General features: G+C 44.3%; 2 protein-coding genes across 5 annotated transcripts in view; one reads left to right on the top strand and one right to left on the bottom strand.

Moving 5' to 3' along the window:
* Positions 1–19,258: 19,258 nt before the first annotated feature.
* On the bottom strand, positions 19,259–56,674 carry TRMT61A (tRNA methyltransferase 61A). 3 transcript variants are annotated; one of them, XM_077819431.1, is made up of 4 exons: positions 56,654–56,674; positions 53,262–53,626; positions 31,275–31,541; positions 19,259–20,680 (listed from the first exon to the last, which is right to left on the bottom strand). In XM_077819431.1, exons 2-4 carry the CDS (start codon positions 53,590–53,592, stop codon positions 20,352–20,354), a joined length of 927 nt encoding a protein of 308 aa, XP_077675557.1. In that variant the 5' UTR covers positions 53,593–53,626; positions 56,654–56,674; the 3' UTR covers positions 19,259–20,351. The 3 variants fall into 3 exon arrangements, with proteins under 3 accessions (XP_077675557.1, XP_077675556.1, XP_077675555.1); XM_077819430.1 differs by lacking the exon at positions 56,654–56,674 and adding an exon at positions 55,946–56,026; XM_077819429.1 differs by lacking the exon at positions 56,654–56,674 and adding an exon at positions 55,942–55,999.
* Positions 56,675–67,154: 10,480 nt separating this feature from the next.
* Positions 67,155–72,089, top strand: part of CKB (creatine kinase B) — a 9,529-nt gene continuing 4,594 nt past the window's right edge. Inside the window, exons 1-4 of one of the 2 annotated variants that reach the window (XM_077820528.1) lie at positions 67,155–67,347; positions 68,493–68,647; positions 69,944–70,076; positions 70,962–71,133. In XM_077820528.1, the coding sequence (XP_077676654.1) occupies positions 67,155–67,347; positions 68,493–68,647; positions 69,944–70,076; positions 70,962–71,133 (653 nt within the window). Of the gene's footprint in view, positions 67,348–67,807; positions 67,986–68,492; positions 68,648–69,943; positions 70,077–70,961; positions 71,134–72,089 lie in introns of those variants that run through there. The other variant, XM_077820529.1, reaches the window with a different exon arrangement.

Raw genomic sequence — 72,089 nt, 5'->3', positions numbered from 1 at the left:
CTTTGAATGCCTAATTTCTCTGCTTTCCTTAAGCAGAAACTTGCCATATAGCTAAATTCCCAGCCACCTCTCCAGCATTTATCTACATTGCAGAAGGGTTTGGTTTTTTTGTGTGTGGGGGGGAGGGAGGGCAGGATTTCTTTATGTGGTTGCAATGATTCCCCTCCCTCCCTTCCATTGCTAACCTTTTCCAAAGCTCTGAGTTAGAAATCCAAAACTCTTTTGGTGTTCTTATTTATTCTGCATGATCTGCAGGGCAGATCAGGAAGTCTTGTAGAATTGCTACAGCTCAAATTGAAATACCACAAATTGTTACATTAGTAAAAGGCCAAAAAAAAGTGCATAGGTGATCATGTCACGGGGAACTCTACTCGCCGCAAGAGACACCTCCTCCTGGGTACTCTGGGGATTAGATCCTTCCAGACACTATGCCCTCCTCTGGCAGTCTCTCCATCCATCTCTCTTTTTCTCCTTGTGACTCAGGGTTCTCTGTCGTCGCGGCTTGGGCCTCTGGCCAGGTCACTATAGTCTTCCTCATCTGGGGTATCAAAGTCCTGCCACACCCAGTCTCAGGCACTCCTCTCATGCACTGCCCTGATCGTGCCACTTCCCCAGTGGCTGGTGGGGAAACCTGGGCCTGCCCTCTACTTGAGGTTCCAGTCCAACTGTGGTCTGCTTTCCCGCAGGCCTGTTGGTCCTTTCCTGGACTCCTTCCTACAGCTTCTAGTTCCCCACCCCAGGTGTATCAGCTCCAACTCCCTCCTCTCAGGGAGTAGCTGTAGACTACTGAATCCTGTACCCTCAAACACAACTTTCTACTCCAAGGGAGTGGCTACACACCATTTTCCTGCAGTCCCTTTCTGCTGTCAATTTCCTGTCTTTATAAATCTGACCCAGCTCCTCCCCCAGCTGGACTTCATCAGCAAATTAGGCTTTAGCACTCCCTCACTTTCCTCTAGGTGTGGCCAATAGATTAATTGGCCTAATTTACCCCTTCAGGCCTTGTGTGCGTTACAATAATGATCGTTAATAAATCACAAAAATGTAAAAAACTTATTTTAGCTTTTTGTTGCTAAAACGCTCAGCCAAGGTGCAGTGCAGGTTCCTTGTTATTATTTTTTTCTAATCTGAAAGGAAGGTCAGAATGTAGTAGTCATCAGCCGATGCCGACTTGCCTTAGGCAATGCTAATCATGAATGATAAGAATAGGAATACTTTACCATCCCGTACCTTTCAGCTGATAATCCCAGATCACCATTTCCTATGGCAAAACTCCCAGGAGGGATTGGGGAAAGAGTTCCTCTTATGGAATTTCCTTCAAATTCTTCCACAAAAGATGAAGTTGCTCGTCCCATGGGAGAAGTAGGGGCGATTAGTACCAAACTCTAGCTGTGCCCCCGGATACACACAGATCTAAAGGACTTGCTGGATGCTAGGACCCCTGGCCTTGTCCAGTTTCTCGGTAGTGTGGCTCCATTGGAAGATTTGAAGTGGGGTGTTTCACAACACAGAGCATGATTATCAGCCACTGCTGTGTTGCTTGCTCCTTATGCAGAGGGGTGTTAAAAAACCCCAGAACTGTTAAGTATTCCAGAGGGTGTGAATAAAAATGCATCTTTTGCACTGTGCCATTTTACAAGGTCACTCCAGCTGTCGGAGTGTGGGGAGATAGACAAACATGGCAGCTCCCTGATATTATGAATACATGGTTCCCGTAGTAACTCTGGTATACTGGAGTTCATCCCAAAGGTGCATTCACCGGATGGTTAATCTCTTCAGGGTGTCCTAGGGGAAGCTTCCTCACCTCCTGATGTTCACAGAAAAAAAATCGCAGGAGACAGAAAGATCAGTGAACAGGATTCCTGTGGGAACTGGCTTGTGGAGGGTTGAACGTAACATTTTAACATTCATATACTGTATTTTCCTTAGGGTTCCCTGAAGGTTTGGAAAAGCTAATAAAGTATCTCCTCACCCCACACACAGGTTCTGCCCCACCTTCCCACATTGAGCTTCTCTGTAAGATCCTGCAACGAAGGACGTTGATACAAAGGCCTATGTCCTCTTCCTTCTGTGCCAGCTAGAGAAGATCCACACAGAGGGGAATCTTCTGTGCTTGAATGTGCAGGAAGGTAATAATTAGGTCCTAATGCATAGAGCCTCAAATCATCTGATTTTATAAGAGGGGAAACTGAGGCACCTAGAGGCTAAACAACTTGCCCACGTTGTCAATGGCAGAGTCAGGAATAGAACCCAGCTGAGTAACTGCCTTGACTGTGCTATAGCCACTTCCTCCGTAACACCAGTCATCTCACAGGGCTGATCTCCTTTTCTACCAGGACAAGCTCATTTAGAAGATAAATACAGGGTAGAAAATAAGCCAAGCATAATTTGAATGTTTATGGATGCAGCTGAGTGAGCTCAGCACTTTTCAAAGGGTTTTAAATGCTCAAGAAATCAAATAATAATGAAAAACCTCCCATCGTACAAGTGGGCAAATATGCTGCTAAGAAGCACTACAATTTTGGTTCACAACAACATATGATCTGTTAGAGCAGCATGCCAGCCAACAGCCTTGGGACTTGATTCTCACAGACACCAAGGGCCTATTACCCTATTCGGGCTGTGTCAGTGGGCTTTAAAATGGCACTACCAGAGCCTTAGTGTAAATGGCAGCTGGGCCCATAGATTAGTTACATTCATTCTTCTGTGCTTCATTAGGAAGTTTAAAATGGCAAGTGGGATGGGGACCTGAGAAGTTTTATCTTGCTACTAAGAGCCAGAATGGTTATAGTACCTTGAACAGTCCCATTGACTATGGCTACTCAGGGAATAAGGGTCTACAGCAGTGGTTCTCAACCCATTTGGCCTCAGGGCCCATTTGTAAATGTTTGTGGTCTGTCACAACCAAGTAAATAGTCTGGGGGTGGAGGTCCTGGGCTGGTTTCAATCGGGACCTGCCGAGCACTCACCCACAATGACAGCAACTTTGCTCTGGGACTGGCTGGCCTTGGCTTTCTGCTCTAGGCGTTGCAACCTCCAGGGTTGGAGCGCCGCTCAGGTTTGGCCCCATCCCCTTGACTGGACCAAATTCATGTGAGTGGAGTTGTGAGCTGGCTCATGGGGTTGTAGTACCGCTCACTCAAATTTGGTCTACCTGGAATCCTGTCCTCATGACTGCTGGGTTAACCCTGAGTGGCGCTGGGACCCCAGAGGTCCCAGCCAGGCCCATGGGACAAGAGCCACAGGAGCTGCTGCTTGACCCTTTGAAACATTCTGGCAACCCAGTTTTGGGTCCAGAGGATATAGCAATCTGGCTGTATAGGTATGTCAAAACTTTATGCTTCTTTTGGTGGTGTGCAGAGGACATATGCACATAGCCCCCACACCAGCAAGGATATAAATAGCAGGGCAGACAGTAAGGTGAGTAAAGATATGCCTGAAGGGTGGGGATACGTAGAGGAGTACATAACTTAGGGCATGTCTACACTTGCCATTTAAAGCAGAAAAAGTCCCTTTTTTGTGCAAAAACCATGGGAGCGTCTACACTTGCCAATGACTTTTTGCGGTGAAACGTAGAAGTTTCACCGCAAAAAGAAAATCACCTCCACGAGCGGTGTACAGCTTTTACCGGTGATGCTTTTGTGGTGATGTGCAAGTGAAGACACGATCTTCCTGTTTACAGAGCTTTTCGCCTCCACAGGATATCCCACAGTGCCTAGGACCACTCTGGCCAGGAGCTCTGCTGCCAGGTAAACAGACATCCACCCCTCCCCCTCTAAAGCCCCGGGAACTTTGAAACTCATCTTCCTGTTTTCTTGGACAGTCTATGGATTAGAGGGCTTGAAATTCTTTCTTCACAGCATATCAGATTGGGACAAGGAGCTTGGGGTGGGAGGGAGAGCCAGGAACTGGCACTGGAGGCTAGCAGTGGGAGGAGGGAGTTGGAGTGTTAAAGAAGTATGGATTGGATGAATCGACTATAAGGTGGATAGAAAGATCGCTAGATCATCGGGCTCAACGGGTAGTGATCAACGGCTCGATATCTAGTTGGCATCCGGTATCAAGTGGAGTGCCCCAGGGGTCGGTCCTGGGTCTGGTTTTGTTCAACATCTTCATTAATGATCTGGATGATGGGATGGATTGCACTCTCAGCAAGTTCACAGATGATACTAAGCTGCGGGGAGAGGTAGATACGCTGGAGGGTAGGAATAGGGTCCAGAGTGACCTTGACAAATTGGAGGATTGGGCCAAAAGAAATCTGATGAGGTTCAACGAGGACAAGTGCAGAGTTCTGCACTTAGGATGGAAGAATCCCATGCACTACTACAAGCTGGGAGCTGACTGGCTAGGCAGCAGTTCTGCAGAAAAGGACCTGCGGATTTCAGTGGCTAAGAAGCTGGATATGAGTCAAGAGTGTGCCCTTGTTGCCAAGAAGGCTAATGGCAAATTGGGCTGCATTAATAGGAGCACTGCCAGCAGATCGAGCGAAGTGATTATTTCCCTCTATTTGGCACCGGTGAGGCCACATCTGGAATATTGCATCCAGTTTTGGGCCCCAACTACAGAAAGGATGTGCACAAATTGGAGAGAGTCTAGCGGAGGGCAACGAAAATGATTAGGGGGCTGGGACACATGACTTACAAAGAGAGGCTGAGGGAATGGGGCTTATTTAGTCTGCAGAAGAGAAGAGTGAGGGGGGATTGATAACAGCCTTCAACTACCTGAAGAGGGGTTCCAAAGAGGATGAAGCTCGGTTCTTCTGAGTGGTGGCAGATGACAGAACAAGGAGTAATGGTCTCAAGTTGCAGTGGGTGAGGTCTAGGTTGGATATTAGGAAAAACTACTTCTCTAGGAGGGTGGTGAAGCACTGGAATGGGTTACCTAGGGAGGTGGTAGAATCTCCATCCTTGGAGGTTTTTAAGGCCCGGCTTGACAAAGCCCTGGCTGGGACGATTTAGTTGGGGATTGGTCCTACTTTGAGCAGGGGGTTGGACTAGATGACCTCCTGAGGTCCCTTCCAACCCTAATCTTCTATGATTCTATGTGTGGGGTGGGTGTAGGGTAGACTGGGACAGGAAGCCTGGGGCAAAGATGGGAGGGACAGGGACTGGGAGCAGTAGTTGGGAGGAGATAGATTGGATGAAGAACTTGGGAAACAGTAACTGGGATGGGGAGCCAGCAGGGATGTGGGGAAGGAACAGTGAGCAGAGGCCAAATGGAGGGAGAGACCCAAATCAGATGAGGCACCAGGAGGGGGGAAACTGGGACTGGTTGGGCAAGAAGACAAGGAGAAAGGAACTGAGGGCATGGGTAAGAGCTGAGAATGGCTGGGCAAAGAGACTGGGAAGAGAAGCCTGAGGAGCGGAGACTGGAACTGGGTAGGCAAGGATAACAGGACTGGGACGAGGAGACACGCCTGGGGAGGTGACAGGAGAGGGACAGCTTGGCAGGGATGGGGGCAGAAGTGGGGAGGGGGGGGCAGAAGAATCTGTTCCCTTGAGAGCACACTCCACTCCAGAGCCTGGAATGGAATCAGAGATTCCTCAGCCTCACCATTCCTCCGCTGTCTGCAAAGACCCTGTGAAACCCCCTGGCAAAGCATCCCCTGCCCCCAAACTTGCTCCACACCGAGGACAATTTACTGCTGCTATCCGTTACCCTGCTAGCTCAAGTGGCAGAGGTCTGTGCACAGGATCGAAAGGTTCCAACCCTGCAGATGACCCCTCTGGCTGACAATATGGTGCTACACAATGGATTTTCTGTTTTTTTCAGTTTGCTTTTGGGTTTGAATAGTGCGCAGTAAATAAGGCAGGGGTCACACACTGAACAATGAGGAGCAAGCAAAATATTGAATAGCTGCTCATGAAATGAGCGCCATCCATTCTGTGCATTGAATGTGGCAGGGGTCCAGTGCAAATAATGGTATGTGATCATGTAATTAAAGCCTGTCTCATAATATGTACACGCAAAGGGACCGAATTAAGGTTGCCCCAGCAACCTTCATTCTGGCATTTCCTCACCTTTGAATGCTTGATTCTGCAATCTGAATAATGTTCTTTTAACATAATTTTTAGTGTTTAATTTAATAGAGCTTTTGTTACGTGCCATAAAATAAATGGTGGGGGCGGTGGAATGGGAGTGGGAGAAGGAAGCTGCTGATTGCATGAGGTTTCAAATCACAAAAAGTTTATTTGGTATTTCTGCTTCGTTAATTTTACCTGAGGAAATTAAGTGCTGTCTTGCAGTCTATAAAAGTAAAACAAAATATGACCATCCGCTGTTGGCTTTATTATATGGGTCACAGAGTAGAGCTGAAACCAGGACCATGTCTCATCTGGCAGATGCTGTGAATTTAGCTTTACATGGAAAAAGAGTGGGAGCTATATATAGTCACTGATCCTTCTAATTCCTGGGGAATATTATTTTTGTAGCTCCAGTAAAACACCACATCACATAAGCTTCTTTAACTCATCTCTTCTGCTACAAGACCAGCCATGAACAGCTGATTTTTTTTGCGGGGGGAATATGTATTTATGGGCTTAGGAAAGAACATAAAATAAAAACATTTTCTGCTTCAAAGAAGAGATTGCCATAAATATTTTAATCTTGTGTTAAATTAATTCAGCTAATTAATGAAAGTGACTATTGAGTAAAATGAATCAGAGTTTTAGAAAATCATTGTGCATTGATATGGTTGCGCATGCTGCTTTGGTAGTGAGTCATGACACCGTGAAAATTGTCTAATTACATAGTCATCATTCAGGTGCTGTAGGAGCTTGTGGGCAAAGCCATCCCTATCATGGGAGAGTGGGAATAACTTTGCTTTAGAGGATGAGAATACTTGGTGGATGTTAGAAAGTTGTAATTATTTAGGAAGGAGCATAATTGTTAGTCACAGCACTGGGACCCAGGACTCCTGGGTTCTGTTTCTGACCTTGCAATTGACTCGTGGTCTTGCACAACTAGCACTCCCGTGCTTCAGTTTTCCCTACCCTTAAAATGAGGATATAATGTTATAAGTGTCTGCTGCACAGGGTTGCTGTGAGACTGAGGCTACTGTTTCCAAAGGAGCCTATGAGAATTAGGTGCCCAACTGCCAGTGAAAGTTAATAGGACTTGTGCTCTTGACTTTCTTCAGCTCCTCTGAACATCTCCACCTAAATTAGTATTTGTGAAATGGTTTGAGATCCTTCAGTAAAACACACATGATATGAAGGACACAATATTAGCCATCTGTAACTATTTGTTTTAGGATTTCATTTAGCTTCATCCTTTTACTTGAGCACCACCCAAAATATCAAGGTCTTATTACAGCTACAAACATTTCCATCTAAGGCCCTGATCAGGCAAATCCTTATCTAGAGGATTAAATGTTTGCAGGATCAAGCCCAAACTGTACTAGAAATTACAGTAGATGTTTCATTATGGATCAGAAATAACCTTTGTGCCAGAGAGATCTTTATCTTATTGAAATACCACATTTGGTTCTATTCAGGAGGAATGTTGCATTCACATTGACTTTGATACCTCTGTTTCCATAACCAGAAGTGACATAAAGCAAGGAGTAGGAAGATGTAAAGGAGTCCATCAGATTTGAAGAGAAAGTAGAATCCTTCATGTTTTTTCAGAAGCAACGTGGTCTGGTGGATAAAACACAGAGCTGGGAGTAGGAAAATTGAGTCCTATTCTTGGCTCTCTCACTGACTTGTTGTGTGACCTTAGGCAACTCACCTCACTGCTCCATGCCTCAGTTTCCGCTACGGTTCTTGTCTGTCGACCTGTTTAGATAGTAAGCTAGTGGGGGTAAGGACTGTCTCTCACTATGGGTACATCTCCCTTGTAGCTGGGAGGTGTATTTCCCACAGGGGTGGCTCCAGCCTCTTCCCGGTGGGAAGGACTGAGGTGGACTAGACAGAAAATTGGAGGGGTCCCTGTCCCCCTCTCCATGGCCCCACCCCCTGCTCCTCCTAAGTTCCAGTACTTCCTCCTCCTCTCCTTGCCCCAAGACCCTGCCCCTGGCTGTGGCTGTTCCTCAGCTCCCTGCCGCCTTTGACTGCTCGCAGACAGTAACAGCCGCCAGAGCAGAGAGACCTGGCTCTGGAGCCGGCTGAGCCCTCGGTGAGCAGCGACTGTGGGGGGCGGGGCCCAGAAGCCCAGGCTGGGGCGGGTGGGTCTGGGCAGCACCAGACCCTCCATCTGCCCTGGGCAGCATGCCGGCCCCGCTGCCTGGGCTTACTCCGGGGCTGCTGCTGGCAGTGACACTGCTGCCTTCAGAGCTGGGCACTCGGCCAGCAGCTGCCACTGTCTCCACTCTGCCCTCAGAGCCGAGTGGTCGGGGAGCAGCAGCTGCTGGGGCAGGGTGGGGGAGGGGGAAAAAGATAACAGGCAAATTTTGGGCTGGCTATAGCCCCCACAAGTCCCCTACCCCCAGGCTACAGTGAACACTTGAGGATGTTTGTCACCATTGCAAAAGCCGGGTTTGTACGCTAGTTGTATATAAGCAGATACTGTGTAACTTTGCATTCTTTTACTGTTGCTGGCTGAAGATTAACAATAATTTGGAAGTGCTGGTCCATAAGAACAAGCAGCCTTCCTAATATGCAAATGACTGTATGCCTTTGTGGGGGTTATATATGCAATAATGTTATTTTCTAAATGCATCCACCACATTTGTCTCTGGATACAAGTACAAAACAATTAAAACCAACCCACCCAACTGCCCACCAGAATGGAGTTAGAGTCAGTTCAGTAGAAATAGACCCATTGAGGTAGATAACCGAAATTTACCTTTTGTCCAATGATCTCACCCAATGCCCATGTCTGAGTCTTGGTAGTCCTCGTCTTGCTGATCATGCACATCAAAGGAGACGGCAACCCTCCTAGGGCATGTAGTCCAAAGCTTATTGGGGCTGCTTTGTGGCTGTCTTGTAATGGCAATGTGGCAGGATCACAGAGTCATGGCCTGCATATTAGCATATTGAACATGCTAACTTGAATGGAGTGACTAAGAAGCTTTGTTTCTCTCCCCATCAGTTCTAGATCACAGCAGTGTCACCGCTTATTCAGAGAGTTAAAACACATATTTAGTGGTCTAAATAAACAAAACAGTGGGAATGCAAGATTTAGATTTCCTGACTCATTGACCAGGTTTCTGATCTCTGGTGCTTAGACAAGGGGATAAATAGGAATCTTCTGAGAACATGTCCTTCATTGGCAAACCCCCTGGGAAGCCCTAGGCAGGCAGGAAGGAGCTTTCTCCAAGTACCTATGTGTGAAGTTACTCTTTTCACAACAACCCTTGCCCTTCTCCCTCCCCCATATGCAGATCTGGGGGTTCAAATTCTGCTCATTCCCCTTAATGAGTGGATCTTTGGGGCAGCACTTTAACGGGGAGGGGGCCAGTTTCCAGTGCAGAGAGGTTCCCATGTAAAGGGTGGCATACAGCCAGGGCCCTATCTGCAGTGCAGAATCCCTGTGAAGTTGGGGGCAGAGGAATAATATATATACCACAATCCCGTGTGTCCCCTATTCTGCCCCTCCCCTTTTACATGCAGAATCCCAGACCCCATGGAGAGCCCTCCGCAGGGTCCCAGCAATGGAGGTGTGGCGATTACTGACTGCCCGCTTCCTTGTGGCGGGGGGGGGGGGGGGGAAGAGAGATCTGTGCACTGAAGATCCCCTCCATGCCTGGATAGAGTCAAGGGTTGATGAATGCAAGAAGAAGCAGAGAATCCTTCAAACAGCCCTCCTCTCATTCTCTTCCTTTATGTTCTGTGCCCCTTCCCCACATTCTCATTCTCTCTTTTTCCCATTCCTGCTGCTCAGCCCCTTTGCTGGTTCAGCTGGTTTCACTGAGTCATAGACATCAAAGCCAAAAGGGATCACTCTGATCATCTAGTCCAGGGGTAGGCAACCTATGGCATGCGTGCCAAAGGTGGCAGGCAAGCTGATTTTCAGTGGCACTCACACTGCCCGGGTCCTGGCCACCAGTCTGGGGGACTCTGCATTTTAATTTAATTTTAAATGAAGCTTCTTAAACATTTTAAAAACCTTATTTACTTTACATACAACAATAGTTTAGTTGTGTATTCTAGACTTATAGAAAGTGATCTTCTAAAAATGTTAAAATATATTACCGGCATGCAAAACCTTAAATTAGAGTGAATAAATGAAGACTCGGCACACCACTTCTGAAAGGTTGCCGACCTCTGATCGAGTCTGACCTCCGGTATAACACAGGCCAGAGAACTTTCCCCAAAACATTCCTAGAGCAGATCTTTTAGAAAAACATACAGTCTTGATTTAAAAATTGTCAGTGATGGAGAATCCACCATAACCCTTGGTAAATTATTCCAATGGTTAATGTACCTCTTATTTCCATTCTGAATCTGTTTATCTTCAACTTCCAGCCATTGGATTGTGTTATGTCTTTCTCTGCTAGACTGAAGAGTCCATGATGAAATATTTGTTCCCCATGTACATACTTATAGCCTGTAATCGAATCACTCCTTAACATTCTTTTTGTTAAGCTAAACAAATTGAGGTTTTGAGTCTCACTATAAGCCTTATTTTCTAATCCTGTAATCACTCTCACAATTCTTCTCTGAACCCTTTCCAATTGATCAACATTCTTACCAAAACTGGACACAGTATTCCAGCAGCAGTCACACCTGTGCCAAATACTGAGATAAACTAACCTCTTTACTGCTATTCGTGATTCCTCTGTTTATGTATTTGATGATCACATTAGCTCTTTTGGCCACAGCATCACACTGGGAGCTCATGCTCAGCTGACTATTCATCATGATCCCCAAATCTTTTTCCAATACAGGATGGAGGACTCTGTCCTGGGAAGCAGTGTAAGTATGATCTATGTTATTTGTTCCTAGATATATACATTTTGCTATATTAAAAACACATACTGTTTGCTTGCACACAGTTTACCAAGCGATCCAGATCAGGCTGAATCAGTGACCTGTCATCTTAATTATTTACCACTTCCCCAATTTTTGTCTCATCTGAAAAAAATTGTCAGTGATGAATTTATTTTCTTACAGACATTGATAAAAATATTAACGAGCATAGGACCAAGAACCGATCACTGTGGGACCCGACCAGAAACACTGCTTGATAGTTCCCCGTTTACAGTTACATTGAGACCTAACAGTTGGCCAGTTTTTATCCATTTAATATGTGCCAGGTTAATTTTATATCCTTCTAGTTTTTTTAAAAATGAAAATGTTGCGTGATACCAAGTCAAATACCTTACAGAAGTCTAAGTATAGTATGTCAATACTATTACCTTTATCAAACAAACTTGCAATCTCATTAGAAAAAGATATAGTTAATTTTCCATAAACCCATGTATATTTGCATTAATTACATTACCATCCTTTAATTCTTTATTAAAAAAGAGTCCCATATCAGCTGGTCCATTATTTTGCCCAGGATCAATGTCAGACTGACAGGCCTATAATTGCCCAGGTCATCCCACTTGCCCTTTTAAAAATTGTACATTAGCTTTCTTTCAGTCTTCTGCAACTTCCCCAGTGCTCCAAGACTTATTGAAAAATCAACATTCGTTCAGCAAGCTTCTCAGCCAGTTCTTTTAAAATACTTAGATGTAAGTTATCTGGACCTACTGATTTACAAAATGTTTAACTTTAGTAGCTGCTGTTTAACATCCTTCAGAGATACCAGTGGAATGGAAAGAGTGTTACCATATGATAAGACTGTGTCATGTTTTTCCCAAAATATATAATAGAAATATCTGGTGAATACTTGTGCCTTTTCTGTATTATTATTGAGAATTCTACCATTTCCATCTAGTAATGAACCAATAACATTGTCAGGATTCATTTCCCTCCTAATATATTTAAAAATGCCCTTTTTGTCCATAACTCTGTGGCCATACATTTCTCCTTGTGTGCCTTTGCTTTCCTTATCAATTTTCTACAATTCCTAACTTCTGATGTATATTCATTAATATCCCTTTCTTCTATTTGTTATATATTATTTTTTATACCTTCACTTTCTCTCGAAACCTGGTCTGTTTTTTAAACTGTACAGCCTTCTTCCTCAATTGTGGCTTTCTGGACATCTAGTAAAGTGTTCTTTAATGATTCCCAATTATAATTCACATTTTTCTGATTAAAATCTTCCTTCCAGCTTATCTGGCTCATTTTTTCATCCTTCTCACCCTCCAGCTCCAGCCATTGCTCCGCTCACGTCTCCACAGCTGATGTACTCTGAGGCATTCTGCTCTTCATGCATTCTTCAAGATCCCCCAGCTCTAAAGTAGCAGAGAGTGCTTCAGGGATCTGGACTCACTTTCACTTTGGTGTCTATTCATTTATAGAACAGTGCATCTGATAAAAAAGCTAATAGAAAGGTGTGCGTGGGGGGAATGTAGTGGGGCAGCCAACTTTGACTACAGAGGAAAAGAAAAGAGCCAACAAGTGGGATGGACATGAATATTTACTTTTGCTGCTGAGTTACGAGGAGGAGACAGTGGAAGATACAGTGTGCATTACTCATTGCTGAGAGGGAATATCTGAAACAGTGCAATAAGTCTTAAGCAACCAGACAATTAACCAGCAAATGCTGATTGCTTAAGGAATAGCTTCATTAGCCACAGTAAACATGGATACAAGGGTTCACCCAGAAGCACTGAGGGAACAAACCCTATAATTGTCAATGAGCCCTTCTCCAAAAAGTCTAGACTCTGAACATCCTGGAATATTATACTTTGCTCAGCCACCCTTTGTACATGTTCAGGAACCTGCCATGATGATCCACTAAGACCTGCATCACCAGTGAGTCCTGTTAATATAGTCCTAAACTTCTTGGGGGAACACACAACAAGCACACAGATTCCATCAGTAGCTCCTGCACAGCTCAAGAATACAAACCCTCACTGGTCTCTGGCAAGTTTGCCCCTTTGATAACACACCTCTGTACAGCACACTGGGTGTTTCCATGAACGCCTCCATGGAAGCCGCATTGTGGCTTTCCCCACCCCCAACTGATGCTTTACTCACCAATAGCTATCTGAGGCAGGCAGTTTCCACAGAGCAATCACCACTATTTTCCATGTGGAGGGGAACTTCCCTCCTTGTAAGCCTGATGCTACAATGACAAGGCTCATTCACTGGAGGAGGACAGAAAAAAAGTCTCGTACCTGTACTGAAGGTATGCAGCAGCTACCACTCAGCTGACACCTCCATGACAATTCAGGCCCATCAGCTGATGCTTGTGATTTAGACCCAGAGGCGATGCTCCGTCCGGTGAATATAATCCTTGATCAACACGCCTTGTCTGATGATGGGAGTGGGGAAGAAGGGTACCTGGTCAATGCAGCAATAACTAAGGTCTGCTGGTATTGATTGCTGCCACAACATCCTCCATCACCTTGCTGCAGCCACCTAGATGGCTCACAACTTTTTGAAATTCTCAACACAAACTTTTATTGCTGAACAAGAACATTCATCCAGGTCTCTCTTTCGAGAAAATGAGTAGGAAACAGCATGACCACCAAGGTGCTCGTGCAAATTTCCTAGGCTATATGGAGCTTTTGAAATCTCCCATAGGTCTCTGTGTCAGGAATTTGTAACAAGAACTGTGGGATAGGTAGTATAGGGCAGAACAACTGCTCTAATGTAGCACAGAGTTAGGGTGGCTGCTGGGAAAACCTGGAACCAAAAGAACATCGCAAGGGTAGACAGTGCACCAGTGACACTCTCCCACTGGTTCAGCCCTAGTGCAGACACAGCTTGAAAGTCAAAGTTGTAGAGGAAATCTTGGGGACAATTTACAGTAGTCATTTGAGAAAGAGACATGCCTATTGCAGGTGGTTCTTGATGCATGTTTTACCGTAACCATAAACCACCATCAGTGCAGCTAGGGTTAGACAACATGGTGGCATAAACACTTAATGCCTGACTACACTATGTCACATCTGGGTCATGGGCAGCTAGACCTAATAGTCAGAATCCACAGTCACAGGACAGGAGTCAGCTGGGTCAGGATACCAACAGGTCAGAAGCAGGAGACAAATTGGAGGTCAGAACCATGAATCACATGCCAGGAGTCATTCAGGGTCCGGAAATCAAGCCAGGAAAGAACAAAATCCAGAACAGTATGGAGCCCAGTTGTTCAGGCAGCTTCCTGTTCCTGCTGCTGGCTTAAGTAGGGCCAGCAGGCTAATCAGCTACTCTCGGGCTCGGCCAATACGATTGCAGGGGTGGAGCCTCAAACTGCAACTAGGCTTCATGGATCTGAGATAAGTGAGCATCAGCATGGAGGGGGGGTTAGAGCAAATGGGGGATTAGAGCATGGCTGCTCCTACAGACCTAGGTTTGAGACCCGTAAGTCATGACACACTACATACTTCCAGCATTTCTACCACTGGTAGAGAATCATGGCTAGTTTGCTAGTGCAGACATGGTCTAGCCTAGGGTTTAAAGGTGTGTTGATCACAGAAATGTAGGACTGGAATAGACCTTAATAGGTCACCTAGTCCAGTCCCCAGCACTGAGGCAGGGCTAAGAATTATTTAGACCATCCTTGACAGGTGTTTATCTAACTTGTTTTTACAAACCTCCAATGACGGAGATTCCACAACCTCCCTAGGTAATTTGTTTCAGTGCTTAACCACCCTTATAGTTAGGAAGTTTTTCCTAATGTCTAACTGAAATCTCCTTTGTTGCAATTTAAGCCCATTGCTTCTTGTCCTGTCCTCGGAGTTTAAGGAGAACAATTTATCAGCTTTCTCTTATAACAACCTTTTACATACTTGAAGACTGTTATCCTGTCCCCACTTAGTCTTCTCTTCTTCTGCCTAAGCAAACCCATTTTTTCAATCTTTCCTTGTAGATCATGTTTTCTAGATCTTTAATAATTTTTAATGCTCTCCTATGGACTTTCTCATTTGTCAACATCTTTCCTGAAATGTGGTGGCCAGAACTGAGTAGAATGGAAGAATTATGTTCCCCTTTTTTTTCGGTGACAGTATTATATTATTGGCTTATATTTAGTTTGTGATCCACTATAATCCCCAGATCCTTTTCTGCACTACTCCTTCCTGGACATTAATTTCTCATTTAGTATTTGTGCAACTGATTATTCTTCCTTATGTGTAGTACTTTGCATTTGTCCTTATTGAATTTCATCCTATGTCTTTCAGACCATTTCTCCAGTTTGTCAAGATCATTTTCAATTCTAATCCTATCCTTCAAAATGCTTGCAACCCCTCCCAACCTGGTATTATCCACAGACTTTAAGTGCATTATCTATGCCATTATCTGAATCATTTATGAAGATATTGAATAGAACTGGACCCAGGGCAGATCCTTGTGGGACCCTTCTCAATATGGCCTTCCAGCTCAATTATAAACCATTGATAACTACTCCATGAGTATGGTTTTCCAGCCTAGTCTCTAAGGTGCCACAAGTACTCCTGTTCTTTTTGCAGATACAGATTAACACGGCTGCTACTCTGAAACTCACCTTACAGTAGGTTTGTCTAGGCTACATTTTTCTCTAGTTTGCTAGCTTGATCTAACATCTTCTAAACTCTAGTCAAGGCAAAGCTCATTGCCCTTTAGCATGTCCTACGCTAGATAAAACCAAAAGAGAACCTAAGTTACAACTCGATTAACTTAGCATGTATTAAAATCAACACTGCCTGGCTACACTAGGCTTTTAAAATGTGTTTAGTTTACATGATCTAGCAATGCACCTTTAAATTCTGGTCAAGCCAAGACCAAACATGTATTTTGGGATGTGCATAGATGACTATCCCTTTGGATAACACTATGCTTGTTGCCAAGGTGGCATGCCATTTTCACAAGGGTGTATAAAAGCTAGCCCACTGCAGATGGATTCAGATAGGGAACCTTGCTAACGCTGCAAGTGCCATCTTCTCTGCAGGTGCTCTACTCTCCAACAGCAGTGCCATCTGAGTCTTTACAAGTAGACACATTGATGCTTGCATGTCAAACGACATCCCAACCCCGACCTGGACAGCAGATGAAAGGAAGAGGAGAGCACTTGTGGCTGCCAAAGAAACAGATTGCACTGTATCAATCACCTGCGAAACCTAGGAGCAGCACCTTGGACCTCACATGTGCTAGAAGCACATTCCTGCCAACCTCTGCTTGAAGACAAGCTCATGGCAGGCAATGTTGGGAAGGGAGAGCGCAGTTGCAAGGAGGTGCAGTTATGACATCCGCAACAGGCATTCCGTCCAAGCAACCAGCCAGCATGTGTTCATTCTGCATATGAAGTTACTTAGCTATTTAGGGAACCATCACACTTCAGTGTTTTCAGCTTGTCCCTGTAATTATTTTTACAGGTTTCTCATACAGTTAATCTAAAAATTCGAAACCATTTTCCAATGGAAATCAGAAGAACAGCGTTACATGCTGATATTGTCAACAAAAGGATACTGCGTCATAGGTGAAGGTAAGGGCTGCCTATGACGCCCACTGGGTATTCATCAGTGTTATTTTTAAACCAGCTTCATGGACGATTCATTTGTTCCCTACGTTCATACTAACACAGACTAATTCCAATCAGAAGAAATTACGTACAGAGAAAGGAAATAACACAATCTGGCTTCTTTTTTCTGAAACTTGAACAAAACGATTATTTAAATACAAACAAGTGACCAGATCCATTTAAATGCTCTCCTTGTTGAGACAGAAGAACTATTTCCTTCTGATGCATACATAGACCTTTCTGTTGTGGTGTCCCTCCTACCCCCCTTATTTGACTTGCCACATTTGTGTGTACAGTGTTGCCGTCTTATAGTTCTACTGCAATGTCTCTCCCATTCTCCTCTATTGTCTTTTCTCTTTATCTAGTTCCTGAAAAGTGGATACATTTTTTAAATGCCCGCCGCAACTAACACTACTGTTGGCTTCAACAGGAGCCGAGTTAGGCCACTGGTGAATGCTTATGAAAATCCTACCCTTTATCTATCTGCCTTTTAAGCGCTGCCCATTATTAAAGAAGAAGGAAGCCTAACGTCATCTTTTGTCACCACAGCAAGTGATCGGGAGCAGCTGCTACAATCCAGTGGCTGCAGGAGAACACAAGCAGTATCCCAGGCCTGGTTTGTCAGCACTTCGGTATAATCAGAAATGCAATACACTGGATTTGTGAAACATCCGCACAACTTGCTGTCACCATCCCTGGCCTACAGTCTTCCACGACTGGTGCTCCAAGTGCAGCAACAGCAGAATCAGTCTTTTTTTTTTAAAACAAATGAACACATGGCCTGATTTTTCAGAGGCTCTGCGGCTCTTACTGACGTCAATGGGGAGCCTCGCGTGCACAGCCCCTCTGAAAACCAGCCTTGCATGACCCAGAGGAGAAGAATGCTCCTTGAAGATGTACACTGCTTGCTGCAGGCAGGGGAAGAATATTGACTAACTTTGTGCTGCCCTGTCCCCCTTCAAGACAGTTAAAGGGCTTTTACGATCATATTGTCTACAGCAAAGACATTAAAAGCTAACTTGCACTTACATGATAACAGCTAGGCAGGCGATGAGCTGTGATCACTGGCAAAGTATTGCACGGTGGGGGCCTGCTCCATGACTGACATTACCATTATTATACCAAAATAATAATAATACAGTGCCCATGCTGTTATATTTGCCCATATATGCCCATATGCCCCAAGCTACCCCATCCCACCTGTTCATCTCCTCAACTTGGTACTTCCCATCTCCTAGACTGGGAGCTTTTTGGGACAGGACTGTCATCATATATTTGCACAGCACCCAGCCTAATGGATACCAAGCTGGTTGTGGCTATTAGATGCTACTGCAATATAAAAGTTCAACAATGCGAACTGAAGTAGCGCCTCTGACAATCAGCGCACGAAGTGCAGGTGCTGCTCGCGCCCACCTGAACTGGTCAGAATTGTGGAGCGGGAGACGAGGAATGAACACACCTTTCGTTTTAGACAGAAGACTAAAAATGGATTCAAAATGGACATCAGAGCCGCAATGTGTGGGACATAAACAAGGTGACACCAGTCAGACTTACCCAGAACAGGAGGCTGGACATAGCTTTGGCAGCATTGAGTGTTAAAAGAAGTTTATAATAAGGGAGATCATAAAGGTGTTTAAATTAGGGATGTTCCTCGCTGCACAGCGGATATCCAGTTACACAGCCCCTTATCAGTGGAAGCTATGCTGAATTCTCTCTACTTCCTTCAGCATAAAGGACAGCAGGAAGGGGTATGGGGCTGGACCTGGCTTTCCAAGAATTAATGTGGTTGGTATCTGAAACACAAAGGCCTTTTACCATTAGAGCACCTTAAAGGTAGAGAAGATCATTCTCCTCTGCTGGAATATTTGCTCTTCTTCAATATGGGACCAAATCAATGATCTGTAAAGTCTATGTCAAGACTATGGTTGACTTCAAGGGACTTTGGATCAGGATATAACAGAGCCAAGCTTGGTTGTCACTCTATAAGGGCCTTCAGTATTTCCATTTCAAGTCTGCTTGTGGGACTGAAACTTGGCTTTTTCCTTTTTTGTTCTAATTTAAATGTTAAGTCATTAAAAATATCTGTATCAAAGAAATAATTTGGATCCTAGAATCCCATTCTTAACTCACCCTGTCGGTCCCAGGTATTTCAGCACACGTGGAATGTAAACCTTGTCACTGTTCAGAGACCCAGCACTACCTCTGCTCAACAAGGTAGGGTAAGGACAGGCTGGCAGTCTTAACTTGGCATTTCTCTGGTCTTTTCTGGTTTAAGTTAGGTCCTGAGCATTACTTCAATAGCTCTGCGTTTAAAAACGCACACAGACTCACTCACTCTATAACTACATATCTAAGCGAATGGTATAGCAACCCACCTACTGCTTCCTCCAAGGCCATTAACATTCATAGAGAATAGAATCATATCATTTCAGGAGGAAAGCTACATCTGTAGAACTTCTTACAACAGATTGAATTAAACAGAATTGCTTTCTGCCTTTAATCTGCTCAACCGTTTATCTGTGCTGTCCTGGTTGGTTGAGCTTTCTTTAACCATTACAGATTAGTGTTCTGCTGTGACACGTTAAAAGCTTAGCTTTGTTTATTTTTGTCAAGAACACAGAGAAACCGGGTTCAAATGTTCATACAGCAGTTTGCAATATAAAAAGAACGTGCCCAGCATGGACCAATGTATTTTGTTTTGCAGAAAATACAACATACAGGGAAGCAATGAGCAGAGAGATATTACCATGGCTGAGAAGAACATAATAGATACTTTATTAAAAAAAAAGGAAAGAGGCATGTAGAGCCTCAGAAATATGTACAATAATTTTAAATCCGTAAATACAAAATTTAATCTGAGGTTCAAAATAGATCAACCACACCAACCAGCTTTATATAAGAGACCAAATAATAAGTGGTCTAGTAAATTACTACTAATGAAGATTTATGATTTTACTACATTTACATCACTGTTACAATTTATTAAGAGATAAATCCTGCCAATCGTGATTTTTCCATCATTCAGTTGTAGCAGGGTCAAGTAAAAAACAAAAAACAACAGAACTCAGACACATTGCTTACAAAGTGGTGTTTAAGTAACATTAAAACACATTGTGGTAAATTGTCACAATTGACTTACGAAAAGTGAAAGCAGCTGCTCAATCATAAGATTTTAGTATGAATGAGCCACCGTGGCTGAAGCCTCTATAATGATGTTCCCAATATATTCTTATAAACCAGATCCAACAGTTACCATGCTTGTGAGACTTCAGTATAATCTATCTGATTACTAGATGCCAGTTTGGGATGGGAGAAAGAAACCATGTTCTTGAACACACTGCAAATAATCTTCTGTGCAGCCAAATACTGTTCCAGGGAAACACCCGTTCTGTGACTGCTCAATGTGATTGCTGTCTGAGCTCACAACTTCAGCATCTAAAATGAGTCAATGAGGATCTTTCCAAAGATCCAAAGAATGACATAAATACTAAATAACTTAAGCAAAAACCAACCAACCAAACAAAACCCCCCAAACAGTGTCTGATGAGGGTGGGGAAATCAAGAAAGGATTGCAAAAAGTAAAAAGAAAACAGACAATTTTAAACAAAACTTATCAGCAAGTGGCTTTATTTTGCAAATTCCAATGAATTGCCATTAGCTATTAATTTATCTTTCCTCTCTGACAGAAACAGAGTGCTGTTCCAGACCTTCAACTTTCTGTCTATGCTGGGCTGGTTAGTGCTCATGTGTTATTTAAACAAAGCATATTCCAAATGGATCTGACTATATATGGAATTCCCTGACGAGTAAAAGTTTGGATGACCTTAAAAAACAAACAAACCCAAAGTATGCTAAAATAGACTTTTAGTAGCAAAGGTCAGATATCCAGTATGACCCACCATTTCCTTGAGTGGCACACCACTTTTAAACTGGGCAGTTCCCTGCTGCAGAATACCATATAAGCTACCTTGATTTGATTGGTTGCTGCTGTCAAACCCAGTGCTAGAATTATCCTCGGCTGCTTTTCCAAGGTCAGGGATTTGCAAGCTAATTGTCCTAACATTGTATACTCGAAGCAGAATTTCCAAAGTGTTAATCTCAGTAAAACCATGTTCTTCCATAGCCAGGCAGGTTCTTTGAACTTGTTCAATGCAAGGGGAGAAGGAGCAGATGCGTCCACCTACAAAATAAGACAGGCAGCGTGGGAGAGAGGAAAACAACAACTTAATTAATCTTAGCCAAATTCTCTCAGTTATGCAAAGCATAACTCTTAGTACAGCGCAAATACATAATTAAAAGACCGAATATGCCTAAGAGATAAAGATCTCCAAGGAGATAACTATGCCATTTAAAAAGTCAACATAAAAATGACAGGTTTCAGAGTAGCAGCCGTGTTAGTCTGTATTCGCAAAAAAGAAAAGGAGGACTTGTGGCACCTTAGAGACTAACAAGATGATTTTACAAGATGCTTCAGCCCACTTTATAAGTACAAATATGATAACAGATTAATCCATTTTTGGAATACACACTTGTCCATGATTTTAATTCATGGTTCGGCTGTAGAGCTGATCACTTCAGACTGCTGAATTTTCTTGGAATCAACACATATGACCCCTGGACTGATGCACTAAACTGAAGTTAACTCACGCACAAAGATGAAAGTTAGTTTCTAACTCTGCTCCACATTACAGCATTGCCTTTATAATACAAGCACACACACACACAAAACTGGCTGTGTTTATTTGAGACAGAGATGGTATGTGTAGACAGAATAAAGTAATCTCTAGTCCATAGATGGAGTGTTATTAAAGCTTCACCCTTCTAGTCAAGCAAGCTCTTCTCGTGTCTCCTGAGTATTAAATTCAAAACACATTGTAAAAGGCAACCCTGTGTGGGCTTACTGATTGTTAGATCAGGCAGCTTCATGGCATATGCATCAAAACCTTTGCACTACAAGACAAGACTTCAAATTATATACTGTTACTTTCCTTCCCATTGAAGCACCCCCCAGCCTTTGCTTTTAAATACTGAGTATTTTTAGCCCCTCTCCCCACCTTTTCATTAGCCCCAATGTCACCTTTAGAGCTGGGAATAGAACGATTCAGATTTACTCTAAAAAAGCCACAGCCAAATAAGATCAAAGAATTATAGAGACACTGTCTACCATAAATCCAGGTCATGTGGTCTCACACATAATGTAATGTCCCATGATGCAACTGACCTTACTGAAAATTTATATCGGGGGAGGGGAATGACGGAAGAACACAAAAGCTGAAGCTATAATATTTTCAGATGTATATCGATCTGCTTTGCATTCCTTCCCATCTCTCTCTCTCTCTCATGCGCCACGTCTACTAATCCAGGCAAACCTCCTAAGCACAGTTATGTAAGCAGTTAAAGAACCCAAGTATTTGACAGCAAAGCATCCTGCTAAAAATAGAGGCTAAACTGGTCCCACACAAGGACTGGTTTATGACTTTTTTTTTTTGTTTTTAAAGCTACAGATCTAAAAAAAGACCGTGTCAGGTTTGAATGCAAGAGCTGCTGTAATGGCCCGGTCACTGTGCAGCAATGATGTGCCGGATGGTAATTGGGGGAGAATTCTTTCCGTGACCATTAATCCATTCTGCAGTAAATAGGTTTCAGATTGGATTTTATTTTAGCCTTCTAATAGAGTCTTCCTTGTCAATGGTACTTATCACACATCTTCAAAACAAAGCAGCCTTTTGTCAAGCAATTCCCCGAAGTCACAATTAAAAAAACAAATCAAATAATCACCTGCAAAAGTGACTTTGGGATGCTGTGTAATCCACAAAGCCTGATGATTGCAATTTAGTTGCACATCCATACAGCTAATACCAATGAAACAAGATGTTATATGGATTAACCTGCGTGGCAATCAAAATTACTCTGAAGCGGACAGGATTTTTTTGGGGTTGGGGGGGAAGACAACTAGTCTTTGTAGACATTACTGCAAAGAGGAGAAGCTGGGAGGGGAATTTCTATTATATAATTAGAAAGCTAGTATGATATATGCATGTTGTAAAGAAAGACATTACATTCTCATTGTGTAGGAAACCAAACAAGTGTCTAACTTAGTTAAATGTCATTTCACAATCAACTCTTTGTCTTCAGAGAAAGAAGTTGCAGAGAAATCCGTGTTCTACTAGTGCTTCATTCAGTCTTTTCTTTTTTGGTGGTTTAAGCAACAAAGCAAAAGTGCTTTATATTTATAGTAAAGATTCTGCTGATTTATTTGGACTCCGAAGATTTCACGATGGCTTTAGATACACAAATCCACATTACTTGCCAAAAAGATGAAGCCTGCAAGCAGCTGTTGCAACCCTGGTCACTGGCAATTCTTATCAATCCTTGAAACCACAACAACATGCATTTTTGTTTCCTGGGGTGGTTAGCTGACCACAGAATGTCTATACCAAATTTGGTCATGATTACCAAAACAAACACTGACCGCCCACACACTAGACTGTTTAGAGAGCAGGGGGATTACACAAATCGTGTGTTCAAACCACCTGGTGGTAAAGGAAGAACGTGTTTGAAGTAACTAAGATAACATGCAGAAGGGAAGTGCAGAACAAGGGTCACATTGCTTAGTGCACTATGGGAAGGCGTGCAGATATTACAGTCATGAAGGTGGTATAAAAACCTGTGTGTTGTTTTCAGTTTTTCTACCTATTTTGGATTACCTGTGTCCTCTTGTTATTAAATAGAAGGTGTACCCGATAACACACCTAAAAAGAAGCCTAGGTGCAGTAACCACAAAGCATCTTGCTTTAAGTCTTCTACCAGTTGGGAGAAGGGTCCCACATACTTTTTCCTGTACAGACCAGCCAGCAGGACGGATTTGACTTTTATGATGTTGGACTTGCTTAGGGGGAGTTCAGTGGAGCTTAGTGAAAGGCTGGAAGGGATTTAGGCTACCATTCTGCAAGCAAATAAGAGATTTGAGGGGTGGGGGGAAACAATATGAAAGACTGAGAAGGTCTGATTGACATGGTATTTCTGCAGTAGGGAAAACACTGGCGCTTGAGACACATAACTGCTCATCTGAAAACTGGCTCAGCTTAAGAAAGGAAGTGAGGCTTGCTGATAGGACAGAGGTCGAAAGGCTTCCCCCGCCACATCAAGTTATGGAAGTGCTGGGGATGGATAGTTTTGAACTCCCCCGACAGTGGGTTGCATTGTGCGTCATACCCTTTGGATTATCAGCTATGCAACACTGGGTACATTACAGTTGTCATAAAAGATGTAAATCTAGTTTCCAGCATTCACAGTTCTTATGAGCCCTGTTGTCCTTTAAACAGGGAGGCATTTAGAGTTTAAGAGACTGGACTTTGCTTTACTTTGTTCTGCCACGTTGAGGAGTCCTTCATAAATGGAGTAAAGACACAGGCTCCCCATTCGCTTGCATGCACACTGCTCTGATTCTGAACAACCGGGGTGGACTGGACCCAAAAGCTGAAACTTCGTAACTGAGTTTGGCTCATTTGAGTGCTTTCCTTTGAGAAAATCTACTGCTACTAAATTTGTTTAATGAGATCTGTGTGTCATCATAAATTGATAGAGTAATTATCTGAGATTAATCCTGCTCACATTGGGAATCTGTGTGAGCTTTTTGATCTGAGGCGCTGTCTAAAAATGTATGTTTATTCATGTATAATGCATCTGACAAGTACTACAGCTGAGGGGAAGAGAATAATGAATCTGTATGAAAGCGCCCCCCCCTTCATGTTACAGGTAGTGAATTTGTTGGAAATGTTTAACGCAAAGGTTAAATCTCACCAGGCTGTAGGCTGGGGATGAGCCCATAGGGTGGCTGGCTGCCACTATAAATAAGTAGGGGATTGAGAGTTTACAGAAGTCAAAGCACAGCTCAGGTTGGAAAGATTAGAGAGAGAGAGAGATACAAAAAGGGGGTGGGGGTAAGAGATAATACTTGACACCTGCATAGTGCTTTGTATGTTCAAAGCACTGGACAGACATCTAATTAATAATGAAGGGACACATCCTGACATCCTTTGTAAGGGCCAATGTCTGTTCTCCGTCTCTTAAGTGAAAACTTAGAGTAACTCTGCTGACTTCAAGAGTAATTCCAAATTTACACTGAAATAGAGCAGAGCAGAATTTGACTCTTGGTTATTTGCCTGAGCAATGATGAACATCTCCTTGCAGTCAAGAGGATTTTGCTAAAATTCTGAGCTGGTATTTCTAGATATTGCCCCAGTTAAAAAAGAAAAACTGGCAATGCCCCCCCTCCCTTTCACAAGAATTCTAATGCACATTTAATATTCGAAAGGATACATAATATAAACACAAAGTATGCACTCTTGTCTTTTGCAGGTTCTCTCTTCTAGATATAGGAGCTCTACTAGGTTGGTTTGTCACTGATGTGTTCTGCAAGATTATGAGCAGAGCATCTGGAGTTAGCAAAGCACCATTAAGTTCCACATGAAGGGGCCAATTATTCTGAACTTTGAAAGTGATTCTGTGATGTAGGAGACGCAATATGTCATTTTATTTTTCTTAGGAAAAAAGAACAAAATTCACAGTGTTTTGAGATTTCAGTGTAGTGTCACAATAAGAACGTTAAATTACAAGGATCCCAGAAAAAAAAAACAGGCACTAATAGCTTGTGGGGGCAAGGCAGCAGTGTCACAGAAAAGCATCACTATGGCATTTACTCTGTGCTAGTAGGACACTAAAAATATTGCATTTCCAATGTGGGACAGGATGTCCTTTAAGCAAGTGTGCACGTGGGTGATGCAATGAAATTAGAGGGTCCGGCTGTCAGAGAAAATGAAAGATCTCTTGATTCAGAAAATATTCACTGAATCATTTGCCAGCCTGTTAACCAGAGTTTTATGTACAATTTTCCGCAGACCTGGCTTTAATATTTTTTGAGGGTGGGTGCATTCCCAAAAGGCACTGGATAAGAGTCAGCTGTTATTGCACCACTGTGTGCAAGGCTGGCCTGAGGGGGTTGCGTGGGGGGTATTTCAGGTTTGTTCCATCCCTGTTTCCTGCTGTAGGAGCAGCATAGCTCAACTGCTTGGGCCTGTGGTTCATACATAGTTACTTGTATTTTAATAAACATCCACAGCTGTGGGACTGGTGCTGCTGTGAGGCTCCCACCTACTGTGGGGCTTTATGTGGAGTCTGCTGAATCTGAGCACTTATGTAGGGCTTTGTAATCACTAAGTGTCACAACATCCCTGTGAAGTGTGTAGAATACCTGTTTTACAAATGGGGTAACTAAGGCCGGAAGGCTATAGGACTTGACCAGGGCCAAAGAGGAAGGCTGTGTCACAGCTAGGAATAGAATGCAGGAGACTCTTGTTCTCCATCCTGTGCCTGACCCACTAGACCATATGGCCTCTCACACTACAGCCTCCCCTCTGTGGCTTTGTTTATAGGGTTTTTTAACCTCAAGTTAATAGATTGCTGTTTAATTCAAGGCAGCTAACACATTTGCAAAGGCTAGCTCTGACCCTCTACAAAGGTTTATTCCAGGGGGCAAATGTTTGTAGTTGATCCTGGATCAAACTTATGTGGCGACGAAAGCATCACCACAAGTTTGAGTATTGTGTGCCCTGGGGAGGATTGTCTTCCAGTTAGGGTGCTTGTCTGCTAGATTTAATTCCCTGCCCTGCCACAGACTCTGTGTGACCCTGTGCAAGTCTTTTAGTCGCTCTGTGCCTCAGTTCCCCATCTGTAGAATGGGGATAACAGCATTTCCCTACTTCACAGGGGTGCTATGATTATAAACCCATAAAAGACTGCAAGGTGCTCAGATACCACAATGACAAGGTCTTCAGTATTTATAATGGCCAAGAGTGTCTGTACTAGACTGTAAAAACATGTTAGCAACCTCTAGTTAATTGGCAAGTAATCAACTTGAGGTTAACCAGTGTAGACAAGTCCTCTGTGACTCAAGTTCACAGTGACTGCCCAGTAGAGGAATCAGCTCAATTGCAGGTGACCAGCTGGGAGGGAGCTTGCAGCAGACCCTACTACTATTAGCATCAGTCCTTACGTAAATGAGTTCTTCTCCCCACCACAGTCTGGTCAGGAGTCTTCCTCACCAACTCCCAAATTGGGAAAAACCCATGGCATGGTTTTCACTTCTCCCTTGGCCAACCCTAGATGGCTGTAGGCAGGGGACCATGAATAATCTATGAGGCTTAGGAAAGAAAGTCAGTGAAACCTTTCACATGGTGGAAACAATGTACACTGAAGGTTCTTTAAAACTGAAAGCTGAGGTAAGCCCAGTGCAGATAATTCCTTACCTTCCTCACAGGCCTGTTGGGAGGGATTATGTAATATTTTTATAGATGCTGTCTGAGAGAATAATTTGGCCTCACAGATAATGATTACAACACAACATTCTATATTGTCGTGCTGGGGAAAAATAGGAGCAAAAGCCCTCTTTTAAACCTATTTTGAACAAAGAAAACAAAGTTCTTGGGAAGAAAAAGAAAGAATACTCTGATGAAGTGCAGAACACCGGAGTTGTACTGTATTTTAGGTAGAGGAACAGACATAAGCCCTCAGAGGAAGACTTTCAGAGGAACCTTTCACTGATAAGGCATAACCTCAGTGGACCAATTACCTGCCCTGGCCAAGCACCACAATAGGCTAACCTGCTAACACTGTGTCATCTGCCTCAGTCGATATCTTAAGAGTAACTGTGCAATTTTCTCTCTTTTAATTAACGGGTGTACGACATTTAAGTTGAAGCAGAAAGTCTGGATAAAAGGGTTAACACTGCACGCACACACACACAAAAAAAGGGATTGTTTCTATAAGTTCAGTACTGAGACTATTGATCTAAGCAGCATCAACAATTGGTTTATAAGACAAGGATCTTGAGTAAAACCCACTGAACATACAGCTGCACTTTGCATGCATCATTACAAGAAAATTTAAAAGTCTGCATGAACACAATTATAGAAGCAAGCTTCTGACTAGTCTTCTGCAGCCTTGAAAGCACTGGATAACATTTATGATGGAGGGAAAGGAGGTTGGGAAATTAATATTAGAAAGCTTTGGTTCAACACTATTCAGCTGTTAGTTTTCTGCAAGTAACGCGTTCCAGAATATCTAGGAACTATATACAATCAGGTTATTTTTGTTAAATTATGGCGCTATAGTGACAGATTTCTAGCTTTGTTTTTTTGATTCAGCCTGAAGGAGTTAATAAGATCTTTGCCAAAAATCAAGGTCAGACACTGTGAACAGCCGCCATTACTGTGAAAAACCATCAATCAGCAGATGCTGCCAAGGAAAGAGCACAGATCTGGGAATGGAAGCAAGACGGCAGTGACGCACTGCTGAGTCACTGAGATATTAGAAGGCAATGTTTTTTGCTGAAAGTATGAAAAGTGAGAAGGATGTAGCTAAGGTGCAGAGGAGTCTGAATGGGCACAGAGCCCACCATTAACAACAAATAAGGGCCTTCGAGCCACAAACCCACTGGCCATTTTATCCTCCGAGCTCTCTACAATATAGCAGCGCTTTAAATGGGAGGCCAGGACAATCATGAGTGATAAATGTATCCTTTAAACAAGACTATTAACCTTCAGCCTATGAAAATAATGAACTACAGATATTTAGAGCTTGGGACTGAGTAGAGGAGGAAAAATAAATACTTAAGGCTTTGTTGACCATGTACTCTAAAAGTTAGCTCTTATCATCTAGGAGAGTATTATTTTTATTACAAATACTGTTTTTGTTGTAAGAAAAGGAGTACTTGTGGCACCTTAGAGACTAACCAAATTTATTTGAGCATAAGCTTTCGTGAGCTACAGCTCACTTCATCGGATGCATACTGTGGAAAATACAGAAGATCTATGCATCCGATGAAGTGAGCTGTAGCTCACGAAAGCTTATGCTCAAATAAATTGGTTAGTCTCTAGGGTGCCACAAATACTCCTTTTCTTTTTGCGAATACAGACTAACACGGCTGTTACTCTGAAACCTGTTTTTGTTGTGTTTTGTTTTTTAAGGAGGAGACCAGAAAATGGTGTTGTCCAAGAGTTGTCTGCTTATTCCAGTCTTCATTTTAAGCATATGTTCTTAAGACTTTAAGAAATAAAATGACTACTATCCAACAGCATTGTTGTAATTTTTATATTATGCATTGTGACAATCTTACTTAGAATAAAATCTCCTTTATGAATAGCTTATATGTGACCGCACATAGAGAGGGATGTGTGAGAATGCATTTTCTCTAATGATAATTACCCTCAGCTCATCACTGAGAGTTTAGGTGAGTAAAGACTCTAAAGTGTACCCAGTATTCCCACTGCAGAATAGCTTTTGATTATGTGAAATCAGCCAAACAAAAGGCACCTTCAAATATTCTGTTGGGGGTTGTCAGTCACCTTGCTAGCACTTTTTAGCTTTCCAAAATATATAAATAATCACCATTGTTTCTAGTTGTACTATACCCACAAAAGTAATAGATTTTGATCACTGATAATGGAAAAGCTACTGCATATTGCAGCATAAATCAATCAATCTTCAGCACAACAAGCTGGCACAAAACCCAAATGATGAGTCTTAAGGTATGTTTACACTGCACACTAAGTCTGGGCTCGGATTCAGGTTTGAGTCCCAGCCCCTGTTCCATCCACACACAAATCAGTCTGCCTCAGGTCAGCAAACGCTCAGGACCTGGCTCCTAGAACATTGTGGGGGGTGGGGAAATGGTGTCAGAGCCTAAGTATTGCTGTGCCTCAAGTCCAAGCCCTGCCAGTGTGGACGTAGCACAAGCTACAGACCCAAGTCAGAAGGTCTGCATAGTGCAGTATGCACACATTAGCATGGATGAGAAACCCAGGTCCCACAACTGTAAACCCAAGTTTACAAAGCAATTTGGACATTCAAGTGCGGGCTTAGAAACACCGAGTCCACAAGCCCAGACGCCACTGATCCAGGCTTAGTGTGCTGTATAGACATACCTTTAGAGCACTGTCAGTTCTCAGGTACTGTGGTTTGTTTACAATGATCCTAACTACAAATGGGGATTGACAATTTTGCCTTTCTACTTGTATGTAATACACAGAAACCTATAAGCAACCACATGACATTTTTTCTACTTTGCACGGGGTAAGTGGATGCTATATTACAGCACGCAATAAGGCATAGCTCCAGATCTACATAAATAAATCAGCTTTCCAGGATCTCAAACACTGGAATGTTCCAAGGATTCTAAGCCTAGAAAGGCTCAAGCATGGCTACTTAGCAGTCTCAACATATACTGGCTAAATAATTCAAGTTGTACTGCGCAATGCAGCTCCTTCATCTGAACCGAGGGGTCAGCTGAGTATTATGCTCACTGGATTAGATAATTTGAGCATGGGAAGGGCATTACACAGCGCAGTGTGAATTAGTTTCTCTCTCAGCAGACACTGGAAGCAGCTATGAATACAGCTGTAACCCTTGCAAGCACAGGACACTATGGGATTTTTTTTGTTTATTTGTTTGTAATTTTAAAGTCTATGTTGCTTTTGTCAAACTGTTAGAAATTTTTCAGTGGCAGCTGAGGGAACTCCACACATAGGCCCTGAATCAGCCAGGTTCTTAACATGTGCTGAACTTTAAGTACATGCTAAAGTCCCCTTGCCTTAAATGTGACCTAAGAATGTACCTCAAATTAGGCACACTTTTCTGTGCCTTAATGAACAGAAATGGACTTCAGCATGTGATCAACTAAGTCTCTTGCTGAATCAGGGCTCTAGCAAGGGGTGCTCTGCATTGTGCAGGAACAGACTCTTGATTAGGAGAACTCTCTCTGTGGCTAAACTAGAGCATTTGGTAAGGACATCACAACTCATCCAAGGCCTTGTCTACACAGGAATGGTTTTTTTGTTATAAGCTAAGGTGTGACTGTAAACCAGTGGTTCTCAACCTATTTACCATTGTGGGCCGCACATGCAGCTCTCTATCTGTTATGTGGGCCGCATCCACACAATATATTTACACCACTTGTATAGCCCTGAGGATGTCACATGGGCTGCAGCTGTGTGCTGATTTGGCTACAAGCAGCCCACGGGTTGAGAACTGCTGCTGTAAACCAACAAAGACTGGTCTAATACACTTATTCCAGTATAACAGTGGCTTTATTCAGTTTACGTTATATTGCTTATACCAGAATAAGAGTGTTCATGCAGGGGCTTATATCAGTATAACTGTACCAGTGTAACAGGTAAAATTTTCCCATGAAGAAAAGCCCTAGGGTCCCACTCTCATTGACGTCATGACAAAATTCCCACCAACTCTAAAGGGGTAGGATAGAGAAAGAAAGTAAGTGAGCATGCTTAAGTAAAACCACTTCTCTCCAGGGATTATATACGTGCTGTTTATTGAATCTCTCCGACCCAAAACCACACGCACCTTTTCAGTGAAATGTCAGAGATTTGCTTTCGTCAGTTATGTTACTAGTTCTTCCCACACACTCTTGGAACTGTTAGAATATGCTTGACAGAGGTTCAAAAGCTTTTTATATGTGGCACATGACAGCTGCAGCAGCTGTCACAGAAACCTGTGGGAGAAAGTTGTTTTTCTTCTGCTAAATCTTTCTCTGTAAATGTGAAGACTTTTTTGTAGTCTGAGAAAAAGAAAACCACACTTGACATCAGAATGGAGATCACACAACAGAATGAGGATACCCCTAACATGTAGGCTCAAAGGCAGAAACCATGCACCCCATGCCCACACAAATACAGATCGATGTACACAAGAGAAGATACCTTCAATTTTTAATGCTGATTTTGCATGTCCTATAGCTTCCCACGGTGACGGAATGTCTAGGAACACTGCATCTGCAACATTCGAGACCCCAAACCCGTTTTTACAGACATCCTGATTCTTCACTGTAACCAGGTGTTCTACTTTATGCTCCTGGAACTCCTCCTTCGCCTTCTCTGCCCTCTGTTGGTGGAACTCGACTGTGTACAGATGCCCTGTTGGAGCCACTGTCCTGATGATAGCATGAGAAAGGGAACCACTTCCGGTACCTAAACAAAACAAAAAACCCAACAGTTTTGAAACACTTCTTGACATGAAGCTCTAAGTGACTGTAGAATTGTCTTCCCAGGGAATCAGCATGAGTAGGGCTGTCCAAATTCATGGCCATGAAAAACATGTCACGGACCGTGAAGTCTGGTCTTGTGTGTGCTTTTACCCTATACGATACAGATTTCACGGGAGGAGACCAGCATCTCCCAAACTGGGGGTCCTGACCCAAAAGGGAGTTGTAAGGGGGTCACAAGGCTATTTTAGGGGCATTGTGGTATTGCTACCCTTACTTCTGTGTTGCCTTCAGAGCTGGATGGCTAGAGAGCAGAGGTTGCTGGTTGGACACCCAGCTCTGAAGGCAGAGCCACAGCCAGGAGCAGCGCAGAAGTAAGGACGGCATGATATGGTATTACCACCCTTACTTCTGCACTGCTGCCTTCAGAGCTGGGTGGTTAGAGAGTGGCGGCTGCTGACTGAGGACCCAGCTCTGCAGGCAACAGCGCAGAAGTAAGGGTGGCAATACCATATCTTGCTGTCCTTACTTCTGCGCTGCTCCTGGCCAGTAGCCACAGCTCTCCAGCTGCCCAGCTCTACAGTAACCTTGCGACCCCCCCGCCCCAACTCCTTTTGGGAGCAGGGTCCCTACAATTACAACACCGTTAAATTTCAGATTTATATAACTGAAATAAGAAAATTTATGATTTTTAAAATCCTATAACCATTAAATTGACCAAAGTGGACCATAAATTTGGCAGGCCCTAAGCATAAGCCCAGATGCTTGGAATATTTTAAAAACTAGAATAAAACCATTAGTAAAATTTATAACAGCACACAGCCCTATGTTAGCAGGAAGATGGACTAGATGTTTAGATTCTATGAACACGGATCAAAATCCACGTGGGACTTGAATATTTCCCTTTAATCTTTTCTTTATGAATTTCCCCCCTTTCTTTCTGGTTCAGTGGTTACTGAAGGCAATTTCCCCATGGGACCCCAAATCACTTGTTGAGCCAACAAGTGAGTTGAGAATGAAAACTAGATGGTACGGAAAGCACCTACCTATAACGGTGACAGGAGATCTAGGAATAAATGGGTAAATAAAACAAACACTACAGGCATGTGAATCACAGGTTCTTCAACCATTATCCAAGACTTCTTTTTTGGGGGAAAAAAGTCAAGAACAAATCTTTAAATCTCACTTAAGACTTTATTAAAACAAAAGGTGAAATTTTGCTGACAAGTCACAACATTTGAAAGCCCTATTTGTGTCCATACAGATAAAGCCCTTCAGGACAAAAACCCTATCCCTTACTGTTATTGCTTCTTAGTCTTCAGTGCTACATATATTCAAGGTGGTATAGGCCAAATCCCTGTGAGGTGCTGAGCGCCCTCAATTCCCACTGAAGTCAATGAGAGTTAAGGGTACTCAGCACCTTGCAGTAGCATGATCTACAAGACCCTGGTTCAGCTAGGTATGTAAGTACATACCTAACTTTAAGCATGTGAATAATCTCAATGAAGTCAAATAGAACTACCCACATGCTTGGAGTCAGGTACGGGCTTGAGTACCATGCTGAACTGGGGCCTACATCAATAAACCATAGGATTTTGTGCCGTATTGATTTAGGGAAGGTTTTAAAAAATGACCCTCTGCCCTCTTGAACAAACAGATGGATGACTAAGCAGCAACGCTTTAATAAAAACAACCCAAAGCTACTAAACCTCTTCACACTACAGACTACCCACCTAAATTTTAATTTAAAAAACAAAACAAAAAACCAAACACACCAAAAAAACAAAACAACAACAACAACAAGAAAAAACCCCTACCACCTCAAATTTGTTTTTTCATTTTCATTTGACAGAAACACAGTATTCTAAGTTGTACTTTGGTTTGTAGTCCTGTAATCAGAACACATTTATCCCGCAGAAATTAATGAAAATTCATACTCAGCCCAGCCGCCTAATGGGAGTACTTTTTGACTGCCATGCAGCAAACCAGAGTTGAATGGTTGGTCCAGGGCTCTTGCTCCCTGGCCAGAGAAGGGTGGGAATACTGTGGTGGTATTGCACTCTCTTGACCGGTGGAGCAAGTGAGACATTAGGACTTTAAATGTAGAGCCCAGGGGCCAAAATTCATCACTAGAGTAAGCAACTCCATTGCAAGTTCAAAGCTGCATCCCTGTTTATGCCAGCAAGGAATCTAGCCCCAGATATCTGCAATGCGACACAGAGCTCTACCAACAGGCTTAAGGAGCATCACTGCGCAACCCCTATCCCAATCCTGGTGGCTGTGATAAGGGGGTGAGGCAAGGAGAGACAAGGAAAGGGTGATCCTTGGCATTCTGATACAGACCCAGGCCACTGCCAAGGGAATAATAATATCTAGCTCTTATATAGCACTTTTTGTCAGTAGATCTCAAAGCACTTTACAAAAAGGTGGTATCATTAGTGTCATTTTACAGATGGCAAAACTGAGGCAAAGAGGAAGTGATTTGCTCGAGGTTACCCTGTAGGTCAGTGGCAGAGCCAGGAACAGAACCCAGGTCTCCTGAGTCCCAATTCAGTACGCTATCCGTTAAGTCACACTGCACCCCAAGGGAAAGTGTCTGGTGCCTGAAGTTCTTCCCTGCAGACTTTTATTCAAAGGAAAAATTAGCCCATCTACGTCGACATTAAAAAACACACCAGGCAAGAGCCAATTAACATATGCACCCAAGAACAGTATACGGTATTTTATCTATGAGTTGTACAAGCACACACAAGCATTCCCAACTCTTAAAATGGATTCTGATATGGTAAACAGGATACTATTAGAACTCACTAACATATGTGCACAGCAGTGTAATACTATCTTCTGATTGATTTTTAGGACAATAGCAGTGAGCTATTGATCACGAGATGCTAAAGTGACTGAAATCCAGTCCTAATGTCTCCTGCCAGAAGGCATGATTGTGTGACAGAACTTTTGCAGCCCCTGGGAATGTAATTATTTTACCTTCCACCTGGCTAATGTTGCACCTTCTTTGGATCTATCCCCGATTTAGCTAAAGAAGCAAACAGAAGGACTGTCAGCACAGCTGTGACATAAGCAGAAAAGGAGGCAGCTTGTGTGTATCTCATTTCCTTCGTCATATTCTTTTACATTTTTAATGATCTTCCTTTTAAATCTGCTCTTAAACCACCACAGAAGATGTTGTTTTTCTCCCCTCTAGGATCCCCCACAAATGCTCCAAGCCAAGACCAGAACAAAAAACAGGATGTTAGATGTTGAATTTAAAGGGAGGCATTTGCAGGTGGATATTCTGAACGGGGCAATTCCTTAAGTGAAGTTACCAGGAATCACTGTGTCATCAGTTGAGTACTATGAACATAAGAAGAATACATGTAACCATATCAAATTCCATTATACTAATGTCATCAACGCTCTCCTTTCTAAAGATGCTCACAGGCAGACCTGTCTGCCAACGTTCTCGGTTTCCCATTGTTATGAGAACAAAGTGTTTATGAGTCACAAAACCTTGCAGAAATTTCCCAAAGAGACTGAACATTATGGACCCAATTCTGTGAAGTGTTGAGTGCCTGCCCTGCTCTGACTTCAGTCAGAGTTCAGGGCACTCAACACCACACAGAATAGGGCCCTTCACAGGTTAGCATTCCCCCTCCCCGCATTCACAGCGGTTCACTGCATTCAGCATCTGACCACAGGGTACTCAAACACAGCCACCACTACCCAATCTGCAGTCTCTTCAGAATGCAGGGCATTAATTGTACGTTTCTCTGGTGTAGAGCCGGGGAAGAAAAGATTTTACTTCAAAAGGTTATTTCCTCCTCAGCTACTGATCTGTAACAGTTACATTCCTTGATAGTTTCCTCCTCTCTCGTCTCCTTGATTTGTTCTTCAATTTCTTCCTGAGTCCTCTAATCAACAACTGAAGAGTAGAACTCAGCAAAATTCTGCCTACAATGGTTTCAAACAGCAGCACTCCAAAGTGGGCTTTTGCCAGGAGCAGGAAACTGGATCCAATCAGTTCAGGCTGCTGTCCCTGGGATACAGGACCATTTATGCAAGCAGCAAAACGCAGGGGGGCACTGGATTTCTGCAATCTATTGCACAAATTGTGCTATGATACTATGACAAGGCAATAATGTCTCCAAAATAATATTTCCCCCCCTACAAAAATACCCCCTCAACACCAAGAATATTTAAAACCAGAAGAGCTAAATTCAGCACTTGACTTCAATAGGATTTCATTCCCAAACACTAGCAGTCAATTTGTCCCAGAAGGGTGTACGCTGGGTATGTGCTGAAAGCAGGATCATTTCTGGGACAAATACAGTTTGTAAGTTTTACACCAAGTTGTTTGAGTTTTTGATAGGTTGTATTACAAATGGTCTTAAAAATTAAGTTTGGTCTCTAGCAGAGAACAATGCCCGTGTGACTAGAGCACATTACCATGTATGTATCAGGAGTACAAAGACAGCAAAATCTAGGTTACTTTACACTGTATTAAAAAGCTGTTCTTAATTGTAGCTACTGCTTTAGAAATCAGGTATGCTACAAATACCATCTGTGAATCCCACTCAAGCTGCTGCAGGTCCAGGCTAAGCCTATGGTCATTGTTAATGAGCTTTGCAAGCCTGATGTTTCTCTCTATTGACTAAATATTTTATGATTTAAAAGTTCAGCCACAGAGTTACATTACTGCAGTGTGCACATAATGGCATCAGGCAGATTCCTGTTACAGATCTCTCTCACTGTGGGTGAAATTCATAACCCCAGCTACAGACATTGTATGGGGGGGACCAACCTAAGGATCAAGGAACCAGAGGCAGGGATTAAGCTCCTGTGCCCAAACTTCACGGACTTTCTGGTTAGTAACTCTGCAGACCAATGGGTCATGCTCCACCAGCTCACTCACAATCCCGTCTTCTCCCCTGATGAGCCTCAAGCTCTGGGGAGCTCGGTTTGTGCTCCTCCCAGCCTCCCCTGCTGCAGGGCACTGCAATGGTTCAGCCTTCCATGGCTAGAAGGATTTGTGCCAAAAAATACCATGCAGTATTTCTGCATCTTTCAACTGTTCCCATTCCTGTGTAGGAAACGCAGCAAATTAGTGATTAAATAACCACACAGATCTTATTTGCTGCTCAGGCAAAACGGTTCTTTTCACTTTCTCCTTATTGCAATAAGAAGATATTCAGAGCAAAACCTCTGCACAGACCCCAGCCCTCTTGGTCTGCATGTTTTATTTTGTTCCCCACCTGTGGCAGAATGGCGTATTTGGTCTCTTACAAAAATAGTTTATGATATTTCAAATCTACGTAGACGCACATCACACTGCAGTCCGAAGACAGGCTCCCATGACTGCACCACCACCACCAGACACCCCAACATTATGTTACCTGACAACTGATAGAAAACAAGCGATTGCTAACCATTTCTAAATCACGTTAGCTTGGTTTTCACCTTGAAAGGGATATTTAAATGTGACGACCTGGAAACCCACCAACTCTTGTATGTAGGAAGCCAGATTTTGAGTTGCATTAGCTTTCGTTGCCACAGGCTATGTGCACAGGCAGGGGTGCAGGAACAATTTGTGTAGTGGGGGTGCTGAGAGCCATTGAACCAAACTGTAAACCCTGCATATAATGGAAACCACTTCAAGCCAGGGGGTACGGCAACACCCCCTGCAATTCTAGTTCCAGCAGCACCTATGTGCACAGGATCTTCCCCAGAGTCTCTAATCCTAGGGTTCTGCTTTTTTTAAATAAACAAAGCATTTAAATTTTTAAAACTATACATGTGTACAGCTGTACAGATGCGAGTGTGTTTGATGGATTGTCTACACTGCCATCCCAGTAATTCAGGGGTTAAAGTTAGAGAAGCTCACAAACCCACAGGCAATCTCAGATTGCTCCAAGGTAAGAAAAGTTTAAAATATAAAGAGCGTTATCAAATACCATGTCAGTATCATATCATACAAGCTATCAGTAGAACAGTGGTGTTGCCGGCGAGATTTGGTCACACGTATCCTACATTTGGGCGCAGTAAATACAATAAAATAACGACAGCGCAGTCCCATTTGTCTGTCTCCTAGCTACAACTCTCAAAGCTAGCATATAATAATAAGTAGTGGCAGGCCATCAGTCAGCACTGGGAACGGATGGTGCCTCACAGGGCAGGAAAGAATTAGTCTCAAGGCAGTCCTAGTGCCACTACAGATTAATGTTTGCCAAGAGGCAGGGACTACAAGAATACGCACAATAAATGCTGGGAACAGGAGAATTATTATTCATTATTTTGAACACCCAAAGGCATGCTATGGACTTCACAGAAATAATTCAAGCCACAGTTCCTGTCCAAAGTCAGGCACGACACATGCAGTGGGGATAATACAGAAACGAAAAGGGAGGGAAAGAGAGAGCGGTTACAATAATACCGTCTCAGGGTTACTTCAGTAAGGTAAACACGCATCTCAGAGAGTTCCTTTAGAGAAGAACAGCTCTCCCCTCCACTCTCTTCTCTCATGGAGGACACAACTGACGTGGGTTTTTAGGAAGCGAGATAAATGAGGAGAGGGTTATTGCCTGAACAGGTTTAGAAAGTGCAATCCCATGCATAGGGTCAGACGTAGGGCCCTACAAATTCATGGTCCATTTTGGTCAATTTCACAGTCATGGGATTTTTAAAATAGTAAATTTCACGATTTCAGCTATTGAAATCTGAAATTTCACCCTGTTGTAATTGCAGGGGTCCTGACCAAAAAGGCGTTGTGCGGGGTGGGGGATGTCACAAGGTAATGGGGTGGGGGTGCGGTACTGCTACCCTTACTTCTGCGCGGCTGCTGGGGTGGCACTGCCTTGAGAGCTGGACAGCTAGAGAGCAGAGGCTGCTGGCCGGGAGCCCAGCTCTGAAGGCAGAGCCACCGCCAGCAGCAACAAAGAAGTAAGGATGTCATGGTGTGGTATTGCCACCCTTACTTCTGCTCTGCTGCCTTCAGCGCTGGACCTTTGGTCAGCGGCCACCACTCTCCAGCCACCCAGCTCTGAAGGCAGAGCAGAAGGGCGACCCCCCTGCAACTCCCTTTTGGGTCAGAATCCCCAGTCTGAGAAACACTGGTCTCCCCCGTGAAATCTGTATAGTATAGGGTAAAAGCACAAAAAAGACCAGATTTCATAGAGGGAGACCAGATTTCATGGTTCGTGACCCGTTTTTCATGGCCGTGAATTTGGTAGGGCTCTAGTCATACAGGAAGGAAGTGGGAGAAAGTGGTGAAGAAGGTATCCAGGCTGGCGTCATGAGCAAAAGGGATGGGGAACGGGAAGACTGAGGTTTCCTTTTTAGAGACGACAAAGTCAGATTCCCACAGGAAGTAATCTTCTGCCAAAATGGAGATGTTTGGCCAGTTCTTAAGCTATACAGTAATATCCCTCTTGGGCTACAGTACTGTCAGCAGGGCTAGTTTCATTAACTACAGTTGTCAAACACTCTGGCGGTCAAGGGCCTTTCCTAAAACCCACCACTGTCAATGCAAAGACTCCCTTGACGTCAGTGGGCTTTGGTTTAGACCTACTTGTACATCAGCAGAGTGCCACATTCTCCCATGTGTTGACAGATGAGGCCAGGCTTACACCACAGACGTTTTTAAACAGAGATCAGCTTCTCACTTTCTTTTCAGATTCCTTTTGCTCATGTAGTAGCCGAAGGATAGATATGGCAGAAGTTGTAAGCTTAGGCTTAGCGTTAATATGTTCCCAAGTTGAATGAATCGTTACAGGGCTTTGGGTCATGCTTTACCTTAGGAGTGCATTTATAAACAGTTTATAAATGATTAACAGATGCTATAATCATGTTATAGACATGCTAGCATGTGTAAGAAGTGTCATAAGCACATTAGTAGAAGGTGTTATCAAAAGTTTTAAGCAGACAATTGACCTGCTGGACTTTGAAACCATAAATTAATCTTGTATTAACCCTTTATTAAGCTATATATAAATGTATCCTTAATATAAACGGTGACCAGAATGAATTTAAACATTTCCATAACTGATTTACAGCACCTCTAGAACAGGCTTGGGATTAGCTTGGTGTTATTCTTAAGATCTCCACAGTCAGCCAATCAAGAAGCTGTACTACTCTCAATATTGAGGAATCCAAATCTATTTTCATATGGCACTAAAGGAAGATTTAGCAATTTTGAATACAGGATTTAGCCAGAGAGAAAGAGATACTCCAACGGGTGTTTGGCTCAAGTCGGTCTGAGTTTGTCCTAGGACTGCTGATTGTTACATTATCATTGGTAGAGCTGGCTGGAACATTTTCAACTAAATGTCATTTCATCAAAGCTAAGATGTTTCAGAGATGTATCTGTTTCGAGGAAGTTTTCTGAAGTCCAAGACTGAATTCTGACCAGAGAGAGACCTTTATTGAAAAGCTCAGGTTTTCCATCAGAAAACAGCTGTTTTGACACAATTCCATTTTGCAAAAACATTCAAAATGTTTTCGTTTAATTCCAATGGGGAACAAAAATAAAATGTTGAATCTTCAAAGGCTGCTGCAAAACAGAATTTGTCTTGGGGCAGCTCTGATCACTGAATAGAAAATAGCCCTGTCTGGGATGTTGATGTCAAGAGTAGTTTTGGAGAAAGTAGTGACATGAAAGAAGATTCAGTTCTGTCCCTTAATCTAGACAGAGCTCTGGTCTCCACTACGGGGTTAGGTCCAATTTAGCTGCGTTAGGTCGATTTTAAAATGAATGCGTCTACACAACCAACCCCGTTCCATCGACTTAAAGGGCTCTTAAAACTGACTTCTGTACTCCTCCCCAGTGAGGGGAGTAGCGCTAAAATCGACCTTGCTGGGTCGAATTTGGGGTAGTGCAGACGCAATTTGATGGATTTGGCCTCCGGGAGCTCTCTCAGAGTGCTCCAATGTGACCGCTCTGGACAGCACTTTGAACTCCGAAGCACTAGCCACGTACACAGGAAAACCCCAGGAAATATTGAATTTCATTTCCTGTTTGGTCAGCGTGGCGAGCTCGGCAGCTCAGGTGACCATGCAGTCCCCCCCAGAATCGCAAATGAGCTCCAGCATGGAGCAAAAGGGAGACACTGGATCTGATTGCTGTATGCGGAGAAGAATCTGTGCAGGCCGAACTCCGATCAAAAAGAAGAAATGCTAATATATATGCCAAAAATCGCACAGGGCATGATGATGAGAGGCTACAACAGGGACACACAGCATTGCCACGTGAAAGTCAAGGAGGTCACGCAAGCCTACTAAAAGACAAAGGAGGCAAACGGTTGCTCCGGGTAAGAACCCCATTCGTGCCGCTTCTGTGATCAGCTGCATAGCACTCTAGGGGGTGACCCTACCACTACCCCACCACTGTCCGTGGACACCTGCAAGGGGGGAGTCTCACACAACAGGGAGGAGGATTTTGTGGATGAGGAAGAAGATGATGATGAGGAGGAAAATGCGCAGCAGGGAAACGGTGAATCCGTTCTCCCCGGCAGCCAGGACCTTTTCATCACCCTGGAACCAAAACCCTCCCGTGGTGGGCTCTCCAGCCCTGAAGCTGGAGAAAGCAGCTCTGGTGAGTGCACATTTGTAACTACAGTATAGGGTTTAAAAGCAATAGTGTTTAATGTTTGATTTGCCCTGAAGAATTGGGATGCATTCGCAGCCAGTACAGCTATTGGAAAAGTCTGTTAACGTGTCTGGGGATGGAGCGGGAATCCTCCAGGGACATCCCCATGAAGCTCTCCTGGAGGTACTCCCAAAGCCTTTGCAGAAGGTTTCTGGGGAGGGCTGCCTTATTTCATCCTTCACGGTAGGACACTTTACCACGCCAGGTCAGTAGCAAGTAGTCTGGAATCACTGCAGCACAAAGCATGGCAGTGAATGGTCCTGGGTTTGGTTGCATTCAAGCAACATTCGGTCTTTATCTTTCTGTGCTAGCCTCAGGAGAGTGGTATCATTCATGGTCACCTGGTTGAAATAGGGGAATTTTTGTAAGGGAACAGTAAAAGGACCCCATTCATGCTGGGTTGTTTGCGCTTAGCTAAAAGGGATAATCCCAGAGAATAGCCACGCGGTGGAATGGGGAGAGGTGTGTGCTGCACATCCACTCGAAAACCGCAGCCCCTCCTTTTAAATGTGAAACCCAACCGGCATTGTTTGCTATGGGAAAGGATGGCGCTGCAGTTTGAAACCATTCCCACATGTTATGAAGGCGTAAGAAGCCAACCAATGTGATCGTTCCCCTCTATTCGACATTACTCCAGATGAGGCCTCACCACTGTGTCCAGTTCTGGGCCCCACACTAGAAGAAGTATGTGGAAAAACTGGAAAGTATCCAGCAACAAAAAATGATTAGGGGACTGGAACACATGACTTATGAGGAGAGACTGAGGGAACTGGGATTATCTAGTCTGCAGAAGAGAAGAATGAGGGGGGATTTGATAGCTGCTTTCAACTACCTGAAAGGGGTCCCAAAGAGGATGGATCTAGACTGTTCTCAGTGGTACCAGACGACAGAACACGGAGTAATGGTCTCAAGTTGCAGTGGGGGAGGTTTAGGTTGGATATTAGGAAAAACTTTTTCACTAGGAGGGTGGTGAAGCTCTGGAATGCGTTACCTAGGGAGGTGGTTGAATCTCCTTCCTTAGAGGTTTTTAAGGTCAGGCTTGACAAAGCCCTGGCTGGGATGATTTAGTTGGGGATTGGTCCTGCTCTGGGCAGGGGGTTGGACTAGATGACCTCCTGAGATCCCTTCCAACCCTGATATTCCATGATTCTAACCCCGCGTACCAAAAGGCTTACCATGGCTGCCTGGAAACCCAATTCTGTTGCCCAGCCATTTGTGATGTGTCACCATACCGGCAGGCGCTCAATATAAAAGGCAAAAAGTGACCTTATACATAAAACACATGTGCGGTCTGCTGTGAATTGCTTGAGACATTGTGGAAGAGTCTCCCTTTTGTTCTCAGAAATGTATCTTAAATTTTACTCTCCCTTTTTATCTCCCCCCAGGTGCAAATGTTTCTATACTCCCCCTATCATCTCCGTCCCTGAGGTTATCGCAGATTAGAAGGCAAAAAAACCGCACTCATGATGACATGTTTTCCGAGCTCATGCAGTCCTCCCGCACGGATAGGGCACAGCTTAATGCATGGAGGCATTCAGTGGCAGAGGCCAGAAAAGCATTAAGTGAGCGCGAAGAGCAGAGGCAGGAGGCGATGCTGAGGCTAATGGGGGAGCAAACAGACATAATGAACCATCTGTTGGAGCTGCAGGAAAGCCAACAAGAGCGCGGACCCCCTGCTGCATCTATTGTATAACCGCCTGCCCTCCTCCCCAAGCTCCATATCCTCCTCACCCAGACGCCCAAGAACGTGGAGAGGAGGGGGGTGGTGGTGGAAGGGAGGCTCCGGGCACCCAGCCACTCCACTCCAGAGGATGGCCCAAGCAACCAAAGGCTGTCATTCAAACAGTTTTGATTTGTAGTGTGGCTACAATAAGCAATGTGGCCTTGTCCTTCCACCCTCCCGCACCCCACCCCACCTCAGCCAGGCTACCTTGTCAGTTATCTCACTTTTTTTTTTTAATTAATAAAGAAAGAATGCATGATTTCAAAACAATAGTTACTTTATTTCCTTTGCCAGCTGTGATTGAAGGGGGGAGGGTGGTTGGCTTACAGGGAATTAAAATCAACAAAGTGGGAGGGTTTGCAGCAAGGAGAAACACACACACAGCTGTCACACCGTAGCCTGGCCGGTCATGAAACTGGTTTTCAAAGCCTCTCTGATGCGCAGCACACCTAGCTGTGCTCTTCCAATCGCCCTGGTGTCTGGCTGCTCAAAAATCAGCTGCTGGGCAATTTTGCCTTAACCTCTCACCCCACCATAAACATCTCCCCCTTATTCTCACAGATATTATGGAGCACACAGCAAGCAGCAATAACAATGGGAACAATACCCACCTGCTGAAGTGAAGAAACAGATTGACAGAGCCAGAAGTTACCTACTACAGGACAGGCCTAACAAAGAAAATAACAGAACGCCACTAGCCATCACCTTCAGCCCTCAACTAAAACCTCTCCAACACATCATCAAGGATCTACAGCCTATTCTGAAGGACGACCCATCACTCTCACAGATCTTGGGAGACAGGCCAGTCCTTGCTTACAGACAGCCCCCCAACCTGAAGCAAATACTCACCAGCAACCACACACCAGAACCACTAACCCAGGAACCTATCCTTGCAACAAAGCCCGTTGCCAATTGTGTCCACATATCTATTCAGGGGACACCATCATAGGGCCTAATCCCATCAGCCACACTATCAGAGGCTCATTCACCTGCATGTCTACCAATGTGATATATGCCATCATGTGCCAGCAGTGCCCCTCTGCCATGTACATTGGCCAAACTGGACAGTCTCTACATAAAAGAATAAATGGACACAAATCAGACGTCAAGAATGATAACATTCAAAAACCAGTCAGAGAACACTTCAATCTCTTTGGTCACTCAATAACAGACCTAAAAGTAGCAATTCTTCAACAAAAAAACTTCAAAAAACAGACTCCAATGAGAGACTGCTGAATTGGAATTAATTTGCAAACTGGATACAATTAACTTAGGCTTGAATAGAGACTGGGAGTGGATGGGTCATTACACAAAGTAAAACTATTTCCCAGTGTTTATTCCCCCCTCCCCCTCCACTGTTCCTCAGACGTTCTTGTCAACTGCTGGAAATGGCCCACCTTGATTATCACTACAAAAGGTTCCCCCCTCCCCCCCGATATTGCTGGTAATAGCTCACCTTACCAGATCACTCTTGTTACAGTGTGTATGGTAACACCCATTGTTTCATATTCTCTGTGTATATAAATCTCCCCACTGTATTTTCCACTGAATGCATCCGATGAAGTGAGCTGTAGCTCACGAAAGCTTATGGTCAAATAAATTTCTTAGTCTCTAAGATGCCACAAGTACTCCTTTTCTTTTTAATGGGAATGTTGGTAGTGCTGAGGTCTAACCTAGTCAGCAAACATCCCCAGCAAGCTTTTAAGCGTCCAAAGGCACATTCTACCACCATTCTGCACTTGCTCAGCCTGCAGTTGAACTGCTCCTTACTACTGTCCAGGCTGCCTGTGTACGGCTTCATGAGCCATGGGAGCAAGGGGTAGGCTGGGTCCCCAAGGATAACTATTGGCATTTCAACATCCCCAAAGGTAATTTTCTGGTCTGGGAAGTAATCCCTTCTTACAACTGCTCAAACAGCCTGGAGTTCCTAAAGATGTGAGCGTCATGCACCTGTCCCGGACATTCCACGTTGATGTCGGTGAAACATCCCTTGTGATCCACCAGTGCTTCCAGCAACATTGAGAAGTACCCCTTGTGGTTTATGTACTGGTTGGCAAGGTGGTCCGGTGCCAAGATAGGGATATGGGTTCTCTCTATCTCCCCACAACAGTTAGGGAACCCCACTGCAGCAAAGCCATCCAGTATGACCTGCACATTTCCCAGAGTCACTACCCTTGATAGCACAACGCCAGTGATTGCATTGGCTACTTGGTTCACAGCAGTCCCCATAATAGATTTGCCCACTCCAAATGGATTCTGAACTGACCAGTAGCAGTCAGGCATTGCAAGCTTCCACAGGGCTACTGCCACTTGCTTCTCAACCATCAGGGCAGCTCTCATCTTGGTATTCCTGCGCTTAGGGTGGGGGAAAGCAACTCACGAAGTTCAAGGAAAGTGGCCTTACGCATGCGAAAGTTTCGCAGCCACTGTGAATCATCCCATACCTGCAACACTATGTGGTCCCACCAGTCTGTGCTTGTTTGCCGGGCCCAGAATTGGCGTTCCACTGTATCAACCAGCCCCACTGCTGCCATGGATGTCCCAATTGCCACAGCCTGTGCTTTCAGGAACATCTGTGTCCATGTCCTCATCACAATCATCCTTGTACTAGCTCTCTTAGCTCAGTTCTGCACATACTCCAGGATAATGCGCGAGGTGTTTACAATGCTCACAAACAGCAGCGGTGAGCTGAGCGGGCTCCACGCTTGCTGTGGTATGGCGTCTGCATGGGTAACCCAGGGAAAAAGGCGCGAAACGATTGTCTGCCATTGCTTTCACGGAGGGAGGGGCGACTGATGACATGTACCCAAAACCACACTCGACAATGTTTCTGCCCCATCAGGGATTGGGAGCTTAACCCAGAATTCCAATGGGCAGCGGAGACTGCGGGAACTGTGGGATAGCTACTCACAGTGCACCACTCCAGAAGTCGATGCTAGCCACTGTATTGTGGACACACTCCGCCGACTTAATGCGCTTAGTGGGGACATACACAATCGATTGTATAAAATCGATTTCTAAAAATAGATTTCTATAAAATCGACCTAATTTCGTAGCGTAGACATAGTTTGCAACATGCAGCAATTACCAAGTATAGAGATTGACTGAGATTAAAGCTACCTGACAGAGATGGAAGTCTGAGAGAAAAGGCCACTTTCAACAGACAGGTATTTTAACCCTCTCAGGGCTATCTTGAGTCTCTTTCTTCTCTGCAAAGCTCAGACTGTGTATCCTGTATCTGACTTTTCGCAGGTTCTCTCATTGCGAAGTTACCCAATTCTGAGAGCAGTACTCTAAAAAGTACAGTTCAACCTCAGAGTTACAAACTGACCAGTCAAACACACACCTCATTGGAACCGCAAGTATGCAATCAAGCAGCAGACGACAAAAACAAGAAAAAAAAAAAGAAAAGCAAATACAATACAGTGCTGTGTTAAATATAAACTACTAAAAATAACGGGAAAGCAGCATTTTTCTTCCACACAGTAAAGTTTCAAAGCTGTATTAAATCAATGTTCAGTTGTAAACTTTTGAAAGAACAACCACGTTTTGTTCAGAGTTACGAACCTTTCAGAGTTACGGACAACCTCCATTCCTGAGGTGTCTGTAACTCTGAGGTTCTACTGTAACCTTAACTCTAAAAGGTAGCTCTGGCTATAGTTAAAACATAAATTTTTTAAATTTAGATAGCAGCAGGAGATGGGGAAGAGAAAGGTTCACCCACTAAGTATCACAAATGAGACATCAGCCAGATTCCTAGATCCTTCAAAACCTGGGAATAGTGCATTTGTATCATTTTAATAGTAGGGCAAATATCTGGAGATACTGGCAGCAAGCTACTCTTTAAAAATAAAATCAGTAGAAAAATAAGCTGTAGTAATACTTTTATATCACGACTGTGTTTTTTAATCTAAACCCATTTCCAAGAGTCAATGGTACAAAATTAAAGATTCTAGTCATCTTATTTTTTTTCCCCCTAAAAGAAAAATAAAATCCTTTTACTTAAATTGCTTGAGATATAGTATTATGCAGAATTTATTCCATTTCATTTCAGAATGAAAGCATTTTATCTTTCCCTCCTTATTTCAGTCTTATGGGTATGACACAAGACATGAGGAAATTCAACACCAGCTGTTAATATAAACATTAAGCTAAATTCTACTCTGTTTCACTGATGTAAATGCAGAGCAATTTGCTGCAGTCTGTCAAGTTACTCTCTGTTTACAGCAGTGTAACAAAGCAAAATTTGACCCATTCATTGCTATTACATCAGCAATATAAAATAAAAGCCAAATGGTCGTTAATGCTCTAGTTGCATATAATACCAGCATCAGTAGGAAGCAGACTCAGAATGTCATTACTAGACTAGATTTCCTGGCTTGTTTCTGTTAATCACTGCAGGCTTGTTCCCTGTTAGGCCACAAAAGGTTAATCTAGAACTAATTATTTAAGATTGCTGGAATATAGTCTGATTTAGGATCGCACCAAAGTATGTTACATCATACCAGCCTCGCCCCTACTTGTCAATACTTGTAACATTTTTATTCAAATTGTCATTTCTGGTCACTTGCACTGTGCTTCTAAATAAATTCAGGTTTCAGAGTAGCAGCCCTGTTAGTCTGTATCCGCAAAAAGAAAAGGAGTACTTGTGGCACCTTAGAGACTAACAAATTTATTTGAGCATAAGCTTTCGTGAGCTACAGCTCACTTCACGAAAGCTTATGCTCAAATAAATTTGTTAGTCTCTAAGGTGCCACCAGTACTCCTTTTTAAAATAAATTCACTTATTTCAAGGAGTAACCAAAAGAATCCGGAGCAATGCTTTTTCTTTTATCAACAGTCAACCAACCCTTCAGGCACTGCAGGCCACAGGTATAGTAGTTAGTTGTTATTAGAATGGTCAAAATGGAAAAAATTTGGGGAGAAAAGGTGGGGTTGTTGAAGATGTAGTGGAAACTGATGAGGAATGTAGGTCGTCTGTCCAGAGGATGAAAATATCATTGATGTACTTCAGGTATATAATTGATTTCATAGTGCATTTGTCCAGAAATTCTTCCTCAAGGTGGCCCAGGAATAGGCTGGCATATTGGGAAGCCATCTTAGTACTCATAGCTGTTCCCATGGTTTGGATAAAGTGTAAAATTGTTACGGGTGAGGATGAAATAGATGCAGTGACACAGTTATTGTGAGGGATGTTGATGTATAGGGAGGTGACATCCATGGTGGCAAGGATGGTGTTCTGAGGATGGTTGGTTAATGTTGAGGAGTTTGTGGAGGAAGTCAGTTGTGTCCTGGAGGAAGCTGGTCCCTTGTGTGATGAGTGGCATGAGGATGGTTTCTGAGAGTCCTGATATTCATTCAGTAAGAGTGCCATGGCCAGACACGATGGGTCTGTCTGGGTCCCTTGTTTGTGTATCTGAGAAAGCATGCAGAACGTTCTTGGTGTGGGATCATGGGTGATGAGGTTGTAGAGTTTCTCCTGGAGTGGTCTGGGGAAGGATTTGAGGATATCCTTAAATTCCTGGGTGAACTGTCGTGTGGAATCTTCGAATTCTTCATAGTAAGTGTAGTCAGGGCTGTTGGCTGACCTCATTGATGTAGTCATCATGGCTGAGAACTACAATGACCCTCTTTGTCTGCTGATTTGATCTGTGACCCACTAACCCCCAGTTTATTGTTAACGGCCCACAACATCTTGAACAGTCTTTTAGAATGTGTGTTAACTACTTACTAAACAATCTATTCCACCTTGTATTTAGCTGTGACATTGAGAGTACCTTTCCCTGACCTGAGGAAGAGCTCAGAGACAAACTTTCCAGCTATACATTCACAAACAGAAGTTGGTTCAGTAAGATATTTAAAAATTTTATTACAGCTAATGTTAAAAAAATTATATAATACATAGTTTGGAAAAAGAGTGTCTGTACTTAGTGCTTAGATTATCCACAAATACAAAGTTAGTTTTTTAAAGTTATATGATACATAATCAGCAATAACTAAAATTTAAGTGAATAGATTTAACAATACAGTTTTGGTATTAGAATCTGAATACCTGGGTACATCATTTGTGAAAAGTTGAACCGAGATTTGGTTGTGGAAAGCAAAATATATCAGCCAGTGGAGACTATCCCTCACTAATTGAGAATTAGGTTGGTTGTCCATTTAGAAAATACAGTCCATGAGGAAAGTATTTGTTATTTTCCTGACTGCGCTTCTCATCGGCACTCTAGCTCACTTCTCCTTGTCGATGGCCAGTGATGTGTTCTATGTAGATGTCCCTTGGCCACCCAATGGTATCAGACACCATGAGTTGCCGCATCAGTCGAGCATAGCGTTGACTGATTCCGCATTCTCTCAGCACTCACTCATTACTGAGGTCCCATGCTCCTAAGGCTCCGACAATCAGTACGTGTGTCTGGACCTGGTAACTCTTAGCTCTCAAGGTTTCGGCCAGAGGGGCATATTTCTCTACCTTTCGAGCTCAGGCATCGTGGAAGGCCGGGGTCCTGTTCTCGAAGGGCACTGTGATGTCCACCACGATGATCTTCTTCCGGTCCTTGTTGGTGATGACGATGTTCGGTCACAGTTGGCTGTCGGTTCCGGGGGTGGCGGAGTTTACAGCAACCTTCCCCATGGGTGGCGGGATGGCTCTGGCCAGGCGATCTTGGATGGCATTGTGTCACAGGTGCCAAGCTCTGGAATGGGGCTTGCAGCTACATAGGACGTGGGGTAGTGTCTCGTTGGCGTAGTAACACTTTCTGCATCGCTTGTCCCGATTCCCATGGCAGACGGCTCCGTTCAGTGGGATGCAGTTGAGCCAGTCCCTAAGGATGAACCTCCTGTCGACAAATCAGGTGAAGCTGCCCCCAGGGAGAAAGTCGTTGCTAGCGTCCCACTTGCACGTCACCTCAAACGCCTTGCCCTGGTCCGGCTTTCGTTTCAGGTTTTCCACGTATTGGCAGTGGATGGCATCCTTCAAGGTCCTCTCTGGTTCTAGCTCTTGGAGTGATGATAGCGTGATCTGTATTCTTCACCTGTGGTACCAGTACTCCTAGCTCCTGGTGTTCCTTGCACCACATCCAGTGGCAGCAGATACGCTTCTCCAGTCATCGTAGCATTGCAGGCACGAGTCCAGAGCGAAGCAAAGTCTCCCCTGTCTCTTCCAAATTCATCTTACAGCGAGCCACTCGGGTAGTGGTGACATCTTGGCTGGAGGGGGTTCTGGCAATTTGCTTCTTGACGGCACGTGCAGAGCACTCTCTGCGATGTTCCTCACCATGGTGTCCGGGCACATCAAAAGGCGGAAGTGATCACGGCAACATTGCACAGATCACCCATTCGAGAGACGTTGGTGCCGCCCTGCCTGTGCAAGATATACACCAGTTAATTGCTGGCCCTCTGGGGGAGAAACATCCACTTCTTCACCAGCTGCCGGACGGTGCTGTCTGCCTTGTTCAGAGGTACCTTCGCCATGGCAGATCCCCTCAGGACGAATGAGATACGGGGGATCAGGAAGATGTTCAAGGCGTTGATCTTCTGCCACGGCGCCAGTAGGGAGGAGTCGATCCTGGCCACATCTCGTAGGATCTCTGCGATAGTATCCTCAGATGTCTGCTGGACGTAGAAACTTGTTGTTGGTATGCTTGCCTGTCCTCGAGGAAGATCATGGGTTCACTCTGGACCTGAAAAGACGTCACCTGGACTGAATCCCTTCTACTGCCATTGATATGCAGGGATGCAAACTTCCTGCCATTGAAGTGGAATCCCATCCAGTTGGCAGCCTTGCTGGTGATGTCTAGCATTTGTTGGAGACTCTCGGGGTTGTTTGTAATCAGGACCAGATTGTCTGCGGAGGCCAGGATATTCACTCTGTTGTCATATAGATTGAAACCACCTAGACCGCTGGAGATCGCTCAAATGAGCGGCTCTATGGCTAAGTTGAAAACGATGGAGCTCAGGGGGCAGCCTTGCTTCACGCCACTACAGATAGGAATTTTGGGTGTCTCTCCTTCCGTGCAGCACATGGTGGTAGTGCAGCCTTCACACAGTTCCCGGACCAGTTGGAGAGAGTTTTCAGGCATACGTTTGAACTCTCGCAGCGTGGCAAAAATGTGCTGATGGGGCATCGATCCAAAAGCATTAGCCAGGTCAAACCATGCTATGGCACCTTGCCTCTGTGCCCTCCTGGCCATGTGGATGCCTCACCCACCTTGTCTCTCTAATATCCTGGGACCAACACATCTACAACAACTCTGCAATTCCAGCCCTAAGACTACCATTGTACAAACTAGAATCTGGACTTGTGGGGTTCAGAGTTTCTGCAGAATCAAGGGCTTGTGCAATAGTGCCTTATGCATCTGGAAATACCAGTTTCCAGTATTCAGGGGTTAAATATATACACACATCACATTCCCTGACCCACAAATCTGAAACAGAATGACAGATGAAATTTTAGTTGCGTGTGAAAAAAAGCCGTGCCTAAAAGGCTGCCAATTATTATGCAAGACTGGGAATGGGAAACCTTAACCAAAAATACAGCATAACAACATTGTGCACTCCTTTTATGCATCTGCTCTTGAGAGTCAAGGGACAAGCAGGTTTACAAAAAGAAAAGGAGTACTTGTGGCACCTTAGAGACTAACCAATTTATTTGAGCATGAGCTTTCGTGAGCTACAGCTCACTTCATCGGATGCATACTGTGGAAACTGCAGCAGACTTTATATATACATAGAGAATATGAAACAATACCTCCTCCCACCCCACTGTCCTGCTGGTAATAGCTTATCTAAAGTGATCATCAGGTTGGGCCATTTCCAGCACAAATCCAGGTTTTCTCACCCTCCACCCCCCCACACACAAACTCACTCTCCTGCTGGTGATAGCCCATCCAAAGTGACAACTCTTTACACAATGTGCATGATAATCAAGTTGGGCCATTTCCTGCACAAAAATGATTCAATGGAGGCAGACAGAATAAATCCCTCAAAAAGAAAGGCAGCTATATACATTAATAAAAATTATATATTTCCCCTACAGTACAGGAAAGTAATCAAATGGCAGGAAATTATTATGTAGCCCTAATAATGCTGCCTGCAGTAAAAACAAATATTAAAGCATCATATAATATATTTAATCAATATGATAATGAACATTTAGTATAAAATACAACAACTCCCCTTTTGCATCGCAAGCAACAGCCTAGCATTTATAATGTTTAAAGCACACTTTACAAGCTAAACAAAACACACCACTAATCCATTCAGAGGGTTAAAATCATCTGTATGAAAAGCAGTGGAACATAGTGCACAGATCACCACTGGTATCAAACCACCCATTGTACATTCCATTGCAGCTGACCTTTGTGTGCTGTTTCAGTACTGCATATAGCACATACATAGTGTAAGAAAGGCCAAATATGTGGATTATGTAGCCTGGTGAACGCTCCCATTTTATCCCACGTATTACCCGTTTAACCCATACCGTTTTGTTTTCTTTTTCAACCTGTATAAGTTCTACCAATGCTCAAGAATGTAGGGTTTATATCTGAGGTTTGTCAGATAAGCTGTTCTGTAGACAACTCCCCCCACACCTAATACTATTTAAACGAACTGAACTATTTCATCTGAAACTGGCACATTCCCAAAGACCAACTCATAATTTTAAGAGGAATCCCCCCCCCCCCCCCAAAAAAAACTAATTCACCCCCCAAAGGGAAAAAAAGTATAAAATTATTTATTTTAACTCAATAACCTTGTTACACACGCTTCTGCACATGGTCCCCGCCACATAAGTGTCACATAAGTGTCTTTTCAGTACAGAAAAATAGAGCATTTGCTAACATTCATAAACGAAGTAGAATTATTCAAGCTGTAGGCCAGGAAGGCTCTAGCAGCAACAAAACAATTCTGTATCTATCTATATAAAGTGTAAAACAAAGTCTGTTGCTAGTTAAAGTGTTGTTGAGAACTGCTGGGTTAACTAAGGGGTCCAAGGCCCCCTGGGGGACCACGAGCAGGTTTCAGAGGGTCCACCAGACAGGGCCGGCATTAGATTCACTGGGGCTCAGGGCAAAAAGCCAAAGTCCAGCCGCCCCAAGCCCTGCCACCCGGGCCTGAAGGTGAAGCCTGAGCAGCTTAGCTTTGCGGGGCACCCTGTCATGTGGGGCTCTGGGCAATTGCCCTGCTTGCTACCCCCTAATGCCGGCCCTGCCTTTTGTATGCAGAAAAACAGCTGTTGTGGCACAGGTGGGCTGTGGAGTTTTTATAGCATGTTAGAGGGGCCTCAGAAAGAAAAAGGTTGAGAACCCCTGAGTTAAATACTAAAATCCCTTATTAAAAACTATTACCTGATTCACACACTATGGATCCTGGCTTCAATTCCAGCATCATGGTGATTAAAGAGATGTCAGTTGAATAAAGAATTTGTGTTCTGTGGGGAAGATTCATAGTCCACAACTCTGGGGTTGGATGAAGAATAAACACCCAGCCTCCTTTACTGCAGGTCACCTTTGAGCCGTACCTTTTGCCTATGAGATCACTGGAATGTCTAATGACCCCATACTTAGTCTGAGTTTTACTGCCATGTTGGACTTTCACAGGAAACATTGATTCATGGCCCAAGAACACAATAGCTGTGTCTCCATCTTTTATCGTATCTCCGTAGTCAACAAAACTCATTGCGATAATCTTCTAGTCGGCTGGATATTTTCACCTAAAGGAAAAGAAACATACAAGAGAGTTTTATACCTTTAGACCATGATGGAGTTTTATATGGAATTATGAATGATAAAAGCAAGAATATGTCATAGAATATCAGGGTGGGAAGGGACCTCAGGAGGTCATCTAGTCCAACCCCCTGCTCAAAGCAGGGCCAAGCCCCAATTTTTGCCCCAGATCCCTAAATGGCCCCCTCAAGGATTGAACTCACAACCCTGGGTTTAGCAGGCCGATGCTCAAACCACTGAGCTATGGGATAGCTTATTATGGGATAGCTCAGTGGTTTGAGCATCGGCCTGCTAAACCCAGAGTTGTGAGTTCAATCCTTGAGGGGGCCATTCAGGGATCTGGGGCAAAAATTGGGGCTTGGCTCTGCTTTGAGCAGGGGGTTGGACTAGATGACCTCCTGAGGTCCTTCCCACCCTGATATTCTATGAGTCATGTTCTATATCTAAAGCTTGAAGAAACTATACACAAAATGGCTACTAAATTTAATGTAGTTCTGGAAACATTTAGAAATGTAACAAAAGACACTGGACCAAATCCTTGCCCACAAAAAGCTCTCATTGACTTCAACGTGACCAACATTTGTCCCATTGTACACTGAACACATTTATAATTTTAAACAAGTTTAAGCAAACAAATTCTTTCTTCAGCTTGTTCCACATTGTTACAGAGCGAGCTACAAGGAAATATGAACTGTAGCTGTCTATTAAACCCCACTGCACAAGTTCTCAAGCATGCCTGCTAGGCAGTGACTTTTGTTCTCTCTCTTTGGTGATTTATGACTTAAGACAACAAACATTCTATCCAGAGCAAGAGCCACCCCTAGAACTGGGCAAGCTTAGCTTTTGACACCATGGATAGAAGTTAATGGGAAAATTTCTACTCAATTGGTTTCAAATTCTGGTTCATGAAAGCTTCAACATAACCAAAGGATGGCCCATGTTCGATTTTAAAAAAAGAGACTAAATGGAGTGAGGGATTCCCCTGGCATGAAGGTTTCAGGTCAGGTCATCCAAGAGCCTTAATGTGATCCCTTTAAACAATTAACCATTTACAAATATGTATCTTTAAACAGTCTTCCATGAACTTAAAAGCCAGAGCAGAAGAGTAAAGCTTTGTGGGGCTGTTAACTTTCAGCTATCAAATATCAATTAATTGTGGATTTTAGCTGATGTGGTAACTTGGATATACTTTTTACCCAAGATATCAGGTTATTTACTGTTGGGTTTTGGTTTCTACCTGCAACGATAGAAGTAGTTAACTCTCAAGTTGCTGTGCATATACCGTAGTTGCAGTTTTTCTCCCATTGTATTTATTGAGTGACTAGCTACTTAACTTTATAAAGCTAGAATAACCTGAGCTATGAAATGGAAAAAATATTTTATATTCCTGTAAACCAAAAATAGTTCCAGCCTTCAAGAAGTTCTTTCCCAAACAGACTTTGTATCTCCAGCTGCAGACTGGGGAAAAGTAGCTGTTAAACATTACTGAAGGGTTAAATTGTGCAATATAAAATAGAGACTCCCCCTTATAAAAACAGAAATCTGGTGCACAAACCAGGAGCAACAAAGAGAAGTAAGGCATAACATTTATGGTGCCTTGCATAGTCCCTCATCTGGGTTTGAAACACAGCATTCTTTTACAAACACTCCTATAAAATATACGGGCCACGAGATCCAGTATTTGGCTATCAGCTATAGCGTTTATTATAATCATGCTCCTTGGCCTGTAAGCAAAGGAAATCTTTGACTCCTGAACAGAGCCCTAGAGGAAGAACTGCTTTATCTACTTACTTTTTATAAACACAAAAACTCAGCTGCTAGAATCTAGAGGCAAATTAGCTAAATGCAGTTTTGAAAACCTAATGGCTGCTTTAAGGCCACTTTAGAGTTAGTTAACTTGATTCTCTATTTACTAGCCTTAGAATTAGACGCTCAAATAAAGGAGGCGGGGAGGGGAGGCAGGAAGATGCTGTAGGGATTAGAAAGCAGCAGCATTAAGCTGTGAAGGGTCCAGCTCTCGACGACACCGCAGCGACATGCTTCAAGGCAGCTCGGGTCAAGCTAACGTTGGCCACTCAAGGGGGGAGACTCGAGGGTGGGGTGAGCAGGGGGACAGATGACCCAGAGCTGGCCTCACAGTCTCCCAGCCCCTTCCTTCCCCCCATGGCCCAGGCTCCTTCCCTGCCGCAGGGTGCCCGCCCCTCTCCAGGTGCCAGAGTCTCCCAGCCTAGGCCAGTGGGTGCGGGTGGGTAACACAACACCCACCTCCCCCAACCGCAGCCGCCCCACCCGGTGCCTTTACCTGCCTGGGCTTCCCGCTCCGGGCGGGGACATTAAAGGCGCCACCGGCCCCGGCTCGGCTCACACACGTGGTGCTCAAACCCCCGCTTCCTCCTTCCGCCCTGGTCGCAGGCTGCTGACGCTCCGCTTCCCTCCCTCCCCATGAGCCCTCTGCGCCGGAGCGAGCTGGCACCTGCCGGCCCAGCAACCCCGCCGGGAGCAGAGTCAGTGCGGGGAGCCCGGCCCCCTGCCACCTCCCCGGCAACGCTGCAATTCCGGACCCCGCTCCCGGCACGTGGGGACCCGGGGACTGGGGAGAGCCCCGCCCCAGGGAGCAGCCCGAGTGCCCCCCCCCCCAGCTCCTGGCCGGGACGGGGGAGACTCCCCCATTCTGGATTCCCTGTAAGGCGCATTTTTAAAGCTCTCCTATCAGCAGGAGGTTTCTGCGGTGGGCTTGTCTCGGGGAGGATCAGTCCTCAGCAGGGCTTAAATTGTGGGCGGGCTGAGCCCCGGCACTTCTAGGCTTAGCAGTTCATAGTCCCCCCCGCACGGCTGGGTTTGCCATGTAAGTTCTTAAAGTAAAAGAAAATTGCTTGAGCCCTGGTTCCTCTTTCATTACCAATGAAGCCCTGGTCCTGGGAGTCTCACTCACATCAGAGCCTGAGCTGTCATTGCAGGGGTCTCTCCCTTATGCACCCCGCCCCCTAAACCAAGAGCCACAGGGATGAACTCACCGGAGTTGGCTGTGTGTTCAGATCTAATCTGCCCACTCTTGCTCAACTGGAGGAAGAGGGAACAGGCTCATTCTGGATCCCTTGAAAGGGCGTATTTAATAGTATCTCCCTGTGCTGATGAAGGACTTTGCATTGTGTTTCAATGAGACTTTAGAGGACATTGAATGAAAGAACACTGAAGTAGTCTGGGTCCAAAATGTAATGGCTGTATTAAAAGAACAGATTTTACTAAACTTATTAGTAATATCATTTTTTCCTGAAATAAAAAAAAATCAACAGGCTTTTGCAACATTTTGCTAGTGCATGAAAGTGAATTTGCCTAGTTTGTTTTCATTCTGGTTGGCCCATGAAATGCAACAGGATTCTGATCCCACACTGAGCTCTGTGCAGGCAGCTTCCTGCACCCACACAGAGCCTCAGTGACTTATTCTTTCAATATTAATAATGATACTTACCTCCTTTGTAAAATGCTTTTCTATGGAGCCCATTGTAAAGATTGTTGTTATTACCAATAATCTGAGCTGGTAATAATAACTTAAAGACTTTTTTTAAAATATACGATTTTTGTCTTGGTGGTGTTTTTTAAGAGTAAGGATGCACTGAGTACAGCACCGGCACAATCTTAAACTTTATGGATGAAATCCTCAGCCCACTGAAGTCATTTGAGTTTTGCTATTGACTTCAATGGGATCAAGATTTCATGCTAACTATTCAGGAAAATAGGCAGAATTCAGAAATAAGTTCTCTAGAATACATTGCTATTATACAAAGGATCTAATTCTGGGAAAGAGCTGATGACAACTAGCCATTACATAGGCTATAGGGAAAAAAGACATTAATTCAGGAGAAATAGAATCAATGTTCTAAAGACCAAGAGTGATAAACTCTCACCATCACCTAAATTGCATGTTAAAGGTTTAAATAGTGTGTAGACCAGTGGTCTCCAAACTGTGGGGCACGCCCCACAGGGGAGCATGGAGGAATATTTGGGGAGGGCACAGCGGGACCCAGGCCGGTCCCCATTGGGGCAGGGAGGGAGTGCCACCTAGCCTCGCTCCGTCCCCGTTCCGCTCCCGCCCTGCCTTCAGCTGCAGCTCTGGTCACAGCCTTGTCTCCCGGCCCCAATCACAGCACACAGGCCCCAGCCGTGGCCCCACTCCCAGCCCTGGCTTCTGACCCCAGCCACATTCTGGACCCAGCCCATGGCTCTGGCCCTGCTCCCAGCCATGCCTCCTGACTGTGCTTCTTCTGGGGGCATGGACAGGTTTCATTATGGATAAAGGGGGGGGGGTGATGGAAAAAGTTTGAAGATCACTGGTGTAGACCTATACATAGGCCTGTGGCAATGGGAAATTTCTCTGTAGAGAGGAAAGAGTAGAAGAATACTTCATTTTCTGTTTGCAAAGGAGCCCCAGAGACCTTGAATGGGAAGGGTACACACAAATAGAAAGCACTTGAGCCATCTTGGGGTATGTCTACACTACAAAATTAGGTCGATTTTATACATGTCGATTTTTAGAAATCGATTTTATACAGTCAATTGTGTATGTTGCCACTAAGCACATTAGGTTGGCGGAGTGTGTCCTCAATACCGTGGCTAGCATCGACTTACAGAGTAATGCACTGTGGGTAGCTATCCCACAGTTCCCCCAGTCTCCACTGCCCATTGGAGTTCTGGGTTAAGCTCCCAATGCCTGATGGGGCAAAAACATTGTTGAGGGTGGTTTAGGGTACATGTCATCAGTCGCCCCTCCCTCCGTGAAAGCAATGGCAGACAATCATTTTGCGCCTTTTTCCCTGGGTTACTCATGCAGATGCCATACTACGGCAAGCATAGAGCCCGCTCAGCTCACCGCTGCTGTTGTGAGCATTGTAAACACCTCGTGCATTATCCTGGAGTATGTGCAGAACCGGGCTAAGAGAGCTAGCACAAGGATGATTGTGATGAGGACATGGACACAGATGTTCCTGAAAGCACAGGCTGTGGCAATCGGGACATCCATGGCAGCAGTGGGGCTGGTTGATACAGTGGAACGCCAATTCTGGGCCCGGCAAACAAGCACAGACTGGTGGGACCACATAGTGTTGCAGGTATGGGATGATTCACAGTGGCTGCAAAACTTTCGCATGTATAAGACCACTTTCCTTGAAATTTGTGACTTGCTTTCCCCCACCCTCAAGCGCAGGAATACCAAGATGAGAGCTGCCCTGACAGTTGAGAAGCGAGCGGCTATAGCCCTGTGGAAGCTTGCAAAGCCTGACTGTTACCTGTCAGTTCGGAATCAATTTGGAGTGGGCAAGTCTACTGTGGGGACTGCTGTGATCCAAGTAGCAAATGCAATCACTGACGTTGTGCTATCAAGGGTAGTGACTCTGGGAAATGTGCAGGTCATACTGGATGGCTTTGCTGCAATGGGGTTCCCTAACTGTGATGGGGAGATAGATGGAACACATATCCCTATCTTGGCACTGGACCACCTTGCCAACCAATATATAAACCGCAAGGGGTACTTCTCAATGTTGCTGGAAGCACTGGTGGATCACAAGGGATGTTTCACTGACATCAGCGTGGGATGTCCGGGAAAGGTGCATGACGCTCGCATCTTTAGGAACTCCTGGCTGTTTGAGCAGTTGCAAGAAGGGACTTACTTCCCAGACCAGAAAATTACCATTGGGGATGTTGAAATGCCAATAGTAATTCTTGGGGACCCAGCCTACCCCTTGCTCCCATGGTTCATGAAGTCGTACACAGGAAGCCTGGACAGTAGTAAGGAGCAGTTCAACTGCAGGCTGAGCAAGTGCAGAATGGTGGTAGAATGTGCCTTTGGATGTTTAAAGGCCGCTGGCGCTGTTTGCTGACTAGATTAGACCTCAGCGCAACCAACATTCCCATTGATATTGCTGCTTGCTGTGTGCTCCATAATATCTGTGAGAGTAAGGGGGAGACGTTTATGGCGGGTGGGAAGTTGTGGCAAATCGCCTGGTGGCCGATTTTGAGCAGCCAGACACCAGGGCGATTAGAAGAGCACAGCTTGGTGTGCTGCGGATCAGGGAGGCTTTGAAAACCAGTTTCATGACCGGCCAGGCTACGGTGTGACAGCTGTGTGTGTTTCTTCTTGCTTCAAATCCTCCCCCTTTGTTGATTTTAATTCCCTGTTAGCCAACCACCCTCCCCACTTCGATCACAGCTGGCAAAGGAAATAAAGTAACTATTGTTTTGAAACCATGCATTCTTTCTTTATTAATTAAAAAAAAAGTGAGATAACTGACAAGGTAGCCTGGGTGCGGTGGGGTGCGGGAGGAGGGAAGGACAAGGCCACATTCCTTATTGCAGCCACACTACAAATCAAAACTGTTTGAATGACAGCCTTCTGTTGCTTGGGCCATCCTCTGGAGTGGAGTGGCTGAGTGCCCAGAGGCTTCCCCCCTCCCTGCGTTCTTGGGCATCTGGGTGAGGAGGATATGGAACTTGGGGAGGAGGGCAGGCGGTTATACAATGGATGCAGCGGGGGGTCTGTGCTCTTGTTGGCTTTCCTGCAGCTCCAACAGACACTTCATCATGTCCGTTTGCTCCCGCATTAGCCTCAGCATCACCTCCTGCCTCTGCTCTTCATGCTCACTTAGTGTTTCCTGGCCTCTGCCACTGAATGCCTCCATGCATTAAGTTGTGCCCTATCAGTGAGGGAGGACTGCATGATCTCAGAAAACATGTTATCATAAGTGCTTTTTTTTTGCCTTCTAATCTGTGATAACCTCACGGATGGAGATGATAGGGGGAGTATAGAAACATTTGCACCTGGGGGGAGATAAAAAGGGAGAGTAAAATTTAAGATGATACATTTCTGAGAACAAAAGGGAGGCTCTTCCACAGTGAATCAAGCAATTCACAGCAGACAGCACATGTGCTTTATGTACAAGGTCACATTTTGCCTTTTATATTGAGCACCTCCCAGTACGGTGACACATCACAAATGGCTGGGCAACAGAATTCGGTTTTCAGGCAGCCATGGTTAGCCTTTTGCAGGTGTTCACGGACAGTGGTGCGGTAGTAGTAGGGTCCCTGCCTAGAATGTCATGCAGCTGATCACAGAAGTGGCATGTATGGGGCTGTGACCCGGAGCAACCGTTTGCCTCCTTTGTCTTTTGGTAGGCTTGCCTGAACTCCTTGACTTTCACGCGGCACTCCTGTGTGTCCCTGTTGTAGTCTCTCTCCACCATGCCCTGTGCGATTTTGGCATATATATTAGCATTTCTTCTTTTTAATCGGATTTCGGCCTGCACAGATTCTTCTCCCCATACAGCAATCAGATCTAGTGTCCCCCTTTTACTCCATGCTGGAGCTCGTTTGCGATTCTGGGGCGGACTGCATGGTCACCGGTGCTGCTGAGCTCACCAGGCTGACCAAACAGGAAATGAAATTCAAAATTTCCCGGGGCTTTTTCTGTGTACCTGGCTAGTGCATCGGAGTTCAAAGTGCTGTCCAGAGTGGTCACATTGGAGCATTCTGGGATAGCTTCCGGAGGCCAATACCGTCGAATTGCATCTGCACTACCCCAAATTTGACCCAACAAGGGTGATTTTAGTGCTACTCCCCTCGCCAGGGAGGAGTACAGAAGTTGATTTTAAGAGCCCTTTAGGTCAATGGAACGGGGTTGGTTGTGTAGATGCATTCATTTTTAAATCGACCTAACGCGGCTAAATTCGACCTCACCCCGTAGTGTAGACCAGGGCTTGGAGTTATAGATTCTTGTCTATGCTGACAAGGCAGATAATCCTATACATTTTTCTTCATTAACTAATAATTTATAATACACAATAGTTAAGGCAAAAAATCTTGTAGGTATCTAATGCAATAACATTTTGAAGCAATGAGCAGAGAATTGGGCATTAAGTAAAAGGATCAAGGACTGCGGGTGGACCTGAAACCTAATGAAATCATGATCAGTGCAAACTCGGATGGAAGCTCTGTCTATGGGAAAGAACTGATGAACCTCCATCCTTTTCCCCTTTAAATCAATGGGAGCTTTACCGTTGCCGTCAGCAGGAGCAGTTGTCTGGTTTACCTCTTGAGCCAACTATGCCTGTTCAAATACAACTGTTTTTTAACCAGTTTGTTACACCCTCCTCTGACCAGTTCATAACAAATGCAGTTTCTTACATTGTGTTACCCCAGATATCCTGCAGCCTTTCTGCCTTACAACCCTATGGCTGTATGTCTGCACCTACCACATTGCGTAACTATTTTGGAGTAATGGCATTCTGGGAAAAGGTGGTTGTTCGAAGAATTGATCCAGCAAGGGAATTGCCAGCCCCCAGCTACCTTTAACTTCAATGAGAGCTGTTAATGCTCAGCAACTCACAGGAGGTGCTCAGCTCTTCGCATGAATGGGCCGAAGATGACAAAACATTTGAAACAAATTGCCAATAAACATGCCAAATGTGATAGTCAGGCAGGTATATTTAATGGTTAAGATAAATGTATCCTCCATTTGTGTGGGAAGAGAAGTTAAGTTAAACAAATGCAGCAACAGCCAAATCCTTCCAGTATATTGATCCACATACATTCTGGCTTGTTTTCAAAGTACTGTTTTATGGCAATTTATAACCCAGCTTGCCAGCTCAGGAATTGGACACAAAACTGTTGGGGATGGTAGTTCACCATCTATGGCTGTCTCCTCTGTTCTGGATGTTCTTCTGAATGCTCAAGGAAATGTTTACCCTGTAATTCTCCAGACTCATCTTAGGTTTACCTGGGTCATTTCAGAAGATGTGTAACATGCATCTCCTTTTGAACTCATATACAGACAACTTTTCTAATTAAGCCACTTAGGAAGTTCACTGTGTGGCCTGTGTCTGACTTCCCTTAAATTCTCAACCATCTAAAGCTCAACATTGAAATATCTGGGATCATTACCCCACATCTCCATCTTGGGCTGCATTACTGCAACCTACTGTATAAATCAGCAAGCATCAGGACGTTAATTACTCCATTATATAAGGCAATATAATGCTGCCATTATTGCAGCTGGATAAGCAAATACGGGCTTACCTGAAGAAAATATTGTTTTTCAGCAGATGAACTAGATATAATGGTCAGTCACTGTCTGTTGATGCATTAGCTTTAGTCTACTGAACAACACTTACAATTAAGCCACTGGGGACGTCTGGGGAGGGCGGGGGGGTTGATGTAACAGAAAGACTATGGATCCAATGTAGGCAAAATTCTCAGCAAATCTCAAAATTCTAGGTGATCCAAAGATAGCTAAGTCAGACAGGACCACTTCTGTCATATTGACTACAAGAAATTTGCCAAATAATGAAGGACAGAATGAGGGACTATTGGGTACAGTTCATATGTATTTATTATACATATGAATTGTACATAGTTTGACTCCTTCTCCCCCACCTTTTGCACGTTGCTTGTCTTCTTCAGATGAAAGCTTTGTAGGGCAGGGATTGTCTCTCTCCCTGTGTGTTGATGATGCTTAGCAGATCAAGGGCTCTGAGTGAATATAAAATAATAATAAATAATAATTATAATAATAGTGATATTCCTGCTTCTAGAATATTGGAAGGGAAAGAGTGTGTCTAGTGATTAGAGCAGGGGCCTTGGAATCAGGTCTTCTAGCTCTGCACTGAGAAGCTGCATGACATTGAGCTAGTTAACCTCTCTATGCCACAATTTGCTTATCTAAAAATGGGTATAATAAAAGATGATTTCTTGCCTAAGTGTTCATTTGATGGAAAAACATCAACATATACAGAGCCCACCAATGGGACCTGTATATGTTGATGTTTTTCCATTGTTGGTGTGGAAACAGGGAGTGAAGCCAAGCAACAGCAGATTGAATGAAAGAGTTATAAAATTCTTGCTGAAAATGAAAAATAGGGTTAGCAATATTGCAATGAAGATCATGTGACCTTATCCGTGAATAACCTAAAACTGACCTTTGTAACATAATGGATGCCCAGTGGGATGCATAAGGCTGGAATTAAAGAGAATTATCACAGCTGGAGCTGTTACCAGAGGAGAAGAGTGCATAACAATTCTGGGAAGAAATCAGAGACCACAGAAATACAATATTAAATTACTGGTGTATTATTCTTTATATTTATTATTATTAATATAGCACCAAACATGTTCTTGGCACTTTGCACCAAATGATCCAGCATCTGAATTGTACATGACATTGGGACATAATAACTTTGACAAAATTAAAGAAGTTGTTACTAAGAGCATCCATAGCCAAATGTATTATTTCAAGGACTATGGCTCTGATTTTGCACTTACATTCATTTTACCATAGTGTAACTTACTGTCATCACTGCCGATTGATGCTAGTATAATTGAGATAAGACTTGTGCACTAGAAGTCTGTGCAAACTGTGAACACACCTGACTGGTACATACAGATGGGGGCTTTAGAAAGTTTGGAGGAGATTTAATATGGTTTGAAAGATAGAAAGGATATTGAGAGGATTTTTCTTTGTTCCCAGAGACAAAGGGCCTGCCCGAAGACTGGCAGCCCCCAATGACTTCAGCAGGAGTTCCTTGTGCTCAGCACCTCTGAATATCAGATAGATCCTGATTAATTCAGATATCGTCCGTGCCAAACATAATGCAATTTTGTTTGTAGTGGTCTGAGTTTTTATTTTATAGTCATGTTCTACGTTCATTCCTTATCCCAAATACTTTTTATTTACAATACTTTGACTCTTCCTTTACCTGAATTTGGATAATGATGGTAGGAGTAGGAATTGGGAGAGGAACTTGGGTTTATATCCCATGACAGTTATAACTTACATTAAAATAAAAGCCCTCTTATTTGAGCCTATATAAATGTATAATCCCCTGTTCCATTCAGACAAATGTAAGGCCTACTGTAATAACTATGTTTCAGAAAGAAATATAAAGTGTAACAGTATCAGGTTGAAAGTAAAGTCATTAACTTTGCTTTTTCCTTAGCCTCAGTAGCATCTAACTTTAGGCCAAATCCTGCTTGTTGTACTCACCCAAGTAATCCCATTAAAGTTAACAGCACTACTTTCATGAGTAAAGTGAGCAGGATTTAGTCTTTTAATTTCTGTTTTCAACTCTCTAATGCAGCTTCCCCCCTACCTACCCCCCTCTTTTTTTTGCACACAGTAAAATAAGAGGCTTGGTGTACTTGATTAATCAAGTATGCTTTCCTTCAAATTAAACTGTGAGACAAACTCACTATTTTAATATTTCAAGGAGGCTGAGAATAGGTACTAGATCGTCAGCCATTATTCTTATCATAGTTTCTAACCAGTGAACTCAGAGGCAGTTAATCACTCACATGATTCTTAGGTCAGGCTGGTCCTAACATCACAAAGACCGTACTTTTATTACATCAGATTATTATAGTCATTGTTAAATATTTACTAAAGGCAGCAAGTCTGATTGGCAAAAAAGCTGTGTGGGTCTAATAGTGCTGGGAAACACTGTAATAATGGAAAGTGGGTGTGCATTAATACAGTATTTGCATTTTACCAGAGCAACTAGATGCCATTGAGCCAAAAAACCTCACATTTTCAGATCGCCTGGAAGGAAAGTTGTAGGGTCAGGCTAACACAGAGAAACTGGAGACAGCCAGCATCTCCCTGCGACTAAGAGGCCTGGCAAAATGGAAGCAACAATAGGTTATAATAGACTAAGGGACCTCGCCCCTCCCTTTTACAATCTTCCAGTGGAATGAATGGAATATAAATACCAGCCAATGGGAGGCCAGCTCCTGCTGTATATAAAACTGGTGAGGCTGTGGGGGTGAGACTCCACTTCATATAGGTCTCCCTGTGACAGCTTTGGGGGTGTAAGAGCAAGAACAAGGGCGGTTTCCTTTTCTGTGGTACCCGGTAAGTGCTGGGGGAGCTGACTGGCAATACTAAAATGGGAGGATGATCTATTTCGCCTGTTTTAGACAGTTTGATTTAATACAACTATTTCGAGGCAACCCCCCCCCCCCAAAAAAAACCCCTGAAATTGTAATCCAATAGGTCAATATTGTATTGCAGCTGAATGTATTGTTTATTAGTGCTAGCTACCAAAGGGTCCGGAATGTGTCTCCGGACCCTGAAAAAAGGAGGGGAGGCGTGGGGGGGGCTTATAGATAAAGGGAGAGATGGAAACAGATTATAATATGGACGCCCAGAACATAACCAAGGAAAAACCAAACCTAACCCGATGCAGGCACTGGAGGGTTTGTTAAACTGGATCGGCTCTAACTTTAAAGCCAGGCTAAGCCGCTATTTAGCAGGGTATTTACATAGATTCACCCCCACTCGGGTGACCCGAAGGGAGGCCTTTGTTACATAATGGCTTGGGGTAGGGGATTGTTTAACCCGCTCCCCAAAGTGGGTAGACAGTGCTTTTGGGATGGGCGAGCTCTCCCCAGCCGGGGCTCCCGCAGGGATTGGAGAGGGTCTGGCTCGCTTGCGCTGGGTGTTGGGGATCTTTGCCCCCCAGGCTTGGGGAAGCCGGAGGAATTTCTTTTTCCCCGGTCCTCACCTTCTCCTCTCCGGCGCTGGCTGGCCCAGGCAATCTGCTGCAGCCGGACGCTCCCTGCGGGATTTGGTTGCGGTTGCAGCTGGGTCCCGGCTCCCCGCGGTGGTTGCCGGGGTGTTGCCTTCCCCTCTCTCCCCCCTGCAGGTGGGGCGAGATTGCATCGTCCTTCTGGCCCCGGCTGCTGAGCCTGGGGAGAGGGGCTGCATTGCGTTCCCTGCTCTAGCCGGGGGGGGGGGGGCGCTTGCATTGTACTGCACTGCACCCTCCCCGCCGGTGCTGGGTCCTGGGGAACGGCTGCTGTGCGCTTCCCACTGCCTCTCGGCGCAGGCAGGTTGCATGGCAGGTGCAGCATCTCCCTCCCGAGCGCCCCCCGCCCGGTGCCGGAGGGAGGTAACGCGGCCGGGTCGGGTGCGCCGCAGCTCTCCTGCCTAGAAAAGCTGCAGCCCCGAGCTCGCGGCTGCGCCCCCTGCCTGGAGGTGGCCCGGTGCCTTGAGCTCAAGGAGCGGCCGCTGGGTGGCCGCTGCTGAGCCCGGCACCTCTGCTGGGGGGGCTGGGGGCAGCTCGGCCACGCGGCTCTGGGGCTAACGCGGGTTCCCCCTCCCCTGAAGGGGCCCCGCTGGGGTAGGGCCGGGGAGAGAGCTCTCCGCAGGGGGGCTGGGCACTGCCTATACAGCCCCTGTGGGGGAGACCTGACACTTCTTCCTCAGACTAGGGCAAGTCCCCCACCCCTGGCTCTGCACCCTCCCTGTGGGGAGAAGGGGTAGCCCTGCCCACAGGGTGCCCTTGTTAGGAGGCCGTGGAAGGCGCCTTAGAGGCCAGGCAGTTAACTGGGCTGCAAGCAGGTGGAGCACATGCCAAGGTGACCTTGGTGCAGGCTATGGCGTCCTTCCAGCGGCTGCCTGGAAGGGCGTGCCAAGCACTGAAGGTGAGGTTTCCCCTTTCTTCTCCCCTAGCACCTTGCAGTCAGGCGTCAGTCATGCCATTCTCAAACAGCCACAACCTCCTGAAGATGAAGTACTCTGCTACGGATGAGTTCCCAGACCTGAGTGTTCACAACAATCACATGGCCAAGGTGCTGACCCTGGACCTGTACAAGAAGTTGAGGGACAAACAGACTTCCAGTGGATTTACCCTGGATGATGTAATCCAAACTGGGGTTGACAACCCAGGTAAAGGACCGAGCCTCTTGATCCACAAACGTCTGTTCTCCCTCATTACAGGAAGTGTGTCTTGATAACAGCACCCAGATTCCTTGAGCTGTGAAAATCTCTCAAGCAGCGAGTCCTGGCCCAAAAGCACTGCCCACTAAGGCTTAAAGGTGGCCTTTTCCCACTGAGCAATGCAGAGAACACTATAAATGCATGCAGTGTTCTGACAGACCAAACACTCAAATTATGTAACTGCTCTGCTAAATGCTTTGATCTGAAACAAAATCTGACTAAAAGTGTAACTTAGCTACAAACACCATGACTAAAAATTTGACATTCTGAGGGCCTACCTGGCTGCTCTGATCTCTCCTATTCCAAACTGGCTATGTGAAGTTCTGTGGCACTTCTCTTAAAAAAAGGGGGAGCAGATTGATTAATGTGTTAACATTCCAGTATTTATTTTTACTCTAGCAATATCAAAATGGCCCAACTAAATAATCAGAGACTGCCTTCTGATGAGGAGTACCCGGACCTGAGCGCCCACAACAACCACATGGCCAAGGTGTTAACCCTGGACTTGTACAAGAAACTGAGAGACAGAGTTACACCCAGTGGCTTCACCCTGGATGATGTCATTCAGACTGGGGTTGATAATCCTGGTAAAATGCATTGAGAATATTATATGTGAACCAGCTGAAATCAGTCATGCATATGCTGACTAAGTTTGTGGAGTTGACTCTTGTGAGCAATGCAACTCCATCAGTAGCAGTCTGAACCAAAAATCAAGTTGTCCATGAAGTCCAACCCCAGCGTACTATAATGGATGCAATATCTGAGCTGCCTGAGCATAAAATATCTGATTAAACTATAGCTAGTAAAATTGACCATGGACAAAAATCTTGTGCTGAACTAGATGCACTTGTCCAAACGTAGCTTATTGGCAACAGTTATAGGTTTTCAGTAACTTTACATTTCATCCAGCTAATGAAATGTAAAGTGTCTAAGATTTGTCTTCAACTGGTTCTTGTCTTGTGTGTATGTGTAGGAATGTATTCCTAAGTGACTAGACCTACCATTATAAGGACAAACTTATCTGGTTAATGCTGTTCCGGGATACAGTCAAACGTCACCCAAATCTGGTTCTTACAATTCTGTTACCACTCCAGGCCATCCCTTCATTATGACAGTAGGATGTGTAGCTGGTGATGAAGAATCTTATGAAGTGTTTAAGGATCTCCTTGACCCAATTATCAAGGACCGACATGGAGGCTACAAACCAAGTGACCAACACAAGACTGATTTGAATCCTGATCACCTAAAGGTATAGAGTCTTTCATCAGCAGTGGTCAGACATCTGACAAAAGTATAGAAAAGCCTGGGCAAAACTAAGTGTAGTTGCTTGTCCCTGTCATTCAGAATCTGTTCCTGTGACTTGTGTGACCACCTGTTAGAATCTGTTGTATTCCTATCCTATTGCTCTCTGGAGCCTCTCTCAGTAAGCACTCTTCCGCACAGGCTGGGTGGAACCACTTTTGAATGACTACTCCTGTCCTATCTGACCTGAGATACTGCTGTGACTTGGGGCTTGCCTACACTGCTGCGTGGGGTCGATCTAAGATGTGCAATTTCAGCTATGTGAATCGCGTAGCTGAAGTTGACATACTTAGATTTACTTACTGTGGTAAGTTGACAGCTGACGCTCTCCCGTTGACTCTGCCTGTGCCTCTCGCCCTGGTGGAGTACCAGAGTCGATGGAAGACCTCTCAGCGGTCGATTATCACATTTATACTAGATGTGATAAATCAACACCTTCCCCCCCATTTCCCCCTCCCTGCTGGATTGATTGCTGCCTGCCAATGCGACGGGTAGTGTAGACAAGCCCTTAGTCCCCTCTGCTCTAGTGGAACAGTCACAGCTTTCTCAGCTGTGTGAGCTTCAACATCCACATTTGAACTTGACTTCTGGGGCAGCCCTGTCTCACCCTGCAGGATCCTTAAGGATGACTCTAGGCTGGGTTCTGGTACACAAGTGGATCTTACAAACGACTTGACCTGTTGAAGTCACTACTATGTAGTTTGAGTTCAGGATCTTTCCAATTGTTCCAGAAATATTAAACTACTGGGAATCCCCTAACAACATGTGTGAACGATCTGTAGCCAAAGTAGATTTTTAAAGTTGAATGGGAAGACTCTTAACTGTAGCAACCTGAGTTCATAACTCTGTTTGCTACCTACAAGAGTTGACTAGCACCTAAACACAACAAGGAGCTGCCTTATTTACAGCCCACTTCTGGAGGGGAAATAAAACCCTAAACTTGGGTAGAGACAAATACAGATCTAAACTTCTGTTAATGAGTTGCTCTTCTCCAACTATTAGTAAAAGAAAGCAGCTCTAATGTATTGAGAGCACTGACACAAGAGGATTGTATGCATGCAGTACACTAGCTTATCTACTTAAAAATATGAAGTAGTAACATGATGTCTTGTGTTTGAGTTAATGCTAAAGCCTACGCAAATATTGAAGGCTTTGGGGTCAAATCATGCTCTGAAACCAATAGGGGCTGTGCATAATTCAGGGTAGAACTTGATGGCATGTTGCACTTCTCAATCTCTTATAGGGTGGTGATGACTTGGACCCCAGCTATGTGCTAAGTTCCCGTGTCAGAACTGGTAGGAGCATCCGTGGATTCTGTCTTCCCCCTCATTGTAGCAGAGGAGAGAGACGGGCTATCGAGAAGCTTTCTGTTGAAGGTAAAATGAAAGTTCAGTTATTATGGACTGGCTTTCGATGTGTGTCAAACTGAGGCTAACAATTGAGGAGGTAGGCAAAAATATTCTACCTCCTCTTCAAAAATCTCAAATATTAGGGCACCAAATGCAGAATTAGGAATCTGACAAATTATCACATGTAGCTGGATGTCTAACCTAATAACTAGAGCTTATTTCTCAACTGGAAGTAAATTGGAAGCCAGTAGAGGGCAATTGGATTGTATTAAGTAATGAGTTTCTGACCTTGATGGCCTTCCTGGCTGTGTGGGATAACAAGTGAGCATGCATTCAACTAGAGCAGGTGTTAGACTTTTCAAATCCAGTGATGTATTGCAACACTCGTGGTCTTAACTACAGCTCTTGCCACCTAGCTTTCCACTAGGATGACACTGTGGGAGTGGGCTGTAGGTTTCAATGGGATGTATTTTAGGAGATTGTCTTGTACAGTGGCAATGCTGTCCTCGTACTGAGACCACTCTGCTCAGGACTCTTCAATACAGAGAGTAATATTACTCTAACCTCTAAATGACTGGAGTGGCCTTGCTTATTCATAGCTAATACCACTTCCTGCTAGCAATATAGGTCCTATTAAATAACCCTAGTTGCATACTCATAAGAAAACAAATGCCCTTTTAAAGATATAAAGGCTACAGTAACTCCCAACAATGTGCAGCAGCCTGATAGTTCCTTCAAAGGTGAAAGAGCCAAACACTGCATGGTCCCTGACAGTAAGGGGAGGAAGGAAACAAAACAGATCCATTTCAGAAATGCCACCAGGCTTGTGTGTCTAGCCTCTCAATTGCTGGGACTATATCAAAATACCACCTAGCATCCTGTTTGTGTCCTAAACATGAATCTTGCTTTCAGCCCTGGCTAGCCTGGAAGGTGACCTTAATGGAAAGTACTATGCTTTGAAAAACATGACTGATGCAGAGCAGCAGCAGCTGATCGATGATCACTTCCTATTTGATAAACCAGTTTCTCCTCTCCTGTTGGCTTCTGGAATGGCACGAGACTGGCCTGATGGCAGAGGCATTTGGTGAGTATATGCAATGGAAACCAGAATCCTTTAAAAATGTCTGCAGTGGGTACCAGGCAGAAATCTGTGGTCCTGAATAATCTAGCTGAATGAAACAGTGTTCACTTGGCAGAAACTTGCATATTGTCTTTGCTTTTAAAGGGGTATTTGAATCTGCTCTGACTTAAATGCGAGCTTTAATATCTGCTTCAGTGGGCCAGAAGATCAAGCCCATAAAGCTAAAATTTAAAAAGCCCTCAAACTTTAAGTTCACCCCCATTGGTATGGCTGTTGCTCTCGGCCTCTTTGCAGTGGAGCAATTCTTATATCCCCAGTAGAAATAATTCATTTAAGGGAGCAGGGAGGCAGCTTAAAATCCATTAATGGTGAACTAGTGGCATTGTCACTATGATGACTAACGCAATCTAGCCTTTTGGAATTGAAAAAAATAACTGCAGTAAAAATGGCTTCACTGAAAACACAAGGCAGGAAAAGCAATGCCTTCTGCAGCAATATAATCAAACCTAAAAGGGGACTAGTGTCAGTCTTTCTGCTTATGGTGAAGAGAAGACTGGGCCTCTTACGTGGCTTTTTTGCATTGGAAACATCAGGCCTTCACTTTTCTGTCTAGAAAGCTAGCAGTATGCCTTGACACAGGAACAAGTGAAGGGAAGGAGTTAACTTGTCAGACCTCTAACACCCAACCAACTAGTGGAAGAAAAGCTTTCACAAGAACATTTTAAGTATCTTGTTCTCCTCTACACTGAAGGTTGAACTCCTGCAAATGTTCCCAGGTCAACAAGAGTCACTAAAAGCTTCTTGCTACACTCAGTAGAATTCCTCCAGTCTTATGCAACAGTGGGATCTTGAACGCATTTGTAGGTCACCTTTCCAAGAGAACACTCATCACCTGCCTGCAAGAGATAACACTAGATAGCTTTGTCGACTGAGCCATGACTCTAAAACCTTAGTCTCTG

Source organism: Eretmochelys imbricata, chromosome 6 (genome assembly GCF_965152235.1).
Source record: "Eretmochelys imbricata isolate rEreImb1 chromosome 6, rEreImb1.hap1, whole genome shotgun sequence".
Taxonomy (NCBI): Eukaryota; Metazoa; Chordata; order Testudines; family Cheloniidae; genus Eretmochelys; species Eretmochelys imbricata.
Note: the sequence above shows the minus strand (reverse complement) of the source record. Positions and strands in the feature narration are given on the sequence as shown.

What these genes read in the sequence shown, in the direction of transcription:
- TRMT61A (XM_077819431.1), bottom strand. Translation starts at nt 53,592, where the DNA reads ATGAGTTTTGTTGACTACGGAGATACGATAAAAGATGGAGACACAGCT. An exon ending in ATCCATAGTGTGTGAATCAG is followed by an intron (nt 31,542 to 53,261) that starts GTAATAGTTTTT and finishes TGTTTTGTTTAG; the next exon opens with GTACCGGAAGTGGTTCCCTT. An exon ending in ATCAGCATTAAAAATTGAAG is followed by an intron (nt 20,681 to 31,274) that starts GTATCTTCTCTT and finishes CTTATTTTGTAG; the next exon opens with GTGGACGCATCTGCTCCTTC.